General features: G+C 51.5%; 1 long non-coding RNA gene across 1 annotated transcript; it reads right to left on the minus strand.

Annotated features, from left to right (window-relative positions):
- Positions 1 to 651: 651 nt before the first annotated feature.
- Positions 652 to 15657, minus strand: LOC309797609. The gene is made up of 3 exons (XR_014292732.1): positions 15460 to 15657; positions 14214 to 14310; positions 652 to 860 (listed from the first exon to the last, which is right to left on the minus strand). It is a non-coding gene; the product is annotated as an uncharacterized lncRNA (long non-coding RNA).
- Positions 15658 to 68922: the final 53265 nt, after the last annotated feature.

The following is a 68922-nucleotide window of genomic DNA, read 5'->3' on the forward strand; positions in this document are numbered from 1 at the left end:
CTCAATTTGAAAGTGGATAAAAATGTTTTCTATGTTTTCTTCTTTAAGAAATTAAATAAAGAATGCTGTCTAGACATGATCCTCTAATGACTTTCAGTCAGTGGTCATCAAGAGAAGAAAAGCACAGAATCTCATCCCCACAGAGGGTGACATTCAGTCAGGTAAGAAAATTCTCCCCAAAATCAGAGCTTCATCTTTAACATTCAATCAAAGGCTTTCACAGGTTCTTCCTACTCTGCACTCAGCCTTACCATATGGGATTGGCTCTGAGAATCTCACACCAGATGACTGACAAACATGTCATAGTACACTGATCTGGGACCAGATCCTGCCTCTCTTAATGATCTCCCGCAGGGACACTGCAATATTCTGGGATATTTCCTGGAGCCCTCTACTCTATACAGGTACACTTCCAAGTAGAAACAGAAGCTTTGATTCTCACTGGGACCCCTGCTCTGTCCAACCAACCTCTCTAGAAATATGATGTTCTAATCTCTCCTGATTAGAACATTGCACGGTCTCTCACTGTGCTAATTTAGTAAAGGTAAAAGAAAAACAAGAAAGAGCAAACTATGCAGGGAGCAATATATAAGATTCCTTTACTTAATGTATTTATCTGATATACACAAATATTGAGAAATATAGATTCATTTCATAATGGTCAAGAAAAGAGGAGGAGGAACCTCCATGCCAACAGTATATATAAATTGGAATCAATCCTGCATAAGCTCCAGCTAAAGCTTAGCTACGAGGTACTAACTCTTCTCATAAAGAAGCAATAGTTCTCCATCATTTGAAGCACACTGAGGACTCAGACAGCTGGACGCTGAGGGTGTAGTCTCCTCACTCGAATTCTGTACCTGCATCACAGAGCAATGAAATATTCCCAAAGAATTATTAAGGATGAGGTGGGGAGCCAAAATAAAAAAGATGAAACCACAGTCTGCCCTACCATCCGTTCTGCTGGATATTACCACCATCTTGGCCCAGTATGACCTTCCCACTTTTCTCTGGGCCTCCCTACTTCCCACCTCCATCATCTCATTATATCTTACCTACACTTGGAAACGACTCTAGTTTTTCCACTGATCTTCATCAACAAGCAATCCAAATAGCAACTGTGTATATAACTCCTTAGAAACCTCAGGTATGACTCAGTAATACATGACCTTCGAAGTCAAAAGTTTTCCTAATTCCCTTTATTATTATTTTTTCCAATTTCCATGTACTTACACTCTCAGGACCTCCACTGTCCTCAGGTTCGTCTTCCCTGCAAGATCTGTCAACCTAGACATAGACTTAAGTACCACCTTCTAATTATCTCCTAGGGAATCCAGTTTTTAAAAAAGCCAGTTTTAAGCAAGCCTTATGGACTTTATTAAAGACTCTTAAAGATAACCCATGGGAGATAGCAGTACCCCCACAGATATCTATTTAATACACCCTCAGAGTAATTTTTTTTCTTTTGTATAAAGTCTCTTCTGTCCAATGAAGACTCTCAGCTCTTCTTCTTCAACATATGCAGTGTCTCACCCTTCTGATTACTCTCTGCTGTATCCCAGGGCCACTCCCTTTCCTGATATTACATTCTTTCCCAATTTTGTATGTTAGTAACATCAAATAACATAAAGTATAACATGTTAATTATTATAAAGTGCACCGTTCAGTGATATTAAATACATTCATATTATTGGGCGATCAACATCGCCATTTATCTTTCTAATTCTTTTCTACGTTTTAAAACTGTAACTCTATATCCTTTAAACATAACTTTCCTTTTTGTTCCATAACCACCTGAAAAGCATCATTACCCTCCCAATTTCTATGGTTTTGACTACACTAAGTACCCCATATAATTGAAATAAGTAGTTGCATTGTTATGACTCACTAAAAGTCACAAAAATGGCATATTTGGTAGCTAAATTTCCTCAGGATTCATCCATGTTGTAGCATATTCCTAGATCTTTTCCTTCTTAACACTGAATAATATTGTATTATATGGGTATACCACACTTTGCTTATCCAGGAACTAGTGGATGAACATTTAGGTTGCTTTCATATTTTAGCTACTGTGATTATTACTGCTCTATACACTGGAGTACAAATATTACTTTAAGAACCCAATTTCAATTCCTTTGGGTATACCTCATAGTAAAAATTTCCTGGATCATGTAGTAATTCTATTTTTCAATATCTGAAAAATTGTCATACTCTTTTGCAAAGCAGCTGTATCATTCTACATTCCCACTGACAGAGCACAAAGCTTCCAACTCCCTCACATCCTCACCAATACTTGTTTTCTGCTTGTGTATGTGTGTGTGTGTGCTTGTGTGTGTATGCATGCACACAAATATATAAACATGCATTTAATGATATGGAGCATCTATTCAAGTGCTTAGTCATTTGAACATCTTTTTGAAGAACCATCTCTTCAAGTCTTTTATCCATTTTTGAATCAGGGTGTTTGCTTCTTGTTGAGTTGTAGGAGTTCTCTGTATTTTCTGAATAGAAATCTCTTGTGATAGATGGCTTTCAAATATTTTCTCCCATCTTGTGGGTTGCCATTTTATTCTGTTTACATCCCTTTGATACACATTTTTTTAAATATGTACTGCAAATTGTTTATTTTTTTGTTAGCTGTACCTTTGTTGTTCCTTCGTTTCATATTGAGGAAATCACTGCCAAATACAATGTCATGAAGCTCTTCTCCTGTGTCTTCTTCTAAGACTTTTTATTTTATTAGGTCTTATATTTAGTTTTTTGATATGTTTTCATTAATTTTTGCATATGATGTTAGGTAAGGGTCCATCTTCCTTCTTTTGCATGTTGACAAGACTTCTCAGCATCATTTGTTGAAAATACTATCCTTTCTACTTTGAAAAGACTTGGCAACTTGTCAAAACCCATTTGGCCATATATCAGGGTTTATTTCTGGGTGTTCTATTCTATTGGTCTTCAATAAGGGAAAAAATAGTATAACCTATCCAGGTTGATGAAGAACATAAAGAAAGACCAGGACTGAGAATTAGGAGGGCAATATAAAAAAGCAGGGAGTAAAAGACAGTGTGAGAGAAGATCTTGTACTTGCAAGTTCATGGAAATATGATCATGTTAAATCACTAAACGCCTGACTTTGAACAATACCGTAAATGTGCTAGCAAGAAACGTAACACTTACCCATCTCTGGGAAATACAGTATGGGCAAAAAGATAAACTACACACAAATATATTAAAAAGGGAAGGGTTTTCATGGTGTGAGAATATTGTGGGATTTGAAATACAATTTACTTCTGTTCTACCCTTGTCTCTAAAATTTATCAAAGTGTATATACAAGCAATTCCAATTCTGGTAATGTGCTTGACAGGTTTAATATGAACTTCAGCAGACCAGTAAATGTACATTCATAGTAGGACTGTTCCCTAATCCAAAAAACAAAACACAAAACCTGGAAAGACTAGAGTTCACTTTGTCAACACACATACAGATGCAGCGATGGTTAACGGTCCAAAAAAAGAAGGTGAGCATGGGTGCAAGAGGTTAATCCCCAGTCTGGTGTGGGTTGCAGAGTTTGAGGGTAAAACCGGTAGAAAATGCTTTTGTTCTACCCTTGATTTTTGAGGTATGGAAATTCACAGGTCACTACCTTCATTTCAAAATGAATGAATGCACTATTCAATTTTTTTTAAAACAGGAGAAGTAGACATGAGTGATAATAAATTTTAAACTGTCGCTAGTCAAATAAGATACTAAGAAAAATTAAATCATATGATTTAAGAATGAAGTGGAGAGATGGTCTAAGATGGTAGCATTCAAAGACCCAGAGCTTGATGCCTCTCATGGGCACACCAAAGTCACAACTGTTTACAGAACAGCAATTGATGAAAAAGGCCGGGACCTACCATAAAAGATGTTTTAGAGCTAAAGATATAAGGGAGGCACCTCGGCAAGACAGGAAGGAAGGGCAAAATCTCAACAGAGTCAAGACCCATCCCCCCAGGTGGGTGGCCCACAGATGGGAGAATAATTACAATTTCTGAGGTGCACCCAGGTGGCAAGGGGTATGAACCCAACATCAGGCTCCCAAGCCCAGGGACCCTGTGCTGGAAAGAAGGGTTCCTAGAAAGTTGGGCTTTGAAGACCAGTGGTGCTTATTTTCCAGAGAGCCAGAGGGTTGTGGGAAATAGAGATTCCACACTTAAAAGATGCTCACAGGGTTTCCCTGGTGGCTCAGTGGTTGAGAGTCCACCTGCTGATGCAGGGGACACGGGTTCGTGCCCCGTTCCGGGAGGATCCCACATGCCGCGGGGCGGCTGGGCCCATGACCCATGGCCGCTGAGCCTGCACGTCCGGAGCCTGTGCTCCGCAACGGGAGAGGCCACAGCAGTGAGAGGCCCGCATACTGCAAAAAAAAAAAAAAAAAAAAAAAAAAAGCTCACAAAATCCCACATGACCCGAGAATCAGAACAGAAGCAGTCATTTGAACGGATCCTGGGTCACACCTACCTCCTGATCTTGGAGAGTCTCCCAGAGAGTCCAGAGGCAACTACAGCACAGCCTCAGGGACATAGACACTGGCAGCAGCCACTTGGGGGAGCTCCTTCTACCTCGTGGCCAATGGTACCAGCAAGCATAATTTCAGAGTCCTCCCTCTATCTTTTTAGCCTCAGGGTCTAGCCCTACCCATTTCCACCAGACTATAGACACAAGTACTAGGATGCTGCAGGCCAAGCAACTGACTGAGCAGGGGCATAGCCCCATCCACCAGCAAACAGGCTGCTTTCAGACTCTCTCAATGCACAGCTGCCGCTGGACATGGGCCCAGCAACCAAAAGCCCCAGGACCAGCCTCCACACCTAAGTGGAGAGGCACCAGCCCCAGAGTCCTTGGCCCCTCTGACAAGTGAGCCTGCTCTGGCCTTGGAATCAGTCTCACCGTCGGCAGGTGATTACTGCACAGGGACTGGATGGAGTTTGGACCTACCCAACAGCAAATCTGCTCTAGCAGTGGGATCAGCCTCATACACCAACAGGCACACACCAGCTCCAGGAATACCACAGCCCAGTAGCCTGTGTGACCAGAACACTCACTTGCAGGCCAGAAGCAGCCATGGACTCACTTGGGTCTTGACCCTGCCCATCAGAATGACAGCACAAGATTAGGGATATCCCAGACCCTGCAGATAGCTGTGTGAGGAACAGCGATCCAACACCAACTCTGAGACTCCTGGGCCCTGCAGCCAGAACTCAGGACCTGTGTCTTCCTCCCAGTAGCCAGCATCACCCCAGTGACTGGGCACTAGTCCTGATACCACCTGGACTGCAATTCTACCCATAAGTGAACCAGCACTAGATTTGGTGTCCCACAGAGTCGTGCAGCCAACTGCCTTATGATTTAGCCTCACCAAGCAGCACAGACAGCCTCCATACAAGGCAGAGTCTGTCAAACAAGCAGTCTGGGGGCAGCCAAGCCTACCAGACCACCCACAGTAGTCAGCCCACCACAATAGAAGAGCCCAAGTAGCCAACATAGGGGGTACACCTAGAACATATAGTTCTAGTGACCAGGGGACAGTGGGCTTCTGGGACACATAGGACCTCTCCTACAAAAGGCCACTTCTAGAAGGTCAGGAAATGTAACGAACCTACTACATACATAGCAATAAAAACAGCAAGTTAAGAAAAATGAGGTGACACTGAAACACGATCCAAATGAAGGAACAAGATAAGAACTCAGAAGAAGATCTAAGTGAAGTGGAGGTAGCCAATCTCCTCAAAAAATACTTCAAGGTAATGACTATAAAGATGATCAAAGAACTCAGGAGAAGAATGGACGACCAGAGCAAGAAGGTAGAATTTTTTAAAAAAGAGAGCACTAAAGAACAAAAACAGAGATGAGGAATACAATAACTGAAATGAAAAATACACTAAAAGGAAACTACTGTAGACTAAATGACACAGAGGAATGAATCAGAAAACTGAAGAACAGAGTACTGGCAATCACTGAAGATGAACTGTAAAACAATAGATTAAAATGAAATGAAGAAAGTTGAACAGACATGTGAAACATCAAGTGTACTAATATTTGCATTATACTGGTCCCAGAAGCAAAAAGGAAAGAGAAAGCAGTGTAGAGCATACCTGAAGACATAAGAGCTGAAAACTTCCATAACCTGGGAAAGAAAACAGACATCCAAGTCCAGTAAACACAGTAAGGCCAAAACAGGATCAACCCAAAGAGGACCACACCAAGACTCATTGTAATTAAAATGGCAAAAAAATAAAGATAAAAAGACACTATTAAAAGGAGCAAAGGAAAAGCAACAAGTTACAAACAGGCGAACTTGCATTAAGTTATCAGCTGACTTTTCAGGATAACCTCTGCATGCCAGAAGGGAGTGGCATGGTATATTTAAAGTCATGAAAGGGAAAAGCCTATAACCAAAAATACTCTACCCAGCAAGGCTCTCCTTCAGATTTGATGGTGAGATCTAAAGTTTTACAGAGAAGCAAAACTAAAAGAGCACAGCATCGCCAAACCAGTTTTATGAGAAATCTTACAGGGGCTTTTCTCAGTGAAAAAGAAAAGGCCACGACTGAAACATAAAAATTAGAAAAGGAAACTTACTAAAGGAAAAACCTCATTGGATAAGGCAAATATTCAACAAAGACAGTAAATGAACCACGTACACAGCTAATAGGAAGGATGAAAGAAAACAGTAATAAAATCATCTGTATTCACAATAAGAAGTTAAGGGACACACAAAACAAGTAGATGTAAAATATAAGGTCAAATTCAGTAACTGTGGGGGAGCAGAGTAACAATGCAGGGTTGTTAGTGTCCACGTGAAATTAAGAGCTCAGCAACTGAAATAATCACACACACACACACACACACAACTGAAAGAAATCCAAACATCATATTAAAGATAGTCCTCACATCACAGATGAATAAAAGGGGAAGAAAGGAACAGTGAAGAAATTAAAGAGGGATTCTAAAAATACCCAAGAGAAATGAAAATGAACACACAGTGATCCAAAGTCTATGGGACACAGCCAACGCAGTTCACAGGGGGAAGTTATAGCGATACAAGCTTATTCTTAGGAAACAAGAAAAATATCAAATAAACAACCTAACATTACACCTGAAGGAATTAGAAAAAGAAGAAAAAAACAAAACTCAAAGCTGTCAGAAAGAAAAAAATTAAGAAAACAATACCATAGGCAATCACACTAAAAATAATAAGATACCTAAGAACAAACACACCTAAGCAGGTAAAAGACATGTACTCAGAAATGTATCAGCCATTGGTGAAAGAAGTTGAAGGCAACAGAAAAAGATGAGAAAATATAGCAGGTGCATGGACTGGAAGAATTAATACTGTTAAAATAACCATACTGCCAAAGACAATCTACAGATTTAATGCAATCCCTATCAGAATACCAAAGCATTTTCATAGAACTTGAAAAAGTAATTTTAAAATTTGTATAGAAACACAAAGACCCCAAATAGCCAAACAATCTTGAGAAAGAACAGAGCTGGAGGCATCAGGCACCTTTACTTCAGATTATACTGCAAAGCGACAGTAATCAAAGAGCATTGGACCGGAGCAAAAACAGACACAAAGATCACTGGAATAGAATAGAGATCCCAGAAATAAGCCCACACATGTATATTTAATTGATTTATGACAAAGCAGGCAATATGGAGAAAGAACTGTCTCTTCAATAAGTGGTACCAGGAAAACTGGTCAGCTACATGGAAAAGAATAAAATTAGAGTATTTTAGCACACCGTATATAAAATAAACGCAAAAGTGAATAAAGACCTAAATGTAGGACCATAAAACCCCGAGAGGAAAATACAGAACATTCTTCAACATAAATGATAGCAACAGTTTTGCGTTCAGTCTACTAAGACAAATGAAACAAAAGCAAAAATAAACAAATGGGACTTCACTATACTTAAAAGATTTTGCACAGCAAAGGAAACCAAAGACAAAATGAAAAGACAACCTGCTGAAGGAGAGACAATATTTGCACATGATAAGAGGTTAACACCAAAAAGATGACCAAGCAAGGGTTCATATCTAAACTACAGAAACAGCACATACAACTCAATATCAGAACTGCACCCAAAATATTTTTTTAAAAAATGAGAAGACCTAAATAGACATTTTTCCAAGGAAAAAATACAGATAGACAGCCAGAATGCACAAAGATGCTAAACATAGCTAATCGGCAATAAAATGCAAATCAAAACTATGAGATATATCACCTCAGTCTTGTCAGAATGGCTGTCATCAAAAAGGTCACAAATAACAAAGGTTAGTGAGGATGTGGAGAAAGGGAAACTCTTGTAAACTCTTGATGTGAATGTGAAGTAGTGCAGCTACTGTGGAAAGAAGAATGGAGGTTCCACAAAAAACTAAAAATAGAACTACCATAATATCCAGCAATTTCCCTCTTGGGTATATCAGAAGAAAACAAAAACACTATTTAAAAAAAAAAAATAACTGCACACCAATGTTCATAACAGCGTTATTTGCCATAGCCAAGATATAGAGTCAAACTAAGTGTTCATCGGTAGGTTAGGGGATAAAAAATGATATTTATGATGACTTCAGCAAAAAAGGAAATGTTGCTATTTGCAAGAACATGGATGGACTTGGAGGGTATTGTGCTTAGTAAAATAAGCCGCAGAGAAAACAAGCCTGGTAGGTTATCACTTACACGTGGCATCTAAAACATTGAATACAACAACAACAATGAAACAGACTCACAGATTAAAGAACAGACTAGTGGTTACCAGCAGCGAGAGACAGGGCGGAGCAGCAAAATAGTGGTAGGAGGTTCTGAGGAAGAATCCACTATGTGTAAAATCAATCATCTACAGTGACGTTCTGCATAGCATGGGGAATAGAGCCACTCTTTTATAATAAGTATAAATGGAGAAGAACCTAAACATTTATGAGTCACCATGTTGTACCTCTGAAACTAATATAATAATGCAAATTAACTATAGATCAATAAAATATAAAGTAAGAAACAATAAAGGGGAGACAGATTATTAGATAGAAATCAATTAAATAAACACAAGTTTCGGAAATCAAGGAATTAAAAAACAACATGTAAGACAACATTGGCCTTTAAAGTGTACGATCTATTCATTTAAAAGAAATCATTTAAGTGGTGAAAAATGGTACCCATTCTCACAATTTTGTATATCTAGGATAAATTATTATCTACAAAAATATGTTACAAATATTCACTCAAAAAGAAAGAGAAAATTTGGATTAACCTATTTTAGTATACAAATTTAATATCAAAGTCTCTATGTGACATTGATGTGAATAAGTTCTGTTAACCACTTCTAGTTTCTTTGTGATGTAAAATCTTTTAAAGCATAAAAATCAGCCTTTCTACATCATTCCATTAGACATACATAGAAGTTAAAAGAAATGAGAAGACAGAAAAATCAACCAGGAAGGTGAATTTACTGAGAAACAGCCATTCGTTCTCCCTCCTCCTTTGCTTTTCCTCCTTTTCCAGGTCTCTTTCGGTTCCAATCAAGAGAAGTCTTGAGAATTCTGAGAATATTTCTTTGAGGGCTTCAAACCACCATACCTATGTCCTCTGCCACAACTACACACACGGGAACAAAAATAAACCTCTGCTATCTACTCATGTAGGAGAGATTCATGCAAAATAAACTCCTACATGGAGACCAACAGGTGAGTTTTCTACCTGTTCTTTATAATGTCCTTCCATTATAGTAAATCCCACACATTATGAGGCAGAAGGGGTTATGTGAGCTCTTCCTTGAAGTCAAAAACCTTGCATTCATTTCAAGTACCTGGTGATCATAGGGTACAGCCAGGGAAGGTGCCATCACCCTCGGGGGGTGGGGGGGTGGGCGGTGAATGGGCTTCCGCAACCATGCACCTCCTGATGAACAGATTCTGAAGAAACAAAGGGCGGTCACACCGCAGCCAGCCTGTCAGACTGTCGGGCCACTGGGCAACCCCACCAGTCTGGAAGTGCCCCATAAGTTGCTCAAAGCAAAACTCTGCCCCCCCGTGAAGCCAGGCAATTTGGGCCAGAGAGTCAGAGGAGACCGGTAATCAACTCCTCCTCTCTGCTCACCTCCTTGGGGTTACAGCAACCCCACCTCCAAACCCAACTCTGATCCTGGAGTGCCAAGGTGGGAGCGCAGGTGGGTTCTGCCGGTGCTTCAGCGCCTTCTGGGAAGCCCCCTAGTTTGAATATGATTTGAGTTTGATCCTGAGAAACCATCAGAACTTCCCACCAGAGATAAATGAGGAGATTCTGGCCTTTATTAGTACGCACGGTGAACCCGGTTGCCCTGGCTGTACTTGCCAACCCTCCTATTTTACGCACCTATGTTTATCCACCTTCCTCCCTGTGAGTACCTTTGACTAACCCTGAGCTCAGACTCCTGACCTATTACAGTGACTTTTTCAGTCTTTCTTTAAAAATGTACAGGTAGGGCTTCTCTGGTGGCGCAGTGGTTGAGAGTCCGCCTGCAATGCGGGGGACACAGGTTCATGCCCCAGTACGGGAGGATCCCACATGCCGCGGAGCGGCTAGGCCTATGAGCCATGGCCGCTGAGCCTGTGCGTCCGGAGCCTGTGCTCCACGATGAGAGAAACCACAACAGTGAGCGGCCCGCGTACCGCAAAAAAAAAAAAAAAAAAAAAAAAAAAGACAGGTAATAAAATGAATTTAACCTAGAAGCAGCAGCTCAGTAAGGGAAATAAAATCATCAGAAGTTATCTAATCACAGCCACAGCCATCCAGGGCCCTGTCTTATCTGCTGGGGCATAAGAATGGGACCTTCCTAAACCTGAAGGGCATCCAATCAAATAAGTTGATTATGCTCACCTCTGGCTCTTGGAGGGATTGCTAGGCAGTCTACCCAGGGTATACTGACTGCAAAACACGGTCATGGTTTTGAAACACCTATGCTCCAGAAAAGATTTTTGCGGTGCATGGGGAAGGTTTCTTTTTGACATCAAGCAAAAAATAAGTCACCAAGCCCTTTGAGCACAGGGCTTCTTAAGAGGGAAGTAGAAGGAAGGAATGGGCAGAAAACATGATCTCCTCGGAAGTGCAGGGCGTTTTTCCAAAAGAGTAGGATTTAGTCTCAGTTTAAGGAGAACACCTTTAAATAGCTGGGACAGCTCCAAACTGCAGTTTAGGGAACGAGTGCTCCAAAAGAACAGTGCTTTACAAGTCCTGGCCAGGCAGCAAGAGGATGAAGAGTTGGTTTTGCATAGTTTTGAATGCAGGAGTAAAGAAACCGAGGCATCTCTGACTAAAAGGGCCTGAGATCCTATGGCATCAGTGGGTCAGTCAGTTGCAGGGGGCAGGGGGTGTGGGGGGCGATATTTCTCTCTCAACATCTCCCAGGGCAGCCACCCCTCCCAACCCCACCCCCCTACTCCCTTCACCCTTCCTCCCTCCACTGTTGGGTCCCCAGGGACAGCACTTCTTAAGCTGGAGCGCTCAAGCACCATCTCTGCAGTCTGGATTCTTCCTGGAGCCTGGCAAGTTCTGGGACAGGAAGCCAGGTCTGCAAGGCCGCTGGGGTGCAGTCAGCCCTGGAGGTCTGGAGGGGAAATGGAGCCCTGAAGCCCACCCACGTCCTTGAAGCCGAGGGAGGAACACATCCTTCTAACAGTACTTCTCAGGGGTCAGCATGCTCCCCACCCGACGGTGATCCATACTCACTTGAGGCAACAAGGACTGCCTCTAACCGGCCCCCTCGATTGCGCCTTAAGGGTCCTCGCACATGTGTGATAGCGCAGGCCCTGGATCTCTTTAGTCAGCCTAGGCCAGTGCTGCCGGGGTCCCTCCAGTCCCATCCCCCAGCCCCTCCCTCTGGGACTGTATCTAATAGAAGAAAGAGCACAGAGGGATTGGCTAAATCAAGGGACCTGGGAGCCTGGGTATGAGTTTGAAGACCGAGAACCTAAGGCACAAGTACATATTATTGGAGACTCTTGTGGGGTGTGTGGGGTGAGGTTAGGAGGCTGAGAGGCTGAGTCGACCTGGTGAGTCCAGCCCCAGGACACCACACAGCCCCGTCCCCCCTTCCCTGCCATCAGACAAGGGGTGCCGCAACTCCAGCCGGGACTCTGCACTTCCCCCTCCCTGATTCTCCTCCAGAAGAGCAGGTGGTCCCGCTCTGAGGGCAGCGGCAAGACAACGGACCAAGTCCCCCGGCTCTAAGGCACTCCTGGAAGCTCTTCCTGCACAGCAGTGCCGGCTTGGAGCAAACCCGAGCACCGCCAAAGTTGGTCTCATCCTGCAGCGGAGGGACGCAGGGTTTAAGCCAGCTGCCCTGGCTTTAAAGCAACCAGCCCCCCCTTTAAGTCAGGTGACCCGACTTTAAATCACTGTGTGCCCCTCGAGCCTGCAACTTCAAAAGTTGGGAACTTCACTTTGATCCCAGCACCTCACATAGCTGAAGGCACACTAGTCACCCCCAAGCCTGGCTTAGAGGCAGGATATAAGGTAAGGGGATGGGCGTGCACTCATGGTGATGAGGGTGCACTTCACGTACCAGAAGGGTGCAGGCACCCTGGGGTACAGCTACCAGTGCACGGTACAGCAGCTCCCTGGCAAAGCTGGCGAGGCCCAGGGAGAGCAGGCACACCCATGCGTGCAGAGGTTCCAGGACGGGAGCTGGGGCACAGCCAGCCGGGAGGGTGTGAAAGTGGAGGATCTGAGCCTTTTGAGAAAGGCAGACACAGAGGATGGATGAGAAACAAAGACCAGATGAAATATGGATTTGAAAAACACACCCTGCTCTTGAAATTGGGGTGGGGGGCACCCCAGACTTGAGACTTCTTACTCCCCAGTACCTAGTGCTTTGGCCTTTGCCCAATTACTTATAAAATGTACTGATAATATCTAACCCATAGAATACCGCATTTGTAGTGGTATTGCATGTTAATGTTTCTATAGTGGAAAAATCTTTTCTACAAGAAACATGTACACTATCTGAAATCAATTAAAACCCCTCTTTATAAAGTACTATATTGGACTTCCCTGGTGGCGCAGTGGTTAAGAATATGCCTGCCAACGCAGGGGACATGGGTTCGAGCCCTGGTCAGGGAAGATCTCGCATGCTGCGGAGCAGCTATGCCCATGCGCCACAACTAGTGAACCTGCAGGCCACAACTACTGAAGCCCGTGGGCCTAGAGCCAGTGTTCCACAACAAGCGCAGCAAGAGAAGCCACTGCAATGAGAAGCCCGCGCACCACAACAAAGAGTAGCCCCCGCTCGCCGCAACTGGAGAAAGCCCACGCACAGCAACGAAGACCCAACACAGCCAAAAATTAATTAATTAATTAATTAATTTTTAAAAGTACTATATCCTTCTGTACAACTTCTCTGGGAAGCACAGAGATGGCGTGGGAGAGTGAGAAAGACCAATATTTACTGCACATCTCTCATGCAGGTGCTCTGCTGGCTCAGATACATTTATCCCCACTTTACAAAGGAGGAAATAAGCTCAGAGAGGTTTAGTAATTTTCCCAAAGCCAAACAGCTATTGAGTGGCAGAACCAAGATCTGAACCAAGTCTGTTACCTCCAAAGCCTAAGTCCTCATCACAACAAAACTCAATTAATATTTACATTTATCGAATTACATTGCAGCCTGGGGAGTTCTTGGCACAATCCTGAATAAGAGTGAGAAAGAAAGAAATAGCATTGTTCCTACAGTCAACCAAAATTTTTGGAGCAGCGGCTAGATGCCTGGTCCTTTTTGGGGTTCAGCAGTGATCACGACAGGAAAAGTCGTGCTTTCATGAACCATGTAGTGGGGAGGAGAGACGGGTGCAACTTGGGTGAGGGATTTCACCTTGCTGGGCCTCTGTTTTCTCATCTGGAAAATGGGATGGGTGTTCCTCATTTTCTGGGATTGTCCGGCTGGACATTCTCTGATTCCATAAGAAGCATTTGTTTTCCTGTTTCTTTAAAATTCATTCAAGCCATGAGCCATGATGCATGTTGTTAGCTGCTCCCCAAATCACTCTTCCCCACCCTTTTCCTGTGATCAGGTCTTTCCCCAAACATGACTCACAATCAGTCAAGTCACAGAACCTAAGGGGCACCCAGCAGAAAAATTCCAACCCTTGCTTCTCAGGAGCTCTGCGGTCTACCTGCCAGGTAAACTTAACTCACCTGGGACAAGGTGGCCATCCCTGGTTTCACATCAACATGATCTCAGGCACAAACCTCCTTTTTTTCCATTTGGTCTTTAAGTTACTTGTTGAAACAACTGTACAAATATGACAAAGGTATAAAATCAGGCATCTTCTGCCCCCAGCGCCTACTAATACATGATGTTCTGCCACTTTAATGATAAAGATAGAACATTTCAACATTCTGCTGCCCTCATTATTTGTCATTTTTGTTGATATTTCTATTGAATACATCTTTCAATATTTTAACAATGGAACATTTATTTAGGTTGCTCCAGACCCAGCCTTTAGTGGTAAGGGATTTGTTGTCATATTTCTATTATGTTTCCTTTAAAAACCATTATCCTATTTAAATGGATTAAGTCAATTCTATAGGCATTTATCTTATGATATTCATGAAGTTAATCCATAGAGGGCAGTGGTACAATTGATCGCACTTGAGAACCTCTAGTAACACAGTTAAGTTTACATATTATCTACATGTAAACCGAAGTACATGCCGAGTGAGATTCTCCTACCCTTTTCACTCTGTGCCCCTCAAGCCTGTGAGAAATGGAATATTTCTTGCCATCTCAGTAAACAAAGGATATCACAGTCATCAGCCCTTGCAGCCCTCCAGTGTGAGCCGCGAGCCCTGAGGATCTCAGGATATGCAAATACAGAATGCAGGCCCCAGAGCGCTGAGGTGCATATGAAAGGAAGGAATTCAGGGAGCCCAGACTCTGGCATCTCCGCAAACAAAGAAAAGCGCCGCATTCCTCACGTTGGGAGAGCCGGTTTGCCTTAGTTAACAATCACCTGCTGATGGTCCCCATTACCTGCGCCAGTGCCCTGCCCTGTCCCCTCCCCCCGGTCCTTTAGCTCAGGGAGGAAGGAGGGCAGAGGGACTCCGCTGAATAAGGGGCCTGCGAGCCTCGGGAGGAGTTTTTAGCCGCCTTCCCCGCAGTCGGGGGGAGGCGCGCTGACGCTGCAGCCGGGCCCTGCGCCTCCCTTGCCCCGTTTCCCCTCAGGACACTCAGGCCGACCCCCTCCCCACGCCCCCCAGGCCCCGCGAGCCAGGCCGAGGGCAGGGGCGAGAGGAGGGACCGAAGTTCCCCGGAACCAAACGCTGGGGGCCGCCCTTTCTGCACAGCAGCGGCGGGTGGCAGCGAACCCCTGCCCCTCAGAAGCTGGTCTTGCCCTGCCGCCCGGGCACCTGACCAGGCGGAGGGTCGGCGCCCGCTTACCCGGCCCGCCGTCCGCACGACTGTCGCGGCTTCGGCCTCCGGGGCCCCTCCAGAGCCGGCAGCGTCAGTGAGGCCGCCCTCGCCGCGGGCTCCGGGGCAGTTCCGTGAAGGCGGAGGGAAGAGACCCCGAGCCGGGAGCTCCAGCTCTGCGGAAACGCGGGCTCCGTTCTGGGCGCAGCGGGTGGGACCGCTCTGCCCTGAGGCCTTCTGGGAGGGACGGAGGCCCCGGGGGAGGGAGCCGCCAGAAGCGCAGGGCCCCGTCGGGGGTCCTGGAGGGGCGGCTCGGCCTGAGGGCCACGCCCACTGTGACCGCAGCCCAGGCATTTTTCCTGGAGTCCTACACTACAAAGTTAGAAAGATACACGGTCTATAGTAAATATTCACAAATGATTGTTGCTGCTGTGCTTACTATCCTATTAAAGGTGTAAAATCCATAAAACACTTTAAGTTCAAAATTAAATATGAATTTTTACCTTTCTAATTATGTCTCTGCTATTCACAATTGTCGTTAATGAATCAGAGACTGTGGCATCACTAGTTAAAAGTGAGCTTGTTAAAAAAATAGAACTCAGGCCCACCGGACCTACTGAATCACAATCTGAACTTTTACAATCTCCCCAGTGTCCTTGTGTACCCATGAATAGTTGAAAGGTACATTTCTACCTCGACACGTCTTTTCTGTCTGAGAAATACACACATTTTATCCAATTTGATATAAATAAAACACTCAAAAATGCATATGCCTGTATTGAAACCATCATTTTATCATTTCTTTTCCAGATAAGTATAGTCTCTATACTGGTTTTGTGGATCACATGCCACACTCTTTTCTTGTAGTTAGAAATAAGATAGAGAAACTTATTTTGTAAAAAAAAAAAAAAAATATATATATATATATATATATATATATATATATTAGTGAGTAATTGAAGACACTCTTCTAAATTAAAACCAGTTCTCTTAACTTGCTCTTTTCTTCTTGGGTCACATTATGAACTCTTCCCGTGGCCACACGGTATGTGTACTTTTAATTTCAGGGACCGCTGACATTCCAGGATATGGCCATAGTTTTCTCTCAAGAGGACAGGCAATGCCTGGACCAAGATCAGTGGGAACTGTCCAGGTATGTGATGTTAGACAAGTATAGGAACCTGCTCTCCTCGGGTGAGGATACCTTCCTTCCAGAATTCCTTATCCAACCACAGGGTTTAGAGTCCTTCATTTGTAGAATGTCTCCTGGAATCTTCTGCTTCCTACAATAGGGTTCCAGATTGCAACGTTTCAGGAAAGATTGGGAGTTTGTGGGTATAATTTATCTTATTCTTTTAACATTGCAGCCTCCCTCAGCCACATAGCACAGGGAGACTAGCTCGGTGCTTTGTGACCACCTAGAGGGGTGGGATAGGGAGGGTGGGAGGCAGGGAGATGCAAGAGGGAAGAAATATGGGAACATATGCTTATGTATAACTGACTCACTTTGTTATAAAACAGAAAATAACATATCATTGTAAAGGAATTATACTCCAATAAAGATGTTAAAAAATAATAAAAATAATAAAATAAAATTGCAGCCTCCCTTTTAATATACTTTGTAACTGCTTGGGCTGTGTCTATATGAACTGTGTACTATATGCTTCTGTTACAGTCCTTACAATATTTTATTGTCTTATTTTCTGTAACAATTCTCCATGGATTCTTTGGGCTTAAAGTATACTAAAAGGGAGACTGCGATTCTGGGACTTCCCTGGTGATGAAGTGGTTAAGAATTCGCCTGCCAATGCAGGGGACACGGGTTCGATCTCTGGTCTGGGAAGATCCCACTTGCCACAGAGCAACTAAGCCAGTGGGCTACAACTACTGAGCCTGTGTGCCACAACTACTGAAGCTGGTGCGCCTTGGGCCCGTGTGTCATTTATTTTTTGGAGAAGCAACCACCTCTGAGTGATCAAAATTTAGACCAACTAGTCAAAATGCTTTATCACCTGTTCTAAAACACTGATCAACAGAACAAGTTTTACTAGGGATAACAGTGTAATTGTATTCTGGAGTTCATAGCGGCAATATGGTTTATGACCTTGATGCTGGATCATGACATTTCAATGGTATAACTGCTTTTAATTGTTCAACGATTAAAGTCTCACGTGGGGCTTCCCTGGTGGCGCAGTGGTTGAGAATCTGCCTGCTAATGCAGGGGACACGGGTTCGAGCCCTGGGCTGGGAGGATCCCACATGCCGCGGAGCAACTAGACCCGTGAGCCACAACTGCTGAGCCTGCGCGTCCGGAGCCTGTGCTCCGCAACGAGAGGCCGCGATAGTGAAAGGCCCGCGCACTGCGATGAAGAGTGGCCCCTGCTTGCCACAGCTAGAGAAAGCCCTCGCACAGAAACGAAGACCCAACACAGCAAAAATAAATAAATTAATAAACTCCTACTCCCAACATCTAAAAAAAAAAAAAAAAATCTATTAAAGTCTCACGTGATCTGAGTTCAGACTGGAGTCATCCTGGTTGCTTTCTGTCTATTGCAGATTTCTTCCAGTAGGAAAGGACAAGAGCATTACGGCTTACTTTACAAAATGTCTGGAAACTAAATGATGATATAATCTACATTCAGTTAATTTATACATACCCTACTGTAGAACCATGTTTGTTAAGGTGGCAGAGCCTGGTAATTATGTACAACTGAAACCTTTATCTGCACTGGTTCAAGTCCTCTTCCTAAGAATATGTTTATAATCAACATTCTTTCACAAATGACCCAATTTAATTCACCATAGCATTCCTCATATTAATTAAATGGAAAATCCTAGGCTATATACAAATCCAGAAAGGGCCAACAATCCTCAGCCCCCATGGATGATTACAAACCATTGCTGAGGCATACAAATTACTTATTAAAGAACCACTATGTCCATCAACATCATCAATTTATATATTATTGCCCCAATGCTAACCTTAACCCTGGCTCTCACAACATGAATTCCTCTTCCCGTATCTTTTCCACTAATTAATATAAATGTTGGCCTATTATTTATATTAGCCATATCACACCTAGCCATTTATTCCATCCTCAGATCTGGATGAGCTTCACATTCAAAATACTCACTCACTGGAGCCCTAGGGACAGTAGCACACACAATCCCATATGAAGTAATGTAGCAGTTATTCTATTCTCAGTCTTACTGATAAATGGATCATTTACACTTTCAACAGTAATTATTACACGAGAACGCCTATGACTAGTTTTCTCCTGACCCCTACCCAGAATTTGATTATCTCCGCGGTAGCAGAAATCCAATGAAGCCCCTCTTGATTTAACAGAAGTAGAATCAAAACCTGTATATGTCTTCAATGTAGAAAATGTAGCAGGCCCATTCACCCCGTCCTTCCTAGAGAATATGTTAATTTCCTTATAATAAACATTTCCACAACAATCTATTTTTAGGAGCATTCGACAATCCTTAGGTGCCAGAATTATAGATTCTTTCATCTTTTGAATATAGTTTTTTTTTAAAAATAATTTTTTTATAGTTTTACTGCCTTTAAACAAAATGTACTCCATTGCTGTGGAATATTCCTTCATAGGAGCGTGCATGGTTCATTTCTGCATCTGCTTGTGATGGTCTTCAGGTTCTTTCAGGTTTGGCTCCTGTGGCTGCAGAGTCCATGTCCGTGTGTCCTGGTGCAGGGCTGGGGTGGTTGTGTTCGCTCTCTGAGGCCCGATTGTTTCAGAAGTGGTTGCATCCCCCGCTGCGCACCAGGCTTTCCATTGCTCCACATCCTGCTGATATTTGATACTGTGCCTTCATGTCTGCCATTCTGGTAGGTGTGTGCACAGTAGTTTTCTTATGGTTTTAATCCCTCCGTTGTTAGTGAAGTTGTGCATCTTGTGTTATTCACGCACTACTTCCTGTTGTTTTTTTTAAAGTTTTAAAAATTGTGGTCCAATACACAAAACATAAACTTTACTATCTTAACCATTTTTAAGTGCACATTTCAGGGTCCAGAAGTAATTCGCACTGTTGTGCAAACCTGACCGCCATCGTCCTCCAGAATTTTTTCATCCTGCAAAATTGAAACAGTCCCCATTAAACACTCAGTCGCCATTGTCCCTCCCTCAGCCCCTGGCACTCACCATCCTACTTTCTGTCTCTATGTTTCCGACTGCTCTAGGGGCCTTGTATGAATGGATCAAGCACTGTTTGTTTGTTTGTGTCTAGCTTACATCACTGAGCATTAATGCCCTCAAGGATCATCCCTGCTGCAGCCTGTGTCAGAATTGCCTTCCCTTTTAGGCTGAATAACATTCCCTTGTATTGATGGACCATGTTTTTCTTCTCCATTCATCCATTAGTGGACACATGTACTATCTACATTTATTTCTCCTGTCATAATATTTGTGGAATAACGTCAGAAAGTCCTATGAATCAAAAGTCATTTGCCATTAACTTTTTCCTTAAACTTTTTGTTGTGAAAAACATCAAAGCTAAGAAAAGGGAAAAATACATGTCAGCTTCACTTGTGTTCAGGACTTAATGCTTTACGGACTCACTTTATGGATTCACTTTATTCCCTGTGTGTGTGCTATGTACATGCGTGTGCATGTGCCTGTTTGCATACCTATGCTGTGCATGTGCATAGGCATGTGCACTTGCACACGTTCGTTAGTGTGCACTTGCTCACGTTAGTGTATGCATGGGCATATGCGTGCATGTGTGTTCATATGCTAGTGTGTGAATATATTTGTGCTGTGCACCTACATATGTTTGTGTGTGTGCTGTGCCCGCCTGTGTGCACAACTGTGTGTTTGCTGGAACCACTTGCAGATATATCCACACGCAGATGCTCTAACAATCCTGCGTAGCCACGTAAAGGTCACAGATCTCAGGGATTTAAATGGATGGAGCAGGATGTCCTGACACAGAGTCTGTCTTCCAATGACTGTCACGGTCTCAGTAACATCCTTCACACCTTCCTTAAGCCCCATTCAGGGTCCAGTTTAGACCCCCATTACATTCAGTCACCTGCCCCAGGTCCCCTAAAGCTACAATGTCACAGTTGGAGAGGCCGGCCAAGGCTGGGGATGCCCCTCCTGTTGGCCTGGCCTCCAGGCCCTGCACTTGGCTCCTGTGTTCCCATCTCTCAGCCAGGCCCCGACTTGGATGGGGCCGCCACCTCTTTCCTCACAGTGTCCCATCACCCAGTCAAGGGGGTTCATTCTCCCAAAGTCAGCATCAGGAGTGGGGGCGTGACAGTCCCCACTGGGTCTCCTTCATGTGAGACCTTGTCCTTTTGAAAGAGCAGGGGCCCTGCCCTCGGGGGTGGGGGCTGGGGGGTGACATGCGGCCCACGATGGGCAGGCGGGTCACCAGGTGGGGCGAGCCAGTGTGCAAGGAGCTCCGCGGTGGGTTCTCCTCTCCAACAGCTTCTGTGCCCCTACCTCTCCCCGTGACTCCCCTCGAAGACAGCGCGGTGCCCGGGACGGGAGCCATGGGAGCCGTCAGCCACCGCCCCCTCTACACACACCCACACACACACGCACACACACACGCACACGCACATGCACATGCACACGCTGCAGGGAAGCAGGACCTGAGTGCAGGGCTCTCAGCGGCCCTGAGCGCCCCGCCCGGAATTGGCCAGTGGAATGGACAGACCGGATCTCCCGGCCCGGACCATTCAGGACTGTCCTGCCTGGGTTCCAGTGCGGCCGCCTCCTTCTGGAAGCCTGGGAGGCTGGAATCAGGCCACTTCTTGTCTGTCCTGGCAGCAGACGGGGCTGCACTCTCAGAAGTTCATGGCTCACCCATGGATCCTGACCATCAGGTGGCCAGAGAAACTGGTAACATTTCTGTTTTGCCTGTTGAAATGTTTAATGACAAAGATTTTGTTCAGTTTCCTGATGTGGGTGTCCAAAGACGAGAGACCCATGTGTGTGATCTGTACCTCCTATGAGATCAGCCCTAAGCTAGTTTAAACATGGTCAAGTTCTGTCTACACGGTAGATTTAAACCTCTGCATGTCCTTTCTACTGATTATGTTCAGAGCTGACCATGTGTTGTCTATAAGAAGAAGATTTAGGCCTGACCATGTTCTGTGTACGCTAGGACTATGGGAACCTGGGTAGAAACCCGGCGTGGCCTCAGGACTGGGAAGCTCCGTGCCTGCATCTGAAGGTGAGTGCTTAAATGTCTGGGGTCTGGAGCTGAGGTGGGTTTGTCTGAGTAACAGCCTCTCTTCTGAGTGTGGTTACCTGGTCCTCCCAAGGGTCAGTGCTATGGTCGGGGCCTTAGTCTTAATCCCTGTAAGGTTCACCTTCCCTAAGGCTCATGGAGAATCCGCAGGAGGGCTACCGGGCAATAATTCCAATTCACCAGCACGTGCATGGTGCGTAGGGAGGCAGGTTTAGCTGGTGAATTGATTGCAGAGCACGCAGATCGGGCAAAAGGCCGATGGGTAACAGCTGAGGCTGCTGCTGAGCTCTCCTTCCATTCTACCGTCCCTACTCAGAAGCATCCAGAGCTGCCCCTCTGCTTTCAGCCCTGCTGTCCTGTGAGTTATCTCAACAAGCATGTGAGACAAGAAAGGACTGAGCCTGCCAGAACCAAGTAGTGTGTTCAACTTTAGCATGAAAGCTTTAAAAACAGGTAAAATCAACAGAATCAAACTGAAAAGAGGAGGACTTCTCTGGTACAAGTGTGGGGAGAGGAGACCCACCTGCCACATTCTCCCATCCCAGGAGGCCCCAGGAACACAGCTTGTTTCCACATGAGGGGAGCCACCAGCAGAGCCATGGTGTCCTGACCAAGGGGACATGTCACCTCAGGTGCAGGGTCTGGGGAGGTGAGGTCACCCTGGAGACTGTGCACGTGTGGCCCCAGTTGGGGGAGTCTGGGGAGGGCGGTTCACCCTGGGACTGTGGACATGGGACTCAGGTGGAGAGGTCTGGGTAGGAGGGGTCACCTGTTGAGAGAGAACGTGTGACTTTAGGTGCAGGGTCTGGGGAGGTGGGGTCACCGTGGTGAGTGTGGACATGCGACCCCAGGTAAAGGGTGTGGGAACTGTGTGGCTCTCACCACATCTGCATGGGTCAGGATCACATGTACGGGGAGAGCCCATATGTGCTCTTTGCCTGCAGTGTGTCTTTTCCCCTTTGAGATTTCCAACCTCTGCATTAAGGGTGTTGACCTGATTAACCTGTGGTACCTTTTCTTCTCTTAGTCTTCTCACATTCATGTGAGGTCAGGCATGTTTGAGTGGGTTGCTGCTCTGTGTTCTGGTGAGTGACAATGCTTGGTGGTATCGTATTAATAACATATCATATCATATGTCTAATCTATGGGGGTCACCACTGCCTGGGTCCCCCTGGACAGAGGTCAGGTGAGCACAGACTAGCCCCCCCTAAGAATGGTCTCCCATGTGCCATGTGAGGGTACCGTGATGGCCCCTAAGGTAGTGGACTGTGTCTGGGCCTCCGACATCTGTGATGAAGGGGAGTCGAAATGGAATCACAGTGAACAAGACATTATTTTAAGAATTTATTTTAAGTGAAATAAAACACATGTCACATACCCTTTACCATCTTCACCATTTTAAGTGCACGTTTCTGAGGCATCAGATCTATTCACTTTCTCGTGGAGCCATCACCACCATTCCTAGGACTTTTCATCTTGCAAAACCAAAATTCCACAACCACGAACGTCTCACTCCCCATTCTCTCCCACTGCCCCTGGCACCGATATCCACTTCAGTCCCTGAGTTGTAGACTCCAGGGCACCCACTGGAGTGGAATCCTGCAGTGTTTGCTGAGGGGTCACTTTGGAAGAGCTGACTTTCAGCCTGAAGCTCTGCCTGTTTGCATGTGAAGAATCTGCATTTAAGGAGAGGGTGTATGAGGAAGGGGCTGTATGAGGGACAAAGGTGTCTGGGGTACAGATGAGCCGGGACCTGACCAGCTGCCTGTTGGGTCCTCTGGATCCATCTCTTGGTCTGTGCCTCATCTGCATCATCACTGTTCCCGCTGGCACCCCTGGGGTGTTGTCTGAGTGAGATTCCCCTGGTGCCCCTGCTCTCCTCCCCTCCTCCTGCTGGTTGGGGAGGAAACTGCTTGCTGTGTGGTCTGTACTCCTGAGGCACGAAGGACCCAGCAGCGTGGACCTGCAGAGTGTGGGTGTGGTCCCAACAGCATGGGACCCACATAGGACACAGCATTGGGGCGTGACAAGTGCTAGGGCTGCCTCATCACTGACAGGGAATGTTGCCAAGATCCTGCTCGGGAGGGCGTGGTGGGTGGCCTGGGACCCCAGAGGCCCCATTCCTATCCTGGAGCTTGGAGGGTGCATCCCCATGGGCTCCAGATTCACCCCATATCTCAGCCATATCCCTCTGTCCTGTCTTTGACCTCAGGAAAACGAGCTCTCTTGTCCACAACATAGGCCTGGTCCTGTCTGTATTAGGATTCTTTAATTTAGGCGTCCTGGGATAGCAGCTCTTTTTAGGCCTGAGAAGGAACAGCTCAGGAGTGTACAACAATTTCAGATGAAACTAATCTTCAATGACTATCTCTATAGTGCTAGGTTGTTGACTTCTATTAATCACTATTCTCCTGGTTTTAGCTCTGATGTGGGGATTACAGAGCAGTCAACATTTAAATCTTCTTAATCTGTGTATTTGTAGCATCAGTATCATTACTGACCCATAGTTTTTATGCTTTGGGAAGAGTTATTGATTTCATGTATCATGTAAAGGATTCACAATGATGATAGAGCAGCTAAGATTATAATAATGGCTGGTAAAATGTTCAAATTTTCTCTACCTGTGCATCTATTGTACATATATGAGTTAGTTTAGTTGTCAATATTAGTGAAATAATATAGAGGACTAGAGAACTTCTTTTAAAAATCACTATTAATGTGTGTGATGAAAATGTAAAAGTTCTTCCATAATCGGTGATGTTGTATCTTGAGAGCTTAGATGAAATTGATATGTCTTCGTGATATACACTATTTTAGCCTATGATTTCACTTTGAAAATTTTACATGACTTTTTACTTTTATCTCATTTATTGAGAAAGACATAATTGTTATGCTGTTGGCTTCAAACTGCTTGAAAAGGACTTGAGTCTTACCTTATTTTACATTTACATAGGTAGGACTTCAAATATAGGATATGGTGGAGGGCATCCGTGCAACCATTCTAGGTTAGGAGCAGCAGTTTCCACTGCTGAGACTTCTCGTTTGGACACAAATGGTTTTCACAGTATGAAGATTATTAGCATTACTGCTGCTACTGAGACGAATGAGCCTAAAGACAAAATATTTCATGTTGTGTGTGCCTCAGAGGAATGTAGTAACCTCCCTGAGAGGCCAAGAAAGTGCAGCAGGAAGTCATATTTACTACTACAAATATACCTGTGAAGTGAGTTTTGCTACTGCTGAGTTAACTGTGTAACCTGAGAATAGTGGGAATCAGTGTAGGAAGCCTCCTATAATAGTGAAGACTGCTCCCATGGACACTACGTCATGGAAGTGTGCTACTACATAGTATGTATCCTGGAGGACAATGTCTGGGGATGAGTTGGCTAAGATGATTCCTGTCAAACCACCTACTGTAAAAAGGAAAATAAAGCCTAAAACTCATAATAGAGTGGGATCTCATATAATATTACCTCCGTGAAGAGTTGCTAATCAGGGACTTCCCTGGTGATGCAGTGGTAAAGAATTGGCCTGCCAATACAGGTGAGACGGGTTTGATCCCCGGTCCAGGAAGATTCCACATGCCGCGGAGCAAAAAGCCCGTGCACCACAACTACTGAGCCTGCCCTCTAGAGCCCGTGAGCCACAACTACTGAAGGCCACATGCCTAGAGCCTGTGCTCTGCAACAAGAGAAGCCACCGCCATGAGGAGCCTGCGCATGGCGACGAAGAGTAGCTCCTGCTCACCGCAACGAGAGAAAGCCGGTGCGCAGCAATGAAGACCCAACGCAGCCAAAAATTAAAAAATAAAAAAATTAAATAAAGAGTTTCTAATCGGCTAGATACTTTTACTCCTGTAGGGATAGAAGTAATTATGGTAGCTGATGCAAAGTATGCTACTGAGTCGACAGCTATCCTTATGGTAAATATAAGATGGGCCCACAAGAGAAATCCTAAAAGGCCAGTGGACATAACTCATAATATTCCCAAATAGCTGAAAGGCAGTTTTTGTCCTAAATCGTATGTAATGATATGTGAAATTATAACAAACCCTGGTAGGCCATGAATGCACACTTCAGGGTGACCAAAGAATCACACTAGGTGTTGCTATAGGATTCGGTTTCCTCCTGCAGGGTCAAAGAATGTACTGTTGAGATTTCTATCTCTTAACAGTGTGGCAATTCTGGCTGCTTGGACTGAGAGTGGTAATTATAGTAATATGGCTATAGTTAGGGAAGAGTAAACAAATAATGGTGTTTGGTATTGGGATTTGACTGCTGGTTTTGGATTAAAGACTATAGTAATACAAGAAATAGCACGAAGAATTGAAGAGACACCTGCTAAAGGTAAGGAGAAAATGGTTAGGTCGACAGAGGCTCCTGCGTGGGCCAGATTGCAGGCTAGAGCTGAATATACAGTTCCACTTTTACCAGAACCAGCTTCTACTATTGGTAATATGAGTAGGAGTAAGAATGATGGGGGAAGTAGTCAAAAGTTGACACGATTTATTTGGGGAAATGCTACCTCAGGTGTCCCAGTTATTAGTGGCCCAAGTGAGTTTCTGAACCCTGCAGTGTAATGGGTTCAACTACAAAGAGAATTATTACAAGTGCAGGGACTGTTACGACTACGTTAAAGACTTGGGCATCTCCAAGCAGCGCTCCAGGTTAGCATAGCTCAGCCAGGATTAATATCCTCAAGGCGCTGCCTGCTACTCCAGCTCAAGCACCAAATAGTAAATATAAAACACCGATATCTTCGTGATTTGTTGAAAATAATCAGCAGTGTACGAACAGAGGTAAAATGACTTGAGCTCGCATTAGACTGTAAACGTAAAGACAGAGATGGAGCCCTCTGCTCTTGTCCCGTTTCACTGTAGATCTAGATGGGGTCAATGCAGGTTTCATCACAGCCCCTGAACGAATTTTGTAACAGTTTCTCCTTGGTTTTTTTTTTTTTTTTTTTTTTGTAATTTATTTTTATAATGGGGTATAGCTGATTTTCAATGCTGTCTTTCTTGCTGCTGCACATCCACTTGATTCACTTACAGAGAGACATCCATAAATTCTTTTTCAGATACTTACCAGTCGTGTATATTCTTTTATGGTGACTAGAGTGTGCCCAGTTTAGTTTTTTGAGCTATAGAGTAGGTCTTGTCAATTACCTATTTGGTCTTTGGAACCCTATCTGTGCTCATTTCAACCCTCTGGTTTATGCCTCGCCCCACCCCACCTTTCCCCTTTAGCAGCCTTAAGTTTGTTTTCTAAATGTGTGACTCTCTTTTGTAATTTAGTTCATGTGTAGCCATTTTTAGATTCCACCTATAAGTGATATCTTATGCTAAGTGTCTTTTTGTGTCTGACTTATGTCACTTAGAATGATTGTACCTAAGTTCACCTGAGTTGCTGCAACTGGCCTTATTTCATAGATCTCATGGCTGAGTAATATTCCATTGTACATAAGTACCATATCTTCTTTATCCATTTTTTCCTTCCAAGGACATTTATATTGTTTCTAAGTCGAGGCTCCTGCAAAGGGCTGCACTAACAGTTGAAGTGCCTGTGTCCTATGGATCCATGGTTCTCCCGAGATGTACACCCCGGAGTGGAAGTGCTGTGTGCTCTGTAGCTCTATTGTTTTTAATTAATTAAGTTTTTTGGCCTGTGTTGGGTCTTTGTTATTGCACGTGGGCTTTCTGTAGTTGCAGCAAGTTGGGGCTACTCTTCGTTGAAGTGCATGGGCTTCTCATTTCAGTGGCTTCTCTTCTTGCAGAGCATGGGCTCTAGGCTTCGGGCTTCAGTAGTTGTGGCTCACGGGCTCTACAGCACAGGCTCAGTAGTTGTGGTGCACGGGCTTAGTTGCTCCGCAGCATGTGTTATCTTTCTGGACCAGGGCTCGAACCCATGTCCTCTGCATTGGCAGTTGGATTCTTAACCACCGCGCCCCCAGGCAAGTCCCTATAGCTCTGTCTGTATTTCTGGCATGGTATGACATGGCTGTTTTGATAAGTACTTTATTTTCTAGTAAATTTCAAGTGTATAAAAAACTTTAAATAGCAGTATAAAGTTTTCCACATTTACAAAATACTCCAGTTTGTTTTACCCTGTGAGAGTAGGAGGGCCACTCTCCCAGGGAATGAGCACATAACCCCAAAATGAGGAAGAATTATGGTTTCCACATTATAATCCTATCTACAGACCTGCTTCAACTTTCACCAGCTGCCCCAGCTTTGTGGAAATGTATTTTTCTATTCGAATCCAGTTTTCTTTTCTTGGAACCATCACTGGGGCTTTTCCTCACTTAAAAAACCTTGCTGGGTTTAAAGTGTACAAGATGAGCATGATCTGGGTGGTTTTTCTGTATGGCTTCTTTCACTTAGGATGTTTTCAGTGTTTATCCACATTGTAACATTGATCATTATTTCATTCATTTTTTCCATTGTGATTAAAAACACATAACATTTACCATTTAAATCATTTTTAAAAACTTTTTTAAAAATTATTTTATTTTATTTTCTATTTTTTGGCTGTGTCGGGTCTTTGTTGCTGCACGCAGGCTTTCTCTAGTTGCGGCGAGCGGGGCTACTCTTCGTTGCTGTGTTCAGGCTTCTCATTGCAGTGGCTTCTCTTGTTACGGAGCACGGGCTCTAGGCGCACAGGTTTCAGTAGTTGTGGCACAAGGGCTCAGTAGCTGTGGCTCACGGGCTTAGTTGCTCTGTGGCATGTGGGATCTTCCAGGACCAGTGCTTGAACTTGTGTCCCCTGCATTGGCAGGCAGATTCTTAACCACTGTGCCATGGGGAAAGCCCCATTTAAACCATTTGTAAGTACACAGTTCTGTGGCATTAACTACATTCACATTGTTGTAAAAATATCCTCACCATCCATCTCCAGAGCTTTATTTTCCCCATGTGAAATCGTAACCATTAAACACGAACTCATCTCAACCCCTGGCAACCTTATTCTACTTTGTCTTTGAGTTTGACTTATCTGGATACCTCATACTAGTGGAATCATAGAACATTTGTCCTTTTTGTGTCTGGCTGGTTTCACTTAGCATAATGACTTCAAGGTTCATCCACATTGTAGCATGTGTGAGAATTACCTTAGTTTTAAAGGTTGAATCATATTCCATTGTGTATATACTACACTGTACTTATCCATTCATCTGTTGAAGGATGTGTTGTGTTGCTTCCACCTTTTGGCTATTGTGAATAATGTTGCTATGAATATGGGGTACAAATGTCTGTTTCAGCCCTTGCTTTCTAATATTCTGGGTGTACACCCTGGAGTGGAATCAAGGGACCACATCCATGTTTTTTAGGAGCCAGCATACAGTTTTCCACAGCGGCTGTATAATTTTACTTTATTCCTTTATATGACAGAATAATGTAGCTTATGAATCTACCTTATTTTGCTTATCCGTTTACCTGCTGATGGACATTTAAATCTTTTCTACCCTGGGCTATTGTGAACAGTGCTGCTATGAATAACTGGTGTACAAGTTTTTGTTTGAATGCCTGTTTTCCATTTTTTTGGTATATATCTAGGAGTGGAGTTGTTGAACCACATGGTAATTATATTTTATATTTTTAAGTAAATGGTAAAGGTTTGTACGCATAGACTGCACCATTGTGCACCATTGTGCATCTCCACAAGTAACTTTTTAAAAAAATTTTATTTATTTATTTATTTATTTATTCATTCATTCATTCATTTATTCATGGCTGTGTTGGGTCTTCGTTTCTGTGCGTGGGCTTTCTCCAGTTGTGGCGAGCGGGGGCCACTCTTCATCGCGGTGCGCGGGCCTCTCACTATCGCGGCCTCTCTTGTTGCGGAGCACAAGCTTCAGACGCGCAGGCTCAGTAGTTGTGGCGCACGGGCCTAGTTGCTCCACGGCATGTGGGATCTTCACAGACCAGGGCTCGAACCCGTGTCCCCTGCATTGGCAGGCAGACTCTCAACCACTGCGCCACCAGGGAAGCCCCACAAGTAACTTTTAAGGGTTCCAATTTCTCTGCATTGCTGCCAACATTTGTTATTTTTATTTATATATTTTAAAATTGATTTTAAAGTTTATTTTTATTCTAGTGTGTGTGAAGGGGCATCACACTGTGGCTTTCATTTGCATTTTCATCATGACTACTGACGTTTGACATCTTTCCATGTCCTTGTTGACCATTTGTATGTCTTGCCTGGAAAGCAGTCCATGCAGCCATTTGTCTGTTTCAAAAAATGTTATTGTCTTTTTGTTGATGAGTTGGAAAAGTCCTGGGTATATTCTAGGTAAAGAGTCTTATCAGATATAGAATGTGCCAATATTGTCTTCCATTCTGTGGGCTGTCTTCTTCCTTTCTGGATAGCCTCTTTTGATGCACAAAGGTTTGTCATTTTGAGGAAATCCAATTTATCTATTTTTTTCTTTCATTTCTTATGCTTTACTGTCAAATCTAAGAAACCATTGCTAAATTCATGGTCAGGAAGATTTAATTCCTTGGTTTATTTGAGAGTTCATACAGTCATCCCTTGGTACCCACTAGGCCAGGCTTTAGGCCTAGGTTTGAGTCAGTGTGAGGGTTCAGGGGTCACGGTTTAGGGTTAGGGGCCATTGTTGGAGCGTCCTGGTAGAGGGCTGTGGCTAAAGGGTCGGGGGTTAGAGTTTAGGGGTCAGGGCAAGGGTCTAGGGGTCTGGGGCTAGGGTTGTTAGGGGGTTACGGTTAGAGGTTAGGGTTATTAGGGTAAAGGTTAGAGTTAGGTTTAAGCACAATTGGCCCTCATTGCCCTCCCCTCTCTTTCTCTCTGAAGCCTCCAGAATGGATAGGACTTGCCCAGGGTCAAACAGGAGTCAGGGAGCTGAGGTCAATAACTGTTTTTCTGGCCTCCCTTCCCCCAGTCCTGGGCTCTGAGAGAAGAATGAAATGTCTCTTCTTGTCTCGGACTGTTTCTTATCCAACTCAACCTCTGTCAAGGATTGGGGAGGGTGTCAGAAGTCATGTATGGTTTCCTTCTGCCCTCCTACCTGGGAAGGGTGATGCTGGCCCTACTCTGCCTGGGCAGCCCCAGGTTCCAGCACAGCCAGGACAGGAGGGCACTCAGCGGACACGTGTGGATTTATACAGGACTGGGGGCAGTGACCTGCCAGCCCCCAGATGCCGCCTTCTTAAGGGCTGGTGGGGCCCTCCTGGCCCTGGAGGCATCCTTTGTTCCATCTGAGTGGGCATGAATAGATGATCAAGTCTCAGGCAGGACAGCCTTTGACCTCTGACTATCCAGGCAGGCATCTGTGGTCCTCTAGCTCAGTCCAGCCTGGGCATTGTCAGGCCCTCATGTACAGTTACGGAGCTGACCATGATGCTGGGCAATTCAAGAGCTACCTGGGCAGTGTAGACATTTCTTTGAGAAGTTTCAACTACTAACATGCATGTGGCTGAGAAAAAGGCTTCCCGCTCACAGCCTCATAGGCTGCTAAGAGAAGTAATAATCCTCTAAACATTGGAGTGTGTCCCTGACACAACACCCATACAGTAGACCATGGCCCTGCAATCCTTTGTCCTTTCAGTTGTTAGAAACTTTTGACATGCATATTCATTAAGAATCAAAGATATGGGAGCACCTGGACCTCCCAGTGGGAGGTTTACACTGACACTGCCATTGTCTTGGAGAGCCATATGCATCCATGTGGCCTCTGGAAGCCTGCCAATTATGGGTTCCATGGCATGGAATAATTCTTGAGCCTCCCGTTACTTCATTGCACAAGAGTTTCCTTACCACCCTAGCATTTGGTTTCTTCCCTTAGAAAAGGAGAGAGAAGAAACTGGAAAAGGAGCAGTATTGTTTTTCAGGGATGGGTAGTTAATATGGCCAGGGAGATGGCTTAACTCACGGGCTCCCACATCTCAGGGGCAGGAATGAGGTCTGTGGGTCTTCTGAGGGCACATGGGCTGTTCTGGGCCAGCCTCTGAGATGTGAGGACCTGATGCCCAAGGAAAGAGACTTGAGTTTACCACCACCAATGATCCTGACTTTTCAGCAAGTGAAAGAACTTCTTGCAGTCTTGGGAGGGACAGTAAGAGCACTGGATACATAGCTGCAGCCCCTGACCCTAAGTGAACCCCTTTCTTCCTTTTGTGTCAGATTCTGTGATGTGCAGTGAGCTGTCATTGACTTAGAATCTGTTGCTTTCTCCCAGCCAGCATCTGTTCTCAGGCCCAAGTGCCTCAGTTTTCCTTTGGGAATTACATCTCAGCTGCTTCCAGTCCAAACAGTTGCAGAAGGATGACCCCATGTTCCACCCAGCTCGAAGAAGGGTTTACAACCCACATTTAGCCAGTCCCATTTTCCATCTTCTGGTGTTGGGTCAATGATGAGAATGCAACCCACGCCAGATCAAAGGCATTTAAAACCATGACTTTTTGGAATCCAAGAAAAGGAGAAACTCTTTCTCGGAAAATGGATGGTGAGTGGTTGTCAGCCTAGAACTGCTGTTGGCCCAAGGGCAGTGAGAGAGCCTGTGCCTGTGAATGGGGTCCCCCAAAGGCACTGAGCGGGACAAAGATTTGGAGAGAAGCAAGATCACACTGAGACAGAGTGAGCCGCTGGACCTGCCAGGTCCAAACCCATTCTTCAACTTGTCACTTGCAAGTATTAATGTATTTCTACCCTTACAATAAATACTAATTTATTTTACTTCCGTAAGTGTGTCCAGTCGCTGGGAAAAGAAAAAGTCCTGGTTGATACATCTGAGTCAATAATCCCTGATCCTTCCTCAGGTGTCCTCACTGGGTAGGCGTGGCTGGGGGAGGTGAAGACACTGGGTGGGGTCATATACTAGGGTAGCTGCCAGACATCTCTGTCCCTGCTCCTTCCCTGTCCCAGGAGAGGGAAACCCTGGAAGAGTGATAGGATAACCAGTAGAGGAAGAGGTTCCTCAGTGATTAATTGGCCTTTTTGTGTTTTCCTTAATTTAGGGACCATTTTGGTAATGTGTTTTTACAAAGAAATCCCCCTTTTCCTCTAGGTTTCCAGTTTGTTACAGTAGGTTTCTCTTATTTGATGTTTACTTTTTCCTGTCTAATTTTCTACAGAATCATGACAAATAATGAACAAATACTGATACTTTACTATTAACTGAAGTCCTTATTCACGTTCCTTTGTTATACCTTTCCTTGTTCCAGGGTCTCAAAAGACATGGGGTCATCATGTCTGTTTAGTCTCTTCTGGGCTCTGACAGTTGCTCAGACTCTCCTTGTTTCCATGACCTTAACAGTGTGGAGGAGGACTGGTCAGGTATTTTATAGACTGCCGGGCACTGGGATTTGCTTGGTGTTTTTGTCGTGGTTAGACTTGGCTTTGAAAAATCAGATCACAGAGGTGAAGTGCTTCCTCTTCACTATATATCAAGAGGACAGGCTCTTAAGGAAACTTCTCACTTATATTCTTAACTTTGGTCACCTAGCTGAAGTAGTGTTTGTCAAGTTTTCCCACAGGTTAATTTTTTCCCGTGTCCATCCTGTGTGTCTTATTTAGGAGGAAGTCATAATGCAGAAGCCACACTTGAGGAGAGAGGGGTTAGCTTCACATCCTTGATGGACAGCTGAGTGTCTATATGAATTGTTTAGAAGCTTTGTGCATAGGAGATTTCTATTTAACACCATTCATCGAAAACTATGTAATTTATTTTTACCAGTTTGGACACGTGAATGATTATTGTAAACTTTTGTTTATAATCCAGCACTACATTATTAGACTGCTTAGTTCATTCTTGCTTTGGCTGTTGAGAGCTTTTTCCATTTGCTCCTGTTTTCATTTTACATAATTTTCCTTTTGTGGGTTTTTAAAATTTTGGGTACTTCTTTACTTTCTGATATTTTAAGATTACGCTGCTTCATATATTTACTGCCTCAGTCCTAGCATCAGCCCTTTCTTCAAAGAGCCCTTGTTCCTTTTATTAGAGAATGGTATTAAAAACTTACATGTGGGAGCTCAGTATGCTCAGCTGACAGTACATAGAAATACATGCATGTATCCCAGCCGATGCATATACACATAATTATAAAGATATCCATATGGAACTATGTGTAGGCTAAAGATAGTTTATACCGATGTCTCCAACCGGATCTGTTATGACATGGATATCATAACCTTTTCCCTTTGTTTGACTGTAACATCCCACTCCAGTGGTAAGAAACCTGGCTTCCACCATTTGTCATTTATTAAATTCAGTGCTTGTTCCATTCAATTACTGATATAGTAGTTTCAGTACTCTTAGCTACTACCCCTCATGGGAAAGAACTTAGAGTCCACTGTGTATGTATGGCACATTTTGTCTTTGGCCTACAGATTCTGTACATTTCCAAAGTTAACTTAAGTCAGCCCATTTGTCCCACTACCAACAGTGAGTTTTTCCATATATTTCTGAAACAGTTAGATTCTTTGTTACATTCTGTATTCCAGTCTTTGACACTCCCATATCCTAAGTAGCTAAGTTTGAGTAGATTGTAAATTACTTGTTGGGTTGTAAAAATCTGTGGGTGTAGACAAATGCATAGTGACAGGTATTCACCACTAAAGTATCATATGGACTATTTCTACCACATATTCCTTAAACTGTTTACCAGTGTCAGTTTTACCTTTTCTAGAATGTCATATAAATGAGGTCATACAGTGTGTAGCACTTCAGACTGGATTCTTTCACTTAGCAATGTACGTGTTAGTTGCATCTATATCTATCTATATATATTTGCATGGGTTGATGATCTATTCCTTTATATCTCTGAATACTATTGCACTGCATGTATAGGAGAGGAAAAATAATTTTCCCTCTACACTTCTATGTTCTTTATTGAGATCTCCCTTGTAATGAAAAAGAGATGAACTGGAGAAAACAATCAGAAGTTTAATATATACCATGCGTACCTCCTGTATACTTGAAAGATACCCAGGAAAACTGAGTCACTCCCTGAAATGGCCCAAGCCATTACCTTAAATGCTATCTTCTGCTGAGAACAAAAGAAAGATGTTAGGGAATGGAGGAAGCCATTTAAGGGATGTTATTAGTCAAAGCCCAGTAAACAAGGGTATGGTTGTTACACAGATTTACATCCAGGCCTATTTCATTGACAAGCTTTGTTTTTTTTTTTTTAAACATTTATTTATTTGGCTGCACTGGGTCTTAGTTGCAGCCTGTGTAATCTTTAGTGGCGGCATGCGGTTCCTTAAATGCAGCATGTGGGATCTAGTTCCCTGACCAGGGATTGAACCCTGGTCCCCTGCATTGGGAGTGTGGAGTCTTAACCACTGGAGCAGCAGGGAAGTCCCAACAAACTTTTCTTGATATTTAGTCATCTTTCAATTCCTGGTCCAAAGAGGGACATACCCTTACAAATGGAGATATCCTTAATAAATGGAAATTTACCTCCTAAAAGGGCAGATTCTACTTTATTTATTTATTTATTTTTTTGCGGTACATGGGCCTCTCACTGTTGTGGCCTCTCCCGTTGCGGAGCACAGGCTCTGGACGTGCAGACTCAGCGGCCATGGCTCATGGGCCCAACCACTCCGCGGCATGTGGGATCTTCCCACACTAGGGCACGAACCCGTGTCCCCTGCATCGGCAGGCAGACTCTCAACCACTGTGCCACCAGGGAAGCCATCTACTTGGTTTTGAAAGATTCTCCTGGGTCTGCTGTTTCTTAAGTTAATCAGTCCAAAATAATCCCTTTGTCAAATGGGCATATTTTGGGGTGGTGTATTCTGCTCCCCTTGACATGTATGTGCCCTAATTTGCTTATGAATTCATCTACAGAAGGACATCCTGATATCTTAAGTTTTTAGCCATTATGAATAGAGCTGCTGTGCATTACTTGATGCTAGTTTTGGTTTGAACACAGTTTTTCAAAGCAGTTGTCTAAATACAAGAGGTACACTTCTTGGATCCTAAGGTGAGACTTTTTAGATTTGGAAAAAACTGCCAAACTGTCTTCCAAAGTTGGTTGTACATGCATTCCACCAGCATCTTGAGTATATTCTTGTATGCTTATTTACTGCCTGTTTATCTTCCTGGGCTAGGTGTGTGTTTCAATCTTTACTAAATTTTAATGGCGCTGTTGACATAATTTGAGTACAAATCCTTTAACAGATATGTGTTTTGGAAATAGTTTCTTGCAGTTTGTGGTTTGTCTTCCTGTTTTCTGAATAAGGTCACCAGACCCAAAGTCATGTAGATTATCTTTTTTTGTCTAGGATTTTTATAGTTTGGTAATTTAAATTTCTCTATGGGCAATTTTGAGTGAATTTTGGTTTAAGTTGTAATGTTTGTGTCTACATTCATTTCATTACATATGGTTTGTAATTAATTGCTCCTTAATCAATTTTAGAGAAGATACAGTGAGACACTTGGCTCCATTTCAGTTTGGATTTCCAAACTTAGTATATACAGCAGAACTGCCTTCCGGATGAGGCCTCTGGGTTTGTGAGTGCGGCACTCCCGGCACTTTTCTCACGTCCCACAGGGGGCGCCAAACCAACCTGTCTGACCCTGGGGGCACAGGTGCACCCTGCCCACAGACTTTGCTCTGTGACAAGCAGATGGGAGCTTTGTCTCCTGTCAGGGCTTAGGTTTCTGGAACATGAGGCATTGTCCACACTGACAGGAGCTGGGTTTTCTCAGGAGCCACTGGTGAGGAGACTCCACAAGAGGAAAAAATGAGCAAGTGTGGAGAATCTTCCTGTGCAACTGACTGCTGGCTGGGTGGGGTGCATCTTCAGGGGACTCAGGAGAGAAAGAGTTTAATGTGGAATACTGTGTGCTTTTAGTTAGCTTTATATGCAGTGTAGATGGTGACCACTGTCGTTCTTTGGAGTCCGGTGTCTAGTTTTCCAGGCACTGGTTGTTGATGGCTTTAGGTAGAATAAACATTTTTTTACAACTTTATTGGAGTATAACTGCTTTACAATGGTGTGTTAGTTTCTGCTTTATAACAAAGTGAATCGGTAACACATATACATATGTTCCCATATCTCTTCCCTCTTGCGTCTCCCTCCCTCCCACCCTCCCTATCCCACCCCTCTAGGTGGTCACAAAGCACCAAGCTGATCTCCCTGTGCTATGCGGCTGCTTCCCACTAGCTATCTATTTTACGTTTGGTAGTGTATATATGTCCAAGCCACTCTCTCACTTTGTCACAGCTTACCCTTCCCCCTCCCCATATCCTCAAGTCCATTCTCTAGTAGGTCTGTGTCTTTATTCCTGTCTTAACCCTAGGTTCTTCATGACATTTTTTCCCCTTAAATTCCATATATATGTGTCAGCATACGGTATTTGTCTTTCTCTTTCTGACTGACTTCACTCTGTATGACAGACTCTAGCTCCATCCACCTCATTACAAATAGCTCAATTTCATTTCTTTTTGTGGCTGAGTAATATTCCACTGTATATATGAGCCCCATCTTTATCCATTCATCTGATGATGGACACTTAGGTTGATTCCATCTCCGGGCTATTGTAAATAGAGCTGCAGTGAACATTTTGGTACATGACTCTTTTTGAATTATGGTTTTCTCAGGGTATATGCCCAGTAGTTGGATTGCTGGGTCATATGGTAGTTCTATTTGTAGTTATTTAAGGAACCTCCATACTGCTCGCCATAGTGGCTGTGCTAATTCACATTCCCACCAGCAGTGCAAGAGTGTTCATTTTTCTCCACATCCTCTCCAACATTTATTGTTTCTAGATTTTTTGATGATGGCCATTCTGACTGGTGTGAGGTGATATCTCATTCTAGTTTTGATTTGCATTTCTCTAATCATTAATGATGTTGAGCATTCTTTCGTGTGTTTGTTGGCAGTCTGTATATCTTCTTTGGTGAAATGTCTAGGTCTTCTGCCCATTTTTGGATTGGGTTGTTTGTTTTTTTGTTATTGAGCTGCATGAGCTACTTGTAAATTATGGAGATTAATCCTTTGTCAGTTGCTTCATTTGCAAATATTTTCTCCCATTCTGAGGGTTTATGGTTGTTTATGGTTTCCTTTGCTGTGCAAAAGCTTTGAAGTTTCATTAGGTCCCATGTGTTTATTTTTGTTTTTATTTCCATTTCTCTAGGAGGTGGGTCAGACAGGATCTTGATGTGATTTATGTCATAGAGTGTTCTGCCTATGTTTTTCCCCTAAGAGTTTGATAGTGTCTGGCCTTACCTTTAGGTCTTTAGTCCATTTTGAGCTTATTTTTGTGTATGGTGTTAGGGAGTGATCTAATCTCCTACTTTTACATGTACCTGTCCAGTTTTCCCAGCACCACTTATTGAAGAGGCTGTCCTTTCTCCACTGTACATTCCTGCCACTTTATCAAAGATAAGGTGACCATATGTGCGTGGGTCTGTTATTATAGGTCTTTTCCTTCTCTTGTGTTTCTTGCCTAGAGAAGATCCTTTAGCATTTGTTGTAAAGCTAGTTTGGTGGTGCTGAACTCTCTCAGCTTTTGCTTGTCTGTGAAGGTTTTAATTTCTCCATCCAATCTGAATGAGATCCTTGCTGGGTAGAGTAATCTTGGCTGTAGGTTGTTCTCCTTCATCACTTTAAATATGTCCTGCCAGTCCCTTCTGGCTTGCAGAGTTTCTGCTGAAAGATCAGCTGTTAACCTTATGGGGATTCCCTTGTGTGTTATTTGTTGTTTTTCCCTTGCTGCTTTTAATATGTTTTCTTTGCATTTAATTTTTGACAGTTTGATTAATATGTGTCTTGGCATGTTTCTCCTTGGATTTATCCTGTATGGTACTCTCTGTGCTTCCTGGACTTGATTAACTATTTCCTTTCCCATATTAGGGAAGTTTTCAACTATAATCTCTTCAAATATTTTCTCAGTCCCTTTCCTTTTCTCTTCTTCTTCTGGAACCCCTATAATTCAAATGTTGGTGCGTTTAATGTTGTCCCAGAGGTCTCTGAGACTGTCCTCAGTTCTTTTCATTCTTTTTTCTCTATTCTGCTCTGCAGTAGTTATTTCCACTATTTTATCTTCCAGGTCACTTATCCGTTCTTCTGCCTTGGTTATTCTGCTATTGATCCCTTCTAGAGTATTTTTAATTTCTTTTATTGTGTTGTTCATCGTTGCTTGTTTCATCTTTAGTGCTTCTAGGTCCTTGTTAAATGTTTCTTGCATTTTCTCTATTCCATTTCCAAGATTTTGGATCATCTTTACTATCATTATTCTGAATTCTTTTTCAGGGAGACTGCCTATTTCCTCTTCATTTGTTAGGTCTGGTGGGTTTCATCTTGCTCCTTCATCTGCTGTGTGTTTTTCTGTCTTCTCATTTTGCTTCTCTTACTGTGTTTGGGGGTCTCCTTTTTGCAGGCTGCAGGTTCGTAGTTCCCGTCGTTTTTGGTGTCTGTCCCCAGTGGCTAAAGTTGGTTCAGTGGGTTGTGTAGGCTTCCTGGTGGAGGGTGCCTGTGTTCTGGTGGATGAGGCTGGATCTTGTCTTTCTGGTGGGCAGGTCCACGTCTGGTGGTGTGTTTTGGGGTGTCTTGGACTTATTATGATTTTAGGCAGCCTCTCTGCTAATGGGTGGGGTTGTGTTCCTGTCTTGCTAGTTGTTTGGCATAGGGAGTCCAGCACTGTAGCGTGCTGGTCATTGAGATAAGCTGGGTGTTGGTGTTGAGATGGAGATCTCTGGGAGATTTTCGCCGTTGGATATTACGTGGAGCTCGGAGGTCTCTTTTGGAACAGTGTCCTGAAGTTGGCTCTCCCACCTCAGAGGCACAGCACTGACTCCTAGCTGCAGCACCAAGAGCCTTTCATCCACACGGCTCAGAATAAAAGGGAGAAAAAGCAGAAAGAAAGAAAGAAAGAAAGAAAGAGGATAAAAGAAAATAAAGTAAGGTCAAATAAAATAAAGTTATTAAAATAAAGAATTATTAAGAAAAAATTTTTTAAGTAAGAAAAACAAAACCCCCCCAAAACGGGCGGATAGAACCCTAGGACATATGGTGAAAGCAAAGGTCTACAGACAAAATCTCACACAGAAGCATACACGTACACACTCACAAAAAGAGGGAAAGGGGAAAAAAATCATAAATCTTGCTCTCAAAGTCCACCTCCTCAATTTGGGATGATTCGTTGTCTCTTCAGGTATTCCACAGACGCAGGGTACATCAAGTTGATTGCGGAGCTTTAATCCGCTGCTTCTGAGGCTGCTGGGAGAGATTCCCCTTTGTCTTCTTTGTTCGCACAGCTCCCGGGGCTCAGCTTTGGATTCGGCCCCGCCTCTGCGTGTAGGTCGCCGGAGGACGTCTGTTCTTCGCTCAGACAGGACGGGGTTAAAGGAGCCGCTGATTCGGGCGCTCTGGCTCCTTCAGGCCGCGGGGGAGGGAGGGGCACGGAGGCGGGGCGAGCGTGCGTCGGCGGAGGCCGGCGTGACGTTGCGTCAGCCCGAGGCGCGCCCGTGCGTTCGCCCGGGGATGTTGTCTGTGGAGCCCGGGACCGTGGCGGTGGCGGGCAGCGCAGGCTCCCGGGAGGGGAGGTGTGGAGAGTGACCTGCGCTCGCACACGGGCTTCTTGGTGGCAGCGGCAGCAGCCCCAGCGTCCCACGCCCGTCTCTGGGGTCCGCGCTTTCAGGCGCGCCTCGCGCCCGTCTCTGGAGCTCCTCCTTTCAGCGGCACTCTGAATCCCCTCTCCTCACGCACCAGGAAACAAAGAGGGAAGGAAAAGTCTCTTGCCTCTTCGGCAGCTCCAGACTGTTCCCCGGACTCCCTCCCGGCCGGCCGTGGCGTACTAACTCCCTTCAGGCTGTGTTCACGCCGCCAGTGCGCTCTGACCGAAGCCCGAGCCTCAGCTCCCAGCCCCGCCCGCCCCGGCGGGTGAGGAGAACAAGCCTCTCGGGCTGGTGAGTGGCGGTCGGCACCGGTCCTCTGTGCGGGAATCTCTCTGCTTTGCCCTCCGTACCCCTGTGGCTGCGGTCTCCTCCGCGGCTCCGAAGCTTCCCCCTCCGCCACCCGCAGTCTCCGCCCGCGAAGGGGCTCCTAGTGTGTGGAAACCGTTTCTCCTTCACGGCTCCCTCCCACTGGTGCAGGTCCCGGCCCTATCCTTTTGTCTCTGTTTATTCTGTTTTCTTTTGCCCTACCCAGGTACGTGGGGAGTTTCTTTTCTTTTCTTTTTTTTTTTTTTTCGGTACACGGGCCTCTCACTGTTGTGGCCTCTCCCGTTGCGGAGCACAGGCTCCGGACGCGCAGGCTCAGCGGCCATGGCTCACGGGCCTAGCCGCTCCGCGGCATGTGGGATCTTCCCGGCCCGGGGCACGAACCCGTGTCCCCTGCATCGGCAGGCGGACTCTCAACCACTGCGCCACCAGGGAAGCCCCGTGGGGAGTTTCTTGCCCTTTGGGAGGTCTGAGGTCTTCTGCCAGCGTTCAGTAGGTGTTCTGTAGGGGTGGTTCCCCGTGTAGCTGTATTTCGGATGTATCTGTGGAGAGGAAGGTGATCTGCGTGTCGTACTCTTCCGCCATCTTCCCCCTCTCCCAAACATTTTAATAATAGTAATTTTTCTGACGCATGAGCATGGAATATTGTTTTCTATTGTGTCTTCAGTTTCTTTACCAGTGCTTTATAGTTTTCTGAGTATAGGTCTTTCGTGTCCTTGGTTAAATTCATTGCTAAATAGTTCGTTCTTTTGGATGGAATTGTAAATGGGATTGTTTTCTTAATGTTTCTTGCTGGTGGTTCATTATTAGTGTATAGAAACGAAACTGATTTGTGTATATTGAGTGCATATTTTGCAACTTTACTGAATTTATTTTTAAACATATTTTTTGAAGTCATGTGAAAAATTGCAAGACTAAAATCTCACCGTTTCTACTGCCCCCCAGGTGATCCACAGGACCCACGACATGGTAGCTACTAATACACTCTTCCCACGGTGCCTCTTAATACCGTGCGGACTCCTACAAGGGAAATAAGTATCACAAATTTGGTTGAACGTGGTCTGGGTAAGTCTTGGCCTCTATAAGAAAAATTTGATGTCTGTCTTCTCTGATTTTCTGGCATGATCCTGACATGGTTGTCTAGAAAAGTAATTTACTTTCCAGTCATTTAAAATGTACAGAAAAGTTGCAATAATGTCAAAAAGTACTCACATTTGCCACTTGACGCAAAATGCTCAGTGTGTTTTGCCCAAGGCACCAGCACATAACCCCTAAATGAAGAAATCCTGATGTCCACATTATAATTTAATACTCAGCCCCACTTCAACCTTCACCTACTGTCCGAACGGTATGAAAATGTCTTTTTCCATCCTGATCCCGTTTTCTTTTTCTGGAACCATGACTGAGTTTCTCCCTCATTTGGACAACCTTGATGGATTTGAAGCAGACAAGATAAGATGAGTATGGGATCTAGGGGGCCTTTTCTGTATGGCTTTTTTCACTAAGAATGTTTTTAACGTTCATTTTTGTAACAAATATCAGTGCTACAGTTTTTTTTTCATTGTCATTAAAAATACAAAACACGACTTTAGCATTTAATTCACTTTATGTATACAGTTTTGTGGTATTAACTACCTTCATTTAGTTGCACAAACAAGTTAACTAACATGTGTACCTCCTGTGTGCATGGCAGATACCCAGGAAATGGAGTAACACCCTGAAACGGCCCAAGACATCACCTTAAATACCGTATTCATCTGAAAGGGAAAAAAAGGAAGGCTATAGTTGTTTCTGTCTACATTCATTTGATTGTATATGGTTTCCAATTGATGTTGTATAACTAGTTGTGGAGAAGTCATGGGATAGGTGGCTTCATTTCAGTTTGAATTTCCAAATTTAGTGGATTCTGCAGGCTTGTTACAAGGTTTACAAGCTTCATATTGGATCAGGACATCCCCTGGTGTAACTGGTATTCACGGTTTGTTCAACAGTTAAAGGTCTGTGTGATATGAGTTCATCCGGGAGTAATCCAGGTTAGTTTCTGTTATACATTTGTCCCAGGATGAAAGGACAAGAGAACTAAGACCTAATTTATAAAAGTGCCTTCAAACTAATTGATACTGAAGTATAGTTAACCTACAATGTTGTGTTAATTTCTGCTGCACAGCAAAGTGATTCATACATACGTACATACATATGTACATATTTTTCATATTCTTTTCCATTATGGTTCATTACAGGGTATTGAATACAGTTCCCTGTGCTGTACAGGAAGACCTTATGTATCCATCCTATATATAATAATTTGCATCTACTAATACCAAACTCCCAATCCATCCCTCTCCCCTGTCTTCCCCTTGACAACCACAAGTCTGTTTTCTCTATTTGTGAGTCTTTTTTGTTCTGTAGATAGGTTCATTTGGGTCTCACTTTATAATCCACATATAAGTGATATCATATGGTATTTGTTGTTCTCTGTCTGACTTATTTCACTTTGTATGATAATCTCTAGGTCCATCCATGTAGCTGCAAATGGCATTATTTCATTCTGTTTTATGGCTGAGTAATATTCCGTTGTATATATGTACCACATCTTCTATATGCATTCCTCTGCTGAGGGACATCCAGGTTGCTTCCATGTCTTGGCTATTGTGAATAGTGCTGCTGTGAATGCTGGGGTGCATGTATCTTTTCGAATTATAGTTCTGTCTGGATATGTGCCCAGGAGTGGGATTGCTGGGTCCTATGGTAATTCTAGTTTTAGTTTTTGAGGAACCTCCATACTGTTTTCCATAGTGGCTGCATCAGTTTACATTCCCACCAGTAGTGTATATAGTACACCACACCCCTTCCAGCATTTCTTTCTAGACATTTTAATGATGGCCATTCTGACCACTATGAGGTGATAACTCACTGTAGTTTTGATTTGCGTTCTCTAATAATTAGCGATGTGGAGCATCTTTTCATGTGCCTATTGGCTATCTGTATGTCTTTGGAGAAATGTCTGTTTAGACCTTCTGCTTATTTTTTGACCTTTTTTTTTCTTTTTTGAGCTGTATGAGCCGTTTGTATATTTTAGAATTAAGACCTTGTTGGTCGCATCATTTGCAGGTATTTTCTCCCAAACGGTTAGCACAGGTAGTGGAACAACTGGATACCCACATGCAGAAGAGTAAAGTTGGACCCTTACCTCCCCCCACCCCATATACAAAATCAACACAAAATGGACCAAAGGCCTAGGTGCAAGAGCCAAAATTATAAAACTCGTAGAAGAAAACATAAGAGTAAATCTTCATGACCTTGGATTTGGTCATGATATCTTAGATCTACCGAAAGCACAAGCAACAAAAGACAAAATAGATGAATTAGACTTCCTCAAAATGAAAAGGAGTTGTGTATAAAAGGAGCAAGGAATAAGATAATCCACCATCCAAAATGGCGCAGGGTGTTTGCAAACCATGTATCTGATAAAGGACTGTATGTAGCCCACCGGCCAAGCCCCCGGTGGTCCAGTGGAGTGTCTGTGCGGCCCCTCCCGTCCTCGGTGATCAGGGAATTTCAGGCCCCACGGCACCCGAGGGGTGGTCACTGGTCATCCTCGGCACCCTCAAGGAGTGAGTGAGTGCTGGATGGTTTTGAGCCCCGATGCACTCCCATTACTGCCCTCAAAGGCTGAAGCCTTCAGCATGCCTCCAGAAGGACACAGAGTATTTGCAAGTCTTTGAGAGCCAAGAGAACAGTCTTCACTTTTCTGAAAAGGGCATCTTACTATCTCACAGCATGACCATTTTCAATCTGGCTCTCGGGGTGCCCTCCCACCTTCTTTATTTCTCTGAGAGTGGCCATGGTGGTTTGGCTGTCCCCAGTCCCCACACCAGGTGACAAGGCCAGTGGGGCCAGATCCTGGTGGTCCTTAGCTTCGTTGGAGATTAACCCAGACCCTCGGCCTGCGATTGAACGGGGATGCCCCTGCTTCTCCCCATCACCGATTCTCATCTCCTCCTCTATCTGTTTTCCTCTTGCTTTTCAGTCTCAGATTTACCTGATGGTCACCACTCACAGCTCCCGCAGAGCCCAGAGATTTCTCCTTGAAGGAAAGGTTCTGGAAAATCAGAGGGATAAATAAAGGATGCAGCTGATTCCCGCCTTGTGCTGACACCCAAGAGGGTGAGGAGAGTGAGTGTTTTCTCATTAGAATTTTAAATCCTGCAAGTAATAGATCATTGGGGGTGGGGGGCATCCGGTGTTTTCCTGCTCATTCTAATAATGTCATTCCTGAATTTTTATGTGGTAAGTAATTTATATTATTTATCAGTAATTTGATTATTGATATAATCAAATTATTATCAAAGTATCCTGAGGGGGATATCCATTTAAAAAATGTTAGAGGTAACTCCAAGGGATTTACAACAAACAAGGACACAGAACCCGTTCTCCAGACACTGGCTGAGAGATTCCTACCCTGAGCCGCAGTCCCCTGGAGGGCGGAGTGGCCATGACTCTCCTCCCACAGGTGAGCCTACACAGGCACATCCCACGTGGGACCACTGCATCGCAGAATCTTAAGAGTGGCCAATGGCAGGCAGCTGGCCAGAGATGCAGACAAGAGAAAACTGCCCAGCAGCCTGGGACAACCCCGGGGTGAGGCCTTAGGAAGGGCCAGTGTCAGAGCCTCAGAGATAACCTGAAGAGAGTTCAGGCTGTTAAGGACATCGTCAGAGATGCACTTAGGGACATATTCAGGGCCTTAGTTGTGGACAGGATCAGGGCATTATTTAGTGACAGCTGAGACTATAGGGGACAGCATCAGGGCCTAAGTTAGGGACAGTGTCAGTGCTTCAGTTAGAGAGAACGTGAGAGCCTTAGCTAGACACAGTTTGGGCTGTTACTTAGGGGTCTCTTCAGGGCCTTAGAGCCAGCATCGTGGCCATAATTAGAACCAGTGTGAGGGTGTTAGGTAGGGCCTAAACTGTGGTGTTAGTTAGGGAACGAGTCAGGTCATTAGTTACAGACAGTGTCAGGGTTTTAGGTGGGGACAGCGGCAAGTCCTTAGTTAAGAAGAGTGTCAGGGCCTCACTTAGGGGCAGCGTCAGGATGTTAGGGAGAGTCGGGACATGAGAATTTCAGATTCTGAGGTAGAGACAGCATCCGGGCCTTAGTTAGGAAGAGGGTCAGGGCCTTGGTGAGGGACAGGGTCAGGACAACGGTGAGGGACATCTAAGACTATTAGGGACATCGTCAAGGCCTTAGATTGGGCCAGCATCAGGGCTGTGGTGTCGACCAGTGTCAGGGCATTAATGAGGGACAAAATGAGGGTGTTAGTTAGGAAAAGAGTCAGGTCATTAGTTACAGACAGTTTTAGGGCCTCAGGTAGAATGGGCATCAAGGCCTCAGTTAGGAAGAGCAACAGGGCCTCAGTTAGGTTCAGCATCAGGACGTTAGTTAGGGCCAGCAACGGGGCCTTAGTTAGGGACAGTGTTGTCAGGCCCTCAGAGATCACTTGAGGGCCTTCGTAAGAGACAGTTCAGGCCGTTAGTTAGGGACACTTCAGAGACTTTCTTGGGGATATATTCAGGGCCTTAGTAATAGAATCAGGGTGTTATTTTGTCACCGCTTAGGCACTAAGGGACAGCATCAAAGCCTCAGGGAGGGTGTCAGCGTCCTGGGGATAGTGTTAGGGACTTTGTAAGTTATAGCTGAGGCCATTAGCTAGGGACAGTGTCAGGGGCTTATTAAGGGCAGTGTCAAAGACTTCATGAGGGACATCTTCAGGGCCTTAGTTATGGACAGGATCAGGTCCATACTTGGGACCAGTGTCAGGCCGTTATTTAGGGGCAGTGTCAGGGCCTTCTGTAGAAACAGCGTCATCCAGGTGTGAATGTCCATGTTGCCTTGCAAAGATACTTGCTAGGAATTGAAAGCAATGAGGAATGAACAAGTAGCAGCAAGGTGCAGGATTTTGCCAAAGAATCATTTTTTTTAACATCTTTATTGGAGTCTAATTGCTTTACAATGGTGTGTTAGTTTCTGCTTTATAACAGAGTGAATCAGTTATACATATACATATGTCCCCATATCTCTTCCCTGTTGCATCTCCCTCCCTCCCACCCTCCCTATCCCACCCCTCTAGGTGGTCACAGAGCACCAAGCTGATCTCCCTGTGCTACGCGGCTGCTTCCCACTAGCTATCTGTTTTACGTTTGGTACTGTATATGTGTCCAAGCCACTCTCTCACTTTGTCACAGCTTACCCTTCCCCCTCCCCATATCCTCAAGTCCATTCTCTAGTAGGTCTGTGTCTTTATTCCTGTCTTAACCCTAGGTTCTTCATGACATTTTTTTCCCTTAAATTCCATATATATGTGTCAGCATACGGTATTTGTCTTTCTCTTTCTGACTGACTTCACTCTGTATGATAGACTCTAGCTCCATCCACCTCATTACAAATAGCTCAATTTCGTTTCTTTTTGTGGCTGAGTAATATCCCATTGTATATATGTGCCACGTCTTCTTTATCCATTCATCCGATGATGGACACTTAGGTTGTTTCTATCTCCGGGCTATTGTAAATAGAGCTGCAGTGAACATTTTGGTACATGACTCTTTTTGAATTATGGTTTTCTCAGGGTATATGCCCAGTAGTTGGATTGCTGGGTCATATGGTAGTTCTATTTGTAGTTTTTTATGGAACCTCCATACTGTTCGCCATAGTGGCTGTGCCAATTCACATTCCCACCAGCAGTGCAAGAGTGTTCCCTTTTCTCCACATCCTCTGCAGCATTTACTGTGTCTAGATTTTTTGATGATGGCCATTCTGACTGGTGTGAGGTGATATCTCATTCTAGTTTTGATTTGCATTTCTCTAATCATTAATGATGTTGAGCATTCTTTCGTGTGTTTGTTGGCAGTCTGTATATCTTCTTTGGAGAAATGTCTATTTAGGTCTTCTGCCCATTTTTGGATTGGGTTGTTTGTTTTTTTGTTATTGAGCTGCATGAGCTGCTTGTAAATTTTGGAGATTAATCCTTTGTCAGTTGCTTCATTTGCAAATATTTTCTCCCATTCTGAGGGTTTATGGTTGTTTATGGTTTCCTTTGCTGTGCAAAAGCTTTGAAGTTTCATTAGGTCCCATGTGTTTATTTTTGTTTTTATTTCCATTTCTCTAGGAGGTGGGTCAGACAGGATCTTGATGTGATTTATGTCATAGAGTGTTCTGCCTATGTTTTTCCCCTAAGAGTTTGATAGTGTCTGGCCTTACCTTTAGGTCTTTAGTCCATTTTGAGCTTATTTTTGTGTATGGTGTTAGGGAGTGATCTAATCTCCTACTTTTACATGTACCTGTCCAGTTTTCCCAGCACCACTTATTGAAGAGGCTGTCCTTTCTCCACTGTACATTCCTGCCACTTTATCAAAGATAAGGTGACCATATGTGCGTGGGTCTGTTATTATAGGTCTTTTCCTTCTCTTGTGTTTCTTGCCTAGAGAAGATCCTTTAGCATTTGTTGTAAAGCTAGTTTGGTGGTGCTGAACTCTCTCAGCTTTTGCTTGTCTGTGAAGGTTTTAATTTCTCCATCCAATCTGAATGAGATCCTTGCTGGGTAGAGTAATCTTGGCTGTAGGTTGTTCTCCTTCATCACTTTAAATATGTCCTGCCAGTCCCTTCTGGCTTGCAGAGTTTCTGCTGAAAGATCAGCTGTTAACCTTATGGGGATTCCCTTGTGTGTTATTTGTTGTTTTTCCCTTGCTGCTTTTAATATGTTTTCTTTGCATTTAATTTTTGACAGTTTGATTAATATGTGTCTTGGCATGTTTCTCCTTGGATTTATCCTGTATGGTACTCTCTGTGCTTCCTGGACTTGATTAACTATTTCCTTTCCCATATTAGGGAAGTTTTCAACTATAATCTCTTCAAATATTTTCTCAGTCCCTTTCCTTTTCTCTTCTTCTTCTGGAACCCCTATAATTCAAATGTTGGTGCGTTTAATGTTGTCCCAGAGGTCTCTGAGACTGTCCTCAGTTCTTTTCATTCTTTTTTCTCTATTCTGCTCTGCAGTAGTTATTTCCACTATTTTATCTTCCAGGTCACTTATCCGTTCTTCTGCCTTGGTTATTCTGCTATTGATCCCTTCTAGAGTATTTTTAATTTCTTTTATTGTGTTGTTCATCGTTGCTTGTTTCATCTTTAGTGCTTCTAGGTCCTTGTTAAATGTTTCTTGCATTTTCTCTATTCCATTTCCAAGATTTTGGATCATCTTTACTATCATTATTCTGAATTCTTTTTCAGGGAGACTGCCTATTTCCTCTTCATTTGTTAGGTCTAGTGGGTTTTCATCTTGCTCCTTCATCTGCTGTGTGTTTTTCTGTCTTCTCATTTTGCTTCTCTTACTGTGCTTGGGGGTCTCCTTTTTGCAGGCTGCAGGTTCGTAGTTCCCGTCGTTTTTGGTGTCTGTCCCCAGTGGCTAAAGTTGGTTCAGTGGGTTGTGTAGGCTTCCTGGTGGAGGGTGCCTGTGTTCTGGTGGATGAGGCTGGATCTTGTCTTTCTGGTGGGCAGGTCCACGTCTGGTGGTGTGTTTTGGGGTGTCTTGGACTTATTATGATTTTAGGCAGCCTCTCTGCTAATGGGTGGGGTTGTGTTCCTGTCTTGCTAGTTGTTTGGCATAGGGAGTCCAGCACTGTAGCGTGCTGGTCATTGAGATAAGCTGGGTGTTGGTGTTGAGATGGAGATCTCTGGGAGATTTTCGCCGTTGGATATTACGTGGAGCTCGGAGGTCTCTTTTGGAACAGTGTCCTGAAGTTGGCTCTCCCACCTCAGAGGCACAGCACTGACTCCTGGCTGCAGCACCAAGAGCCTTTCATCCACATGGCTCAGAATAAAAGGGAGAAAAAGAAAGAAAGAAAGAAAGAAAGAAAGAAAGAAAGAAAGAAAGAAAGAAAGAGGATAAAAGAAAATAAAGTAAGGTCAAATAAAATAAAGTTATTAAAATAAAGAATTATTAAGAAAAAATTTTTTAAGTAAGAAAAACAAAACCCCCCAAAAACGGGCGGATAGAACCCTAGGACAAATGGTGAAAGCAAAGGTCTACAGACAAAATCTCACACAGAAGCATACACGTACACACTCACAAAAAGAGGGAAAGGGGAAAAAAATCATAAATCTTGCTCTCAAAGTCCACCTCCTCAATTTGGGATGATTCGTTGTCTCTTCAGGTATTCCACAGACGCAGGGTACATCAAGTTGATTGCGGAGCTTTAATCCGCTGCTTCTGAGGCTGCTGGGAGAGATTCCCCTTTCTCTTCTTTGTTCGCACAGCTCCCGGGGCTCAGCTTTGGATTCGGCCCCGCCTCTGCGTGTAGGTCGCCGGAGGACGTCTGTTCTTCGCTCAGACAGGACGGGGTTAAAGGAGCCGCTGATTCGGGCGCTCTGGCTCCCTCAGGCCGCGGGGGAGGGAGGGGCACGGAGGCGGGGCGAGCGTGCGTCGGCGGAGGCCGGCGTGACGTTGCGTCAGCCCGAGGCGCGCCCGTGCGTTCTCCCGGGGATGTTGTCTGTGGAGCCTGGGACCGTGGCGGTGGCGGGCAGCACAGGCTCCCGGGAGGGGAGGTGTGGAGAGTGACCTGCGCTCGCACACGGGCTTCTTGGTGGCGGCAGCAGCAGCCCCAGCGTCCCACGCCCGTCTCTGGGGTCCGCGCTTTGAGCCGCGCCTCTCGCCCGTCTCTGGAGCTCCTTTCAGCGGCGCTCTGAATCCCCTCTCCTCACGCACCAGGAAACAAAGAGGGAAGGAAAAGTCTCTTGCCTCTTCGGCAGCTCCAGACTGTTCCCCGGACTCCCTCCCGGCCAGCCGTGGCGCACTAACCCCCTTCAGGCTGTGTTCACGCCGCCAGTGCGCTCTGACTGAAGCCCGAGCCTCAGCTCCCAGCCCCGCCCGCCCCGGCGGGTGAGGAGACAAGCCTCTCGGGCTGGTGAGTGGCGGTCGGCACCGGTCCTCTGTGCGGGAATCTCTCTGCTTTGCCCTCCGTACCCCTGTGGCTGTGCTCTCCTCCGCGGCTCCGAAGCTTTCCCCCTCCGCCACCCGCAGTCTCCGCCCGCGAAGGGGCTCCTAGTGTGTGGAAACCGTTTCTCCTTCACGGCTCCCTCCCACTGGTGCAGGTCCCGGCCCTATCCTTTTGTCTCTGTTTATTCTGTTTTCTTTTGCCCTACCCAGGTACGTGGGGAGTTTCTTTTCTTTTCTTTTTTTTTTTCTTTCGGTACACGGGCCTCTCACTGTTGTGGCCTCTCCCGTTGCGGAGCACAGGCTCCGGACGCGCAGGCTCAGCGGCCATGGCTCACGGGCCTAGCCGCTCCGCGGCATGTGGGATCTTCCCGGCCCGGGGCACGAACCCGTATCCCCTGCATCGGCAGGCGGACTCTCAACCACTGCGCCACCAGGGAAGCCCCGTGGGGAGTTTCTTGCCTTTTGGGAGGTCTGAGGTCTTCGGCCAGCGTTCAGTAGGTGTTCTGTAGGGGTGGTTCCCCGTGTAGCTGTATTTCGGATGTATCTGTGGAGAGGAAGGTGATCTGCGTGTCGTACTCTTCCGCCATCTTCCCCCTCTCCCAAACATTTTAATAATAGTAATTTTTCTGACGCATGAGCATGGAATATTGTTTCCTATTGTGTCTTCAGTTTCTTTACGAGTGCTTTATAGTTTTCTGAGTATAGGTCTTTCGTGTCCTTGGTTAAATTTATTGCTAAATAGTTCGTTCTTTTGGATGGAATTGTAAATGGGATTGTTTTCTTAATGTTTCTTGCTGGTGGTTCATTATTAGTGTATAGAAACGAAACTGATTTGTGTATATTGAGTGCATATTTTGCAACTTTACTGAATTTATTTTTAAACATATTTTTTGAAGTCATGTGAAAAATTGCAAGACTAAAATCTCACCGTTTCTACTGCCCCCCAGGTGATCCACAGGACCCACGACATGGTAGCTACTAATACACTCTTCCCACGGTGCCTCTTAATACCGTGCGGACTCCTACAAGGGAAATAAGTATCACAAATTTGGTTGAACGTGGTCTGGGTAAGTCTTGGCCTCTATAAGAAAAATTTGATGTCTGTCTTCTCTGATTTTCTGGCATGATCCTGACATGGTTGTCTAGAAAAGTAATTTACTTTCCAGTCATTTAAAATGTACAGAAAAGTTGCAATAATGTCAAAAAGTACTCACATTTGCCACTTGACACAAATTGCTCAGTGTGTTTTGCCCAAGGCACCAGCACATAACCCCTAAATGAAGAAATCCTGATGTCCACATTATAATTTAATACTCAGCCCCACTTCAACCTTCACCTACTGTCCGAACGGTATGAAAATGTCTTTTTCCATCCTGATCCCGTTTTCTTTTTCTGGAACAATGACTGAGTTTCCCAGCTACAGCCCCAGGCCTAGCCCGAGTCCCAGCCCCAGAACCAGCTCCAGCCCCAGATGCTTATCCTACAGAGGCCATTATGAAGCTCCTAGGCCTTGCCCTGTCAATGTCCTTAACTAAGGACTTGACGCTATTTCTCACTAAGGCCCCAGCCCCAGCGCCAGCCCCTGATCCTGATCCTACAGAGGCCCTTATGCTCCTCCTAGGCCTTGCCCTGACACTGTCCTTAACTCAGGCCTTGACACTACTAAGAACTCAGGCTGTGATACTGTCCCTAACTAAGGCACTGACAGTGTCCCTAAGGGACTGGATGTCCTCCTAACTCTGGCCCTGCCATTATACATAAAAAAAGCTCTGACGCTCATCCTATCCGAGGCCCCGATACGGTCCCTCACTAAGGCCCTGACACTACTTCTAACTCATGCCCTGACATTATACCTAACGTAGGCTCTGACGCTAACCCAAAGTAAGGCCCTGACTGTGACCCTAACTAAGGCCTTCACACTATTCCTAACTAAGGGCGTAGCCCTAGCCCTAGCCGCAGCCCCAGCCCAAGCCCAAGCCCCAGCCCCAGCCCTAGCCCCAGGCCCAGGCCCAGCCCTAGCCCTAGCCCCAGCCCCAGCTCCAGCCCCAGTCCCAGTCCCAGTCCTAGGCCCAGCCCAAGGCCGAACACCATCCCGTGATGCTGATCATACAGAGGCCCTTATGCTCCTCCTAGGCCTTGCCCTGACACTGTCCTTAACTCAGGCCTTGACACTACAACTAACTCAGGCCCTGTCATTATACCTAACGAAAGCTCTGATGCTAAACCTAATTAAGGCCCTGACAGTGACACTAACTAAGGCCCCAGCCCTAGCCCGACCCCTAGCCCCAGCTCCAGCCCCAACTCCAACCCCAGCCCTAGCCCCAGCCCTAGCCCCTGATGCTGATGCTATAGAGGCCCTTATGCTCCTCCTAGGCCTCGCCCTGACACTGTCCTTAAGTAAGGCCTTGACCCTATTCCTAACTAAGGGCCTAGCCCTAAACTTAGCCCCAGCCCCAACCCTAGCCCCAGCCCTAGCCCTAGCCCCAGCCCCAGCCCTAGCCCCAGTCCCAGTCCCAGCCCCAGCCCTAGCCCTAGCCCCAGCCCCAGCCCCAGCCCTAGCCCTAGCCCCAGCCCCAGCCCTAACACTAGCCCCAGCCCCAGGCCTAGCCGCAGCCCTAGCCCTAGCCCAAGCCCCAGTCCCAGCCCCAGCCGCAGCCCCAGCCACAGCCATAGCACTAACCCCAGCCCCAGCCCCACCCCCAGCCCCATCCCCACCCCCAGTCCCATCCCTAGCCCCCGCCCCAGGCCGAGGCCAAGCCCCAGCCCCAGCCCTAGCTGCAGCCGCAGTCCCAGCACTAGCCAGAGCCCCAGCCCTAGCCCCAGCCCCAGTCCCAGTCCCAGCCCCAGCCCCAGTCCCAGTCCCAGCCCCAGCCCCAGCATTAGCCCCAGCCCAAGCCCTAGCCCTAGCCCCAGTCCCATCCCCAGCCCCAGCCCCAGCACTAGCCCCAGCCCCATCACTAGCCGCAACCCTAGCCCTAGCCCTAGCCCCAGTCCCAGTCCCAGCCCCAGCCCCAGCCCCAGCCCTAGCCCCAGCCCTAGCCCCAGCCCGAGCCCAAGCCCCAGCCCCAGCCCTAGCCGCAGCTGCAGTCCCAGCCCCAGCCCCAGCTCTAGCCCTAGCCCCAGCCCCAGCCCCAGCCCCAGCCCCAGCACTAGCCCCAGCCCCAGCCCCAGCCCCAGCCCCATCCCTAGCCCCAGCTCGAGGCCAAGGCCAAGCCCTGGCCGCAGCCCTAGCCCTAGCATCAGCCGCAGTCCCAGCACTAGACCCAGCCCCAGACCTAGCCCTAGCCCCAGCCCCAGCCCCAGCCCTAGCCCTAGCCCGAGCACCAGCCCTAGCCGCAGCCCCAGCCCCAGCCCCAGCCCCAGGCCCAGCCCCAGCCCCAGCACTAGCCCCTGCCCCAGCCCTAGCCCCAGCCCCAGCCCCAGCCCCAGTCCCAGCCCCAGCCTCAGCCCCAGCCCCAGCACTAGCCCCAGCCCCAGCCCCAGCCCCAGCCCCAGCCCCAGCCCCAGCACTAGCCCCAGCCCCAGCCCCAGCCCCAGCCCCAGTCCCAGCCCCAGCCTCAGCCCAAGCCCTAGCCTCAGGCCTAGCCCCAGCCCCAGCCCCAGCCCCAGCCCCAGCCTAAGCCGCAGCCCTAGCCCCAGCCCCAGCACTAGTCCCAGCCCCAGCCCAAGCCCCAGCACTAGCCCCAGCCCCAGCCCCAGCTCGAGCCCCAGCCCCAGCCCCAGCCCCAGCTCCAGACCCAACCCTAGCCTTAGCCTGAGCCCAGCTCCAGCCCTAGCCCCAGCCCCAGCCCCAGCCCCAGCCCTAGCCCCAGTCCCAACCCCAGCCCCAGCCACAGCACTAGCCCCAGCCCCAGCCCCAGCCCCAGCCCCAGCCCTAGCCCCAGCCCTAGCCCCAGCCCTAGACCGAGCCCAAGCCCCAGCCCCAGCCCCAGCCCCAGCCCCAGCCCCAGCCCCAGCCCTAGCCGCAGCCCTAGCCCTAGCCCCAGTCACAGCCCCAGCCCCAGAACTAGCCCCAGCCCCAGCCCTAGCCCCAGCCTCAGCCCCAGCCCTAGCCTCAGCCCTAGCCCCAGCCCCGGCCCAAACAACAGCCGAAGCCGCAGCCCTAGACCTAGCCCCAGCCCCAGCCCCAGCCCCAGCCCCAGCCCCAGCCCTAGCCCCAGCCCTAGCCCCAGCCCCAGCCCCAGCCCCAGCCCCAGCCCCAGCCCTAGCCCCAGCCCTAGCCCCAGCCCTAGCCCCAGCCCTAGACCGAGCGCAAGCCCAACCCCAGCCCCAGCCCCAGTCCCAGCCCCAGCACTAGCCCCTGCCCCAGCCCTAGCCCCAGCCCCAGCCCTAGCCTCAGCCCCAGCCCCAGCCCTAGCGGCAGCCCTAGCCCTAGCCCCAGTCACAGCCCCAGCCCCAGCCCCAGCACTAGCCCCAGCCCCAGCCCCAGCCCCAGACCTAGCCCCAGTCCCAGACCCAGTACCAACACCAGCCCCAGCCCTAGCCTTAGCCGCAGCCCTAGCCCCAGTCCCAGCCCCAGCCCCAGCCCCAGTCCCAGCCCCAGCCCCAGCCCTAGCCGCAGCCCTAGCCCTAGCCCCAGTCACAGCCCCAGCCCCAGAACTAGCCCCAGCCCCAGCCCTAGGCCCAGCCTCAGCCCCAGCCCCAGCCCAAACACCAGCCGAAGCCGCAGCCCTAGCCCTAGCCCCAGTCCCAGCCCCAGCCGCAGCCCTAGCCCCAGTCCCATTCCCAGCCCCAGCCCCAGCCCCAGGCCTAGCCCCAGCTCGAGCCCAAGCCCCAACCACAGCCCTAGCCCTAGCCCCAGCCCCAGCCCCAGCCCCAGCCCCAGCCCTAGCCCCAGCCCCAGCCGCAGCCCCAGCCCTAGCCCCAGCCCTAGCCCCAGCCCTAGCCCCAGCCCTAGACCGAGCGCAAGCCCAACCCCAGCCTCAGCCCCAGTCCCAGCCCCAGCACTAGCCCCTGCCCCAGCCCTAGCCCCAGCCCCAGGCCTAGCCTCAGCCCCAGCCCCAGCCCTAGCGGCAGCCCTAGCCCTAGCCCTAGCCCCAGCCCCAGCCCCAGCCCCAGCCCCAGCCCCAGCCCCAGACCTAGCCCCAGTCCCAGACCCAGTCCCAACACCAGCCCCAGCCCCAGCCCCAGCCACAGCCGTAGCTCCAGACCCAGCCCTAGCCCCAGCCCCAGCCCGAGCCCCAGCCGCAGCCCGAGCCCAAGCCCCAGCCCCAGCCCTAGCCGCAGCTGCAGTCCCAGCCCCAGCCCCAGCCCTAGCCCTAGCCCCAGCCCCAGCCCCAGCCACAGCACTAGCCCCAGCCCCAGCCCCAGCCCCAGCCCCATCCCTAGCCCCAGCTCGAGGCCGAGGCCAAGCCTTGGCCCCAGCCCTAGCCCTAGAATCAGCCGCAGTCCCAGCACTAGACCCAGCCCCAGCCCTAGCCTTAGCCGCAGCCCCAGCCCCAGCCCTAGCGCCAGGCCCAGTCCCAGCCCTAGCCCTAGCCCCAGCCCCAGCCCCAGCCCTAGCCCTAGCCCCAGCCCCAGCCCCAGCCCTAGCACTAGCCCGAGCACCAGCCCTAGCCGCAGCCCTAGCCCTAGCCCCAGTCCCAGCCCCAGTCCCAGCCCCAGTCCCAGCCCCAGCCCCAGCCCCAGCACTAGCCGCTGCCCCAGCCCTAGCTCCAGCCCCAGCCCCAGCCTCAGCCCCATCCCTAGCCTCAGGCCTAGCCCCAGCCCCAGCCCCAGCCCGAGCCCCAGCCTAAGCCGCAGCCCTAGCCCTAGCCCCAGTCCCAACCCCAGCCCCAGCCGCAGCCCCAGCCCTAGCCCCAGCCCCAGCCACAGCCCCAGCCCCAGCTCGAGCCCAAGCCCCAGCCCCAGCCCCAGCCCCAGCACTAGCCCCAGCCCCAGCCCCAGTCCCAGTCCCAGCCCCAGCCCTAGCCTCAGGCCTAGCCCCAGTCCCAGCCCCAGCCCCAGCCCCAGCCTAAGCCGCAGCCCTAGCCCTAGCCCCAGTCCCATTCCCAGCCCCAGCCCCAGCCCCAGGCCTAGCCCCAGCCCTAGCCCCAGCTCGAGCCCAAGCCCCAACCACAGCCCTAGCCCTAGCCCCAGCCCCAGCCCCAGCCCCAGCCCCAGCCCTAGCCCCAGCCCCAGCCGCAGCCCCAGCCCTAGCCCCAGCCCTAGCCCCAGCCCTAGGCCCAGCCCTAGACCGAGCGCAAGCCCAACCCCAGCCTCAGCCCCAGTCCCAGCCCCAGCACTAGCCCCTGCCCCAGCCCTAGCCCCAGCCCCAGGCCTAGCCTCAGCCCCAGCCCCAGCCCTAGCGGCAGCCCTAGCCCTAGCCCTAGCCCCAGCCTCAGCCCCAGCCCCAGCCCCAGCCCCAGACCTAGCCCCAGTCCCAGACCCAGTCCCAACACCAGCCCCAGCCCCAGCCCCAGCCCCAGCCGTAGCTCCAGACCCAGCCCTAGCCCCAGCCCCAGCCCGAGCCCCAGCCGCAGCCCGAGCCCAAGCCCCAGCCCCAGCCCTAGCCGCAGCTGCAGTCCCAGCCCCAGCCCCAGCCCTAGCCCTAGCCCCAGCCCCAGCCCCAGCCCCAGCACTAGCCCCAGCCCCAGCCCCAGCCCCAGCCCCATCCCTAGCCCCAGCTCGAGGCCGAGGCCAAGCCTTGGCCCCAGCCCTAGCCCTAGAATCAGCCGCAGTCCCAGCACTAGACCCAGCCCCAGCCCTAGCCTTAGCCGCAGCCCCAGCCCCAGCCCTAGCGCCAGGCCCAGTCCCAGCCCTAGCCCTAGCCCCAGCCCCAGCCCCAGCCCTAGCCCTAGCCCCAGCCCCAGCCCCAGCCCTAGCACTAGCCCGAGCACCAGCCCTAGCCGCAGCCCTAGCCCTAGCCCCAGTCCCAGCCCCAGTCCCAGCCCCAGCCCCAGCCCCAGCACTAGCCGCTGCCCCAGCCCTAGCTCCAGCCCCAGCCCCAGCCTCAGCCCCATCCCTAGCCTCAGGCCTAGCCCCAGCCCCAGCCCCAGCCCGAGCCCCAGCCTAAGCCGCAGCCCTAGCCCTAGCCCCAGTCCCAACCCCAGCCCCAGCCGCAGCCCCAGCCCTAGCCCCAGCCCCAGCCACAGCCCCAGCCCCAGCTCGAGCCCAAGCCCCAGCCCCAGCCCCAGCCCCAGCACTAGCCCCAGCCCCAGCCCCAGTCCCAGTCCCAGCCCCAGCCCTAGCCTCAGGCCTAGCCCCAGTCCCAGCCCCAGCCCCAGCCCCAGCCTAAGCCGCAGCCCTAGCCCTAGCCACAGTCCCAGCCGCAGGCCTAGCCGCAGCCCCAGCCCTAGCCCCAGTCCAAGGCCCAGCCGCAGCCCCAGCCCGAGTCACAGCCCCAGCCCCAGCCCCATCCCTAGCCCCAGCCCCAGGCCGAGGCCAAGCCCTAGCCCCAGCCCTAGCCCTAGCCGCAGCCTCAGTCCCAGCACTAGCCCCAATCCCAGCCCTAGCCCCAGCCCCAGCCCCAGACCTAGACCCACTCCCAGCCCCAGCCCCAGCACTAGCCCCAGCCCCAGCCCCAGCCCCAGTCCTAGCCTCAGCCCTAGCCCTAGCCCCAGTCCCAGCCCCAGCCCCAGCCACAGCACTATCCCCAGACCCAGTCCTAGCCCCAGCCCCAGCCCTAGCCCCAGCCCTAGCCCCAGTCCCAACCCTAGCCCCAGCCCCAGCCCCACACCTAGGCCAATCCCAGCCCCAGCCCCAGCACTAGCCCCAGCCCCAGCCCCAGTCCTAGCCTCAGCCCTAGCCCTAGCCCCAGCCCCAGCCCCAGCCCCAGCCCCAGCCCCAGCCCCATCCCTAGCCCCGGCCCCAGGCCGAGGCCAAGCCCTAGCCCCAGCCCTAGCCCTAGCCGCAGCCTCAGTCCCAGCACTAGCCCCAGTCCCAGCCCTAGCCCCAGCCCCAGCCCCAGACCTAGCCCCACTCCCAGCCCCAGCCCCAGCACTAGCCCCAGCCCCAGTCCTAGCCTCAGCCCTAGCCCTAGCCCTAGCCCCAGTCCCAGCCCAAGCCCCAGCCCCAGCCACAGCACTATCCCCAGATCCAGCCCTAGCCCCAGCCCCAGCCCTAGCCCCAGCCCTAGCCCCAGCCCCAGCCCGAGCCCAAGCCCCAGCCCCAGCCCCAGCCCCAGCCATAGCACTAGCCCCAGCCCCAGCCCAAGCCCCAGCCCCAGCCCCAGCCCCATCCCTAGCCCCAGCCCCAGGCCTAGCCGCAGCCGCAGTCCCAGCACTAGCCAGAGCCCCAGCCCTAGCCCCAGCCCCAGTCCCAGCCCCAGTCCCAGCCCCAGCCCCAGCCCCAGCCCCAGTCCCAGCCCCAGCCCCAGCCTAAGCCGCAGCCCTAGCCCTAGCCCCAGTCCCAGCCCCAGGCCCAGCCGCAGCCCCAGCCCTAGCCCCAGTCACAGCCCCAGCCCCAGCCCCAGTCACAGCCCCAGCCCCATCCGCAGCCTCAGTCCCAGCACTAGCCCCAGTCCCAGCCCTAGCCCCAGCCCCAGCCCTAGCCCCACTCCCAGCCCTAGCCCCACTCCCAGCCCCAGCCCCAGCACTAGCCCCAGCCCCAGCCCCAGTCCTAGCCTCAGCCCTAGCCCTAGCCCCAGTCCCAGCCCCAGCCCCAGCCCCAGCCACAGCACTATCCCCAGATCCAACCCTAGCCCCAGCCCCAGCCCTAGCCCCAGCCCCAGCTCTAGCCCCAGCCCTAGCCCCAGCCCCAGCCCGAGCCCAAGCCCCAGCCCCAGCCATAGCACTAGCCCCAGCCCCAGCCCCAGCCCTATCCCTAGCCCCAGCCCCAGGGCTAGCCGCAGCCGCAGTCCCAGCACTAGCCAGAGCCCCAGCCCTAGCCCCAGCCCCAGCCCCAGTCCCAGTCCCAGACCCAGCCCCAGCCCCAGCCCCAGCCCCAGCCCTAGCCGCAGCCCTAGCCCTAGCCCCAGTCACAGCCCCAGCCCCAGAACTAGCCCCAGCCCCAGCCCTAGCCCCAGCCTCAGCCCCAGCCCCAGCCCAAACACCAGCCGAAGCCGCAGCCCTAGCCCTAGCCCCAGTCCCAGCCCCAGCCGCAGCCCTAGCCCTAGCCCCAGTCCCAGCCCCAGCCCCAGCCCCAGGCCTAGCCCCAGCCCTAGCCCCAGCTCGAGCCCAAGCCCCAACCACAGCCCTAGCCCTAGCCCCAGCCCCAGCCCCAGCCCCAGCCCCAGCCCCAGCCCTAGCCCCAGCCCCAGCCCCAGCCCCAGCCCCAGCCCTAGCCCCAGCCCCAGCCCTAGCCCGAGCCCTAGCCCCAGCCCTAGACCGAGCGCAAGCCCAACCCCAGCCCCAGCCCCAGCACTAGCCCCTGCCCCAGCCCTAGCCCCAGCCCCAGCCTCAGCCCTAGCGGCAGCCCTAGCCCTAGCCCCAGCCCCAGCCCCAGCACTAGCCCCAGCCCCAGCCCCAGCCCCAGACCTAGCCCCAGTCCCAACACCAGCCCCAGCCCCAGCCCCAGCCACAGCCGTAGCTCCAGACCCAGCCCTAGCCCCAGCCCCAGCCCGAGCCCCAGCCGCAGCCCGAGCCCAAGCCCCAGCCCCAGCCCTAGCCGCAGCTGCAGTCCCAGCCCCAGCCCCAGCCCTAGCCCTAGCCCCAGCCCCAGCCACAGCCACAGCACTAGCCCCAGCCCCAGCCCCAGCCCCAGCCCCATCCCTAGCCCCAGCTCGAGGCCGAGGCCAAGCCTTGGCCCCGGCCCTAGCCCTAGAATCAGCCGCAGTCCCAGCACTAGACCCAGCCCCAGCCCTAGCCTTAGCCGCAGCCCCAGCCCCAGCCCTAGCGCCAGGCCCAGTCCCAGCCCTAGCCCTAGTCCTAGCCCCAGCCCCAGCCCTAGCCCTAGCCCCAGCCCCAGCCCCAGCCCTAGCACTAGCCCGAGCACCAGCCCTAGCCGCAGCCCTAGCCCTAGCCCCAGTCCCAGGCTCAGCCCCAGCCCCAGCCCCAGTCCCAGCCCCAGCCCCAGCACTAGCCCCTGCCCCAGCCCTAGCCCCAGCCCCAGCCCCAGCCCCAGTCCCAGCCCCAGCCTCAGCCCCATCCCTAGCCTCAGGCCTAGCCCCAGCCCCAGCCCCAGCCCGAGCCCCAGCCTAAGCCACAGCCCTAGCCCTAGCCCCAGTCCCAACCCTAGCCCCAGCCGCAGCCCCAGCCCCAGCCCCAGCCCCAGCCCCAGCCCCAGCTCGAGCCCAAGCCCCAGCCCCAGCCCCAGCCCCAGGCCCAGCCCTAGCCCCAGCCCCAGCCCTAGCCCCAGCCCTAGCCCCAGCCCTAGACCGAGCGCAAGCCCAACCCCAGCCCCAGCCCCAGCCCCAGCACTAGCCCCTGCCCCAGCCCTAGCCCCAGCCCCAGGCCTAGCCTCAGCCCCAGCCCCAGCCCTAGCGGCAGCCCTAGCCCTAGCCCCAGCCCGAGCCCCAGCACTAGCCCCAGCCCCAGCCCCAGCCCCAGACCTAGCCCCAGTCCCAGACCCAGTCCCAACACCAGCCCCAGGACCAGCCCCAGCCACAGCCGTAGCTCCAGACCCAGCCCTAGCCCCAACCCCACCCCGAGCCCCAGCCGCAGCCCGAGCCCAAGCCCCAGCCCCAGCCCTAGCCGCAGCTGCAGTCCCAGCCCCAGCCCCAGCCCTAGCCCTAGCCCCAGCCCCAGCCCCAGCCACAGCCACAGCACTAGCCCCAGCCCCAGCCCCAGCCCCAGCCCCATCCCTAGCCCCAGCTCGAGGCCGAGGCCAAGCCTTGGCCCCAGCCCTAGCCCTAGAATCAGCCGCAGTCCCAGCACTAGACCCAGCCCCAGCCCTAGCCTTAGCCGCAGCCCCAGCCCCAGCCCTAGCGCCAGGCCCAGTCCCAGCCCTAGCCCTAGCCCTAGCCCCAGCCCCAGCCCTAGCCCCAGCCCCAGCCCCAGCCCTAGCACTAGCCCGAGCACCAGCCCTAGCCGCAGCCCTAGCCCTAGCCCCAGTCCCAGGCCCAGCCCCAGCCCCAGTCCCAGCCCCAGCCCCAGCACTAGCCCCTGCCCCAGCCCTAGCCCCAGCCCCAGCCCCAGCCCCAGTCCCAGCCCCAGCCTCAGCCCCAGCCCCAGCCTCAGCCCCATCCCTAGCCTCAGGCCTAGCCCCAGCCCCAGCCCCAGCCCGAGCCCCAGCCTAAGCCGCAGCCCTAGCCCTAGCCCCAGTCCCAGCCCCAGCCCCAGCCGCAGCCCCAGCCCTAGCCCCAGCCCCAGCCACAGCCCCAGCCCCAGCTCGAGCCCAAGCCCCAGCCCCAGCCCCAGCCCCAGCCCCAGCACTAGCCCCAGGCCCAGCCCCAGTCCCAGCCCCAGCCCTAGCCTCAGGCCTAGCCCCAGCCCCAGCCCCAGCCTAAGCCGCAGCCCTAGCCCTAGCCACAGTCCCAGCCGCAGGCCTAGCCGCAGCCCCAGCCCTAGCCCCAGTCCCAGGCCCAGCCGCAGCCCCAGCCCCAGTCACAGCCCCAGCCCCAGCCCCAGCCCCAGCCCCAGCCCCAGCCACAGCAATATCCCCAGACCCAGTCCTAGCCCCAGCTCCAGCCCTAGCCCCAGCCCCAGCCCCAGTCCCAACCCTAGCCCCAGCCCCAGCCCCACACCTAGCCCCACTCCCAGCCCCAGCCCCAGCACTAGCCCCAGCCCCAGCCCCAGTCCTAGCCTCAGCCCTAGCCCTAGCCCCAGCCCCAGTCCCAGCCCTAGCCCCAGCCCCAGCCCCAGCCCCAGCCCCATCCCTAGCCCCGGCCCCAGGCCGAGGCCAAGCCCTAGCCCCAGCCCTAGCCCTAGCCGCAGCCTCAGTCCCAGCACTAGCCCCAGTCCCAGCCCTAGCCCCAGCCCCAGACCTAGCCCCACTCCCAGCCCCAGCCCCAGCACTAGCCCCAGCCCCAGCCCCAGTCCTAGACTCAGCCCTAGCCCTAGCCCCAGTCCCAGCCCCAGCCCCAGCCCCAGCCACAGCACTATCCCCAGACCCAGCCCTAGCCCCAGCCCCAGCCCTAGCCCCAGCCCTAGCCCCAGTCCCAGCCCCAGCCCCAGCCCCAGCACTAGCCCCAGCCCCAGCCCCAACACTAGCCCCAGCCCCAGCCCCAGCCCCAGCCCCAGCTCCAGACCCAACCCTAGCCTTAGCCTGAGCCCAGCTCCAGCCCTAGCCCCAGCCCCAGCCCCAGCCCCAGCCCTAGCCCTAGCCCCAGTCCCAACCCCAGCCCCAGCCACAGCACTAGCCCCAGCCCCAGCCCTAGCCCCAGCCCCAGCCCCAGCCCTAGCCCCAGCCCTAGCCCCAGCCCTAGACCGAGCCCAAGCCCCAGCCCCAGCCCCAGCCCCAGCCCCAGCCCCAGCCCCAGCCCTAGCCGCAGCCCTAGCCCTGGCCCCAGTCACAGCCCCAGCCCCAGAACTAGCCCCAGCCCCAGCCCTAGCCCCAGCCTCAGCCCCAGCCCTAGCCTCAGCCCTAGCCCCAGCCCCGGCCCAAACAGCCGAAGCCGCAGCCCTAGCCCTAGCCCCAGTCCCAGCCCCAGCCCCAGCCCCACACCTAGCCCCACTCCCAGCCCCAGCCCCAGCACTAGCCCCAGCCCCAGCCCCAGTCCTAGCCTCAGCCCTAGCCCTAGCCCCAGCCCCAGCCCCAGCCCCAGGCCCAGCCCCAGCCCCAGCCCCATCCCTAGCCCCGGACCCAGGCCGAGGCCAAGCCCTAGCCCCAGCCCTAGCCCTAGCCGCAGCCTCAGTCCCAGCACTAGCCCCAGTCCCAGCCCTAGCCCCAGCCCCGGCCCCAGACCTAGCCCCACTCCCAGCCCCAGCCCCAGCACTAGCCCCAGCCCCAGTCCTAGCCTCAGCCCTAGCCCTAGCCCTAGCCCCAGTCCCAGCCCAAGCCCCAGCCCCAGCCACAGCACTATCCCCAGATCCAGCCCTAGCCCCAGCCCCAGCCCTAGCCCCAGCCCTAGCCCCAGCCCCAGCCCGAGCCCAAGCCCCAGCCCCAGCCCCAGCCCCAGCCATAGCACTAGCCCCAGCCCCAGCCCCAGCCCAAGCCCCAGCCCCAGCCCCAGCCCCATCCCTAGCCCCAGCCCCAGGCCTAGCCGCAGCCGCAGTCCCAGCACTAGCCAGAGCCCCAGCCCTAGCCCCAGCCCCAGCCCCAGTCCCAACCCCAGCCCCAGCCGCAGCCCCAGCCCTAGCCCCAGCCCCAGCCACAGCCCCAGCCCCAGCTCGAGCCCAAGCCCCAGCCCCAGCCCCAGCCCCAGCCCCAGCACTAGCCCCAGGCCCAGCCCCAGTCCCAGCCCCAGCCCTAGCCTCAGGCCTAGCCCCAGCCCCAGCCCCAGCCTAAGCCGCAGCCCTAGCCCTAGCCACAGTCCCAGCCGCAGGCCTAGCCGCAGCCCCAGCCCTAGCCCCAGTCCCAGGCCCAGCCGCAGCCCCAGCCCCAGTCACAGCCCCAGCCCCAGCCCCAGCCCCAGCCCCAGCCACAGCAATATCCCCAGACCCAGTCCTAGCCCCAGCTCCAGCCCTAGCCCCAGCCCCAGCCCCAGTCCCAACCCTAGCCCCAGCCCCAGCCCCACACCTAGCCCCACTCCCAGCCCCAGCCCCAGCACTAGCCCCAGCCCCAGCCCCAGTCCTAGCCTCAGCCCTAGCCCTAGCCCCAGCCCCAGCCCCAGACCTAGCCCCAGTCCCAGACCCAGTCCCAACACCAGCCCCAGGCCCAGCTCCAGCCACAGCCGTAGCTCCAGACCCAGCCCTAGCCCCAACCCCACCCCGAGCGCCAGCCGCAGCCCGAGCCCAAGCCCCAGCCCCAGCCCTAGCCGCAGCTGCAGTCCCAGCCCCAGCCCCAGCCCTAGCCCTAGCCCCAGCCCCAGCCACAGCCACAGCCACAGCACTAGCCCCAGCCCCAGCCCCAGCCCCAGCCCCATCCCTAGCCCCAGCTCGAGGCCGAGGCCAAGCCTTGGCCCCAGCCCTAGCCCTAGAATCAGCCGCAGTCCCAGCACTAGACCCAGCCCCAGCCCTAGCCTTAGCCGCAGCCCCAGCCCCAGCCCTAGCGCCAGGCCCAGTCCCAGCCCTAGCCCTAGCCCTAGCCCCAGCCCCAGCCCTAGCCCCAGCCCCAGCCCCAGCCCTAGCACTAGCCCGAGCACCAGCCCTAGCCGCAGCCCTAGCCCTAGCCCCAGTCCCAGGCCCAGCCCCAGCCCCAGTCCCAGCCCCAGCCCCAGCACTAGCCCCTGCCCCAGCCCTAGCCCCAGCCCCAGCCCCAGCCCCAGTCCCAGCCCCAGCCTCAGCCCCAGCCCCAGCCTCAGCCCCATCCCTAGCCTCAGGCCTAGCCCCAGCCCCAGCCCCAGCCCCAGCCCCAGCACTAGCCCCAGGCCCAGCCCCAGTCCCAGCCCCAGCCCTAGCCTCAGGCCTAGCCCCAGCCCCAGCCCCAGCCTAAGCCGCAGCCCTAGCCCTAGCCACAGTCCCAGCCGCAGGCCTAGCCGCAGCCCCAGCCCTAGCCCCAGTCCCAGGCCCAGCCGCAGCCCCAGCCCCAGTCACAGCCCCAGCCCCAGCCCCAGCCCCAGCCCCAGCCCCAGCCACAGCAATATCCCCAGACCCAGTCCTAGCCCCAGCTCCAGCCCTAGCCCCAGCCCCAGCCCCAGTCCCAACCCTAGCCCCAGCCCCAGCCCCACACCTAGCCCCACTCCCAGCCCCAGCCCCAGCACTAGCCCCAGCCCCAGCCCCAGTCCTAGCCTCAGCCCTAGCCCTAGCCCCAGCCCCAGTCCCAGCCCTAGCCCCAGCCCCAGCCCCAGCCCCAGCCCCATCCCTAGCCCCGGCCCCAGGCCGAGGCCAAGCCCTAGCCCCAGCCCTAGCCCTAGCCGCAGCCTCAGTCCCAGCACTAGCCCCAGTCCCAGCCCTAGCCCCAGCCCCAGACCTAGCCCCACTCCCAGCCCCAGCCCCAGCACTAGCCCCACTCCCAGCCCCAGCCCCAGCACTAGCCCCAGCCCCAGCCCCAGTCCTAGACTCAGCCCTAGCCCTAGCCCCAGTCCCAGCCCCAGCCCCAGCCCCAGCCACAGCACTATCCCCAGACCCAGCCCTAGCCCCAGCCCCAGCCCTAGCCCCAGCCCTAGCCCCAGTCCCAGCCCCAGCCCCAGCCCCAGCACTAGCCCCAGCCCCAGCCCCAACACTAGCCCCAGCCCCAGCCCCAGCCCCAGTCCCAGCCCCAGCCTCAGCCCCAGCCCTAGCCTCAGGCCTAGCCCCAGCCCCAGCCCCAGCCCCAGCCCCAGCCTAAGCCGCAGCCCTAGCCCCAGCCCCAGCACTAGTCCCAGCCCCAGCCCAAGCCCCAGCACTAGCCCCAGCCCCAGCCCCAGCTCGAGCCCCAGCCCCAGCCCCAGCCCCAGCCCCAGCTCCAGACCCAACCCTAGCCTTAGCCTGAGCCCAGCTCCAGCCCTAGCCCCAGCCCCAGCCCCAGCCCCAGCCCTAGCCCTAGCCCCAGTCCCAACCCCAGCCCCAGCCACAGCACTAGCCCCAGCCCCAGCCCTAGCCCCAGCCCCAGCCCCAGCCCTAGCCCCAGCCCTAGCCCCAGCCCTAGACCGAGCCCAAGCCCCAGCCCCAGCCCCAGCCCCAGCCCCAGCCCCAGCCCCAGCCCTAGCCGCAGCCCTAGCCCTGGCCCCAGTCACAGCCCCAGCCCCAGAACTAGCCCCAGCCCTAGCCCTAGCCCCAGCCTCAGCCCCAGCCCTAGCCTCAGCCCTAGCCCCAGCCCCGGCCCAAACAGCCGAAGCCGCAGCCCTAGCCCTAGCCCCAGTCCCAGCCCCAGCCCCAGCCCCAGCCCCACACCTAGCCCCACTCCCAGCCCCAGCCCCAGCACTAGCCCCAGCCCCAGCCCCAGTCCTAGCCTCAGCCCTAGCCCTAGCCCCAGCCCCAGCCCCAGCCCCAGGCCCAGCCCCAGCCCCAGCCCCATCCCTAGCCCCGGACCCAGGCCGAGGCCAAGCCCTAGCCCCAGCCCTAGCCCTAGCCGCAGCCTCAGTCCCAGCACTAGCCCCAGTCCCAGCCCTAGCCCCAGCCCCGGCCCCAGACCTAGCCCCACTCCCAGCCCCAGCCCCAGCACTAGCCCCAGCCCCAGTCCTAGCCTCAGCCCTAGCCCTAGCCCTAGCCCCAGTCCCAGCCCAAGCCCCAGCCCCAGCCACAGCACTATCCCCAGATCCAGCCCTAGCCCCAGCCCCAGCCCTAGCCCCAGCCCTAGCCCCAGCCCCAGCCCGAGCCCAAGCCCCAGCCCCAGCCCCAGCCCCAGCCATAGCACTAGCCCCAGCCCCAGCCCCAGCCCAAGCCCCAGCCCCAGCCCCAGCCCCATCCCTAGCCCCAGCCCCAGGCCTAGCCGCAGCCGCAGTCCCAGCACTAGCCAGAGCCCCAGCCCTAGCCCCAGCCCCAGCCCCAGTCCCAACCCCAGCCCCAGCCGCAGCCCCAGCCCTAGCCCCAGCCCCAGCCCTAGCCCCAGCCCCAGCCACAGCCCCAGCCCCAGCTCGAGCCCAAGCCCCAGCCCCAGCCCCAGCCCCAGCCCCAGCACTAGCCCCAGGCCCAGCCCCAGTCCCAGCCCCAGCCCTAGCCTCAGGCCTAGCCCCAGCCCCAGCCCCAGCCTAAGCCGCAGCCCTAGCCCTAGCCACAGTCCCAGCCGCAGGCCTAGCCGCAGCCCCAGCCCTAGCCCCAGTCCCAGGCCCAGCCGCAGCCCCAGCCCCAGTCACAGCCCCAGCCCCAGCCCCAGCCCCAGCCCCAGCCCCAGCCCCAGCAATATCCCCAGACCCAGTCCTAGCCCCAGCTCCAGCCCTAGCCCCAGCCCCAGTCCCAACCCTAGCCCCAGCCCCAGCCCCACACCTAGCCCCACTCCCAGCCCCAGCCCCAGCACTAGCCCCAGCCCCAGCCCCAGTCCTAGCCTCAGCCCTAGCCCTAGCCCCAGCCCCAGTCCCAGCCCTAGCCCCAGCCCCAGCCCCAGCCCCAGCCCCATCCCTAGCCCCGGCCCCAGGCCGAGGCCAAGCCCTAGCCCCAGCCCTAGCCCTAGCCGCAGCCTCAGTCCCAGCACTAGCCCCAGTACCAGCCCTAGCCCCAGCCCCAGCCCCAGACCTAGCCCCACTCCCAGCCCCAGCCCCAGCACTAGCCCCAGCCCCAGCCCCAGTCCTAGACTCAGCCCTAGCCCTAGCCCCAGTCCCAGCCCCAGCCCCAGCCCCAGCCACAGCACTATCCCCAGACCCAGCCCTAGCCCCAGCCCCAGCCCTAGCCCCAGTCCCAGCCCCAGCCCCAGCCCCAGCACTAGCCCCAGCCCCAGCCCCAACACTAGCCCCAGCCCCAGCCCCAGCCCCAGCCCCAGCCTCAGCCCAAGCCCTAGCCTCAGGCCTAGCCCCAGCCCCAGCCCCAGCCCCAGCCCCAGCCTAAGCCGCAGCCCTAGCCCCAGCCCCAGCACTAGTCCCAGCCCCAGCCCCAGCCCCAGCACTAGCCCCAGCCCCAGCCCCAGCTCGAGCCCCAGCCCCAGCCCCAGCCCCAGCCCCAGCTCCAGACCCAACCCTAGCCTTAGCCTGAGCCCAGCTCCAGCCCTAGCCACAGCCCCAGCCCCAGCCCCAGCCCTAGCCCCAGTCCCAACCCCAGCCCCAGCCACAGCACTAGCCCCAGCCCCAGCCCTAGCCCCAGCCCCAGCCCCAGCCCTAGCCCCAGCCCTAGCCCCAGCCCTAGACCGAGCCCAAGCCCCAGCCCCAGCCCCAGCCCCAGCCCCAGCCCCAGCCCTAGCCGCAGCCCTAGCCCTGGCCCCAGTCACAGCCCCAGCCCCAGAACTAGCCCCAGCCCCAGCCCTAGCCCCAGCCTCAGCCCCAGCCCTAGCCTCAGCCCTAGCCCCAGCCCCGGCCCAAACAGCCGAAGCCGCAGCCCTAGCCCTAGCCCCAGTCCCAGCCCCAGCCCCAGCCCCAGCCCCAGCCGCAGCCGCAGCCCCAGCCCCAGCCCCAGCCCCAGCCCCAGCCCCAGCCCCAGCCCCAGCCCCAGCCCTAGCCCCAGCCCCAGCCCCAGCCCCAGCCCCAGCCCCAGCCCTAGCCCCAGCCCCAGCCCTAGCCCCAGCCCTAGCCCCAGCCCCAGCCCTAGCCTCAGCCCCAGCCCCAGCCCTAGCGGCAGCCCTAGCCCTAGCCCCAGTCACAGCCCCAGCCCCAGCCCCAGCACTAGCCCCAGCCCCAGCCCCAGCCCCAGACCTAGCCCCAGTCCCAGACCCAGTACCAACACCAGCCCCAGCCCTAGCCTTAGCCGCAGCCCGAGCCCCAGTCCCAGCCCCAGCCCCAGCCCCAGCCCCAGCCCCAGCCCTAGCCGCAGCCCTAGCCCTAGCCCCAGTCACAGCCCCAGCCCCAGAACTAGCCCCAGGCCCAGCCCTAGGCCCAGCCTCAGCCCCAGCCCAAACACCAGCCGAAGCCGCAGCCCTAGCCCTAGCCCCAGTCCCAGCCGCAGCCCTAGCCCCAGTCCCATTCCCAGCCCCAGCCCCA

The sequence above is a fragment of the Mesoplodon mirus genome (assembly GCF_964341445.2).
Source record: "Mesoplodon mirus genome assembly, contig: HAP1_SCAFFOLD_796, whole genome shotgun sequence".
NCBI classification, from domain to species: domain Eukaryota; kingdom Metazoa; phylum Chordata; class Mammalia; order Artiodactyla; family Ziphiidae; genus Mesoplodon; species Mesoplodon mirus.